The sequence below is a fragment of the Lolium rigidum genome, chromosome 6 (genome assembly GCF_022539505.1).
Source record: "Lolium rigidum isolate FL_2022 chromosome 6, APGP_CSIRO_Lrig_0.1, whole genome shotgun sequence".
NCBI classification, from domain to species: domain Eukaryota; kingdom Viridiplantae; phylum Streptophyta; class Magnoliopsida; order Poales; family Poaceae; genus Lolium; species Lolium rigidum.
Genome location: NC_061513.1, coordinates 333,719,916 through 333,788,694, shown reverse-complemented (window position 1 = coordinate 333,788,694; position 68,779 = coordinate 333,719,916). Strand labels below are relative to the sequence as shown.

The window sequence follows — 68,779 nt, the reverse complement described above, 5'->3', positions numbered from 1 at the left end:
CTGCAATTGTTACTCTCGCACTTTACATACTCGTACTTTATTCAACCGTTACATCAAAACCCCCGAATACTTGTCTGTGAGCATTTACAGTGAATCCTTCATCGAAACTGCTTGTCAACACCTTCTGCTCCTCGTTGGGATCGACATTCTTACTTATCGAAGATACTACGATACACCCCCTATACTTGTGGGTCATCACTACCTCAACATAAATCCGGGGGCTAAACCGGTGAAGCCAGCTATGCGACGCTTTGGAGATAAGAAGCGCCGCGCCATAGGAATGGAACTAGCAAAGTTACTAGAAGCAGGTTTTGTAATAGAAGTTATCCACACCGATTGGGTCGCGAATCCCGTCCTTGTACCCAAAAAGAACACTGAAATACTAAGAATGTGCATCGATTACTCTGGCTTGAACAAACATTGCCCGAATGATCCGTTCCCCTTGCCGCGCATTGACCAAGTCATTGATTCGACGGCGGGGCGGAACTTCGTGTTTTCTTGATGCGTATTCCGGTACCATCGGATCCGGATGAAGGAACCCGACCAAAAGGCGACTTCATTCATTACCCCGTTTGGTACTTACTCGCTATGTTACTATGCCTTTTGGTTTGAAAAACGCAGGTGCCACCTACCAACGTACAATGCAGCGGTGCCTCGAAGGACCAAATTGGCCGGAACGTGCACGCCTACGTCGACGACATCGCGGTCATGACCCGGAAAGGATCCGACTTGATCGGCGACCTCACGTAAACCTTTGAGAACCTCCGTCGGTACAAGATGATGTTGAATCCGCTGAAGTGCGTCTTTGGCGTGCCAGCCGGAAAACTCCTTGGCTTCATAGTCTCTCACGGAGGCATTGAGGTTAACCCGGAAAAGATCAAGGCAATCCCGTGTATCAAACGGCCAACTTGTCTCAAAGATGTGCAACGACTAACCGGTTGTGTCGCAGCAATCGTAGGTTTGTTAGCCGTCTTGGCGAGAAGGCGCTACCTCGTACAAATTGTTGAAGAAAACAGACAAATTTGTCTGGGACGACGCAGCCGACGCAGCTCTTCGAGGGTTGAAGGAAATACTTACCTCCCCACCTATCTTGGCAGCCCCAGCAGAGTCAGAGCCAATGCTCCTTTATCCGGCAGCTACCAACAAAGTCATCAGCCTCGTCATCGTGGTGGAGCGAAAGGAAGAAGGTCATGAATATGACGTCCAAAGACCTGTCTACTACATAAGCGAGGTGCCGACGGAATCAAAGCAAAGATACCCTCACTTTCGAAGCTAGCTTACGGAGTTTTCCTAGGCAGCCGGAAGCCGAGACACTACTTCCAAGAGCACCCAAGCATCAGCTTGTGAGCAAGGCTCCGCTGTCAACAATTCTCAACAACGCCGACGCAACAGGGCGGACGGCTAAATGGGGCATTGAATTATCCGCCTTCGACATCGCTTACAAGCCAAGGACCGCGGTAAAATCCCAAGTCTTGGCGGATTTCGTTGCAGATTGGACAGAAGCTCCGGATGCAAGTCTGGAGCCGGAACCAGAGACATGGGTCATGCACTTCGACGGATCCAAGCAGCATCAAGGCTCAGGAGCCGGAGTCACCCTGAAGTCCCCTACCGGAGAAGAACTGCAGTATGTTCTGCAGATTCACTTTGAAGCTACAAATAACATGGCGGAATATGAGGCTCTACTACACGACTGCACATCGCTACGGAAATTGGGATCAAGCACATCATATGTTGTATAGATTCCGACCTGGTGGCACAACAAGTAGCCGGAACCTGGAACGCCAGAAATTCCGTCATGGCAGCCTACAGAGACGAAGTTGATGAGATCGCCAAGTACTTCCTCGGATACGAAGTCAAGTACGTCAGGAGAGACGATAACACGGCGGCGGATATGCTATCCAAGCTCGGATCCGGCAGAAAACCAATTCCGCCTGGAATTTTCCTAGAGCATCTCCGGATACCCTCGGTGAAGGGCGCTAACCCGGAAAACCCGAAGTGGCAGTGTCTCCGGCCGGAGAGGTATTGGCTACCATTCCGGCTTGGACACAGCCTTTCCTGGACTACCTCATCGATCAGAAGTTGCCGGAGGACGAGGTCCTCGTGCGCCAGATCATCAGACGAGCACGATCCTACGCAATTGTTGATGGACAGCTCTACAAACGAAGCGCAACAGGGGTGTTTCTCAAATGCGTCTCCAATCAAGATGGCATTGAAATCCTCGTAGAGATCCACGCAGGGGACCGCGGGCACCATGCCGCTCCCGTATCACTCGTTGCAAAAGCTTTTCGGCTAGGCTTTTATTGGCTCACAGCCTAAAGAAGATGCTGACAAGATAGTCAAGACCTGCCGAGGTTGTCAGCACTACGCTACTCAACCAAACGCTCCAGCCCAAGAGCTGAAGACCATACCTATCACCTGGCCATTTGCGGTCTGGGGGCTCGATATGGTTGGTAAGTTAAAAAGATCATCTCCCGGCGGTTTTGAATACCTCTTGGTCGCCGTTGACAAATTCAGCAAGTGGATCGAGGCAAAGCCGTGAGAAAAGCCGACGGTGCTACGGCACTAAAATTTGTCTCGCAGCCTCGTGATGAGATTCGGCATCCCACACAAGCATAATCACCGATAATGGCACAAACTTCGCTCAAGGAGAATTGAAGGATTATTGTGAGACAATGGGGATTCGATTGGACCTTGCATCCGTGGCTCACCCACAATCCAATGGTCAAGTTGAAAGAGCTAACTGGTCTAATATTATCAGGAATCAAGCCACGCCTTGAAGAACCGCTGCGACGAGCAGCTGGAGCTTGGGCCGACGAACTGGACGCTGTCTTGTGGAGTTTGCGAACTACCCCTAACAGGTCAACAGGGTTTACCCCATTCTTCCTGGTATACGGATCCGAAGCCGTGATTCCCTCCGACATCATCCACGATTCACCGCGAGTTTCCGCCTATAATGAAGAAACAGCTGACGAGGCCAGACAGCTATCTGTGGACCTGATCGAAGAAGCTCGGAACCTAGCTGATCAGCGCTCCGCCATCTACCAGCAGAAGCTCCGACGCTATCACAGTCGTCGAGTTCGGAAACGTTCCTTTATGGCAGGAGACCTGGTCCTCCGCCTTCGACAGGTGAAAGACCATAAGCTGCAATCTCCATGGGAAGGACCCTTCGTAGTTAGCAAAGTGCTTCATAACGGGTCGTACTACCTTGTTGATTTCCGCGAGCTGAGGGATAGACCTCGCTAATTGGCGCCGGAAACGCAAGCGTGAGGATCCGGATGACATCTACGATGAAACAGATCGCCCTTGGAATATCGCACAGCCTACGTCCTTTCTACACTTAGCATATTTTTCCGAGTTACAAACTCTGTAATAGTTATACATGATCAATGAAATAAAGCTTATGGTTCACTCTTTGAGTCTTTTACCTCCTTTACTTGTTCATTTTAGATCGTGTATGTTTTTTCCGACTAAAACCGCAGTAGCTGGATGTTTCCGCCTAGGCGTGTATAAAAGTTGTGATTTCCAAAACCGTCCTTTAGGACGTAAGCTTAAGTTTTCTGATTAAGTTGTTATCTGTTGCGAACTCGTGGATTCCTAGTAGCGATTTCCGGCACCTATGCCTGGGGGCTTGTTTCCACGGTTATGGACGGATTGCCATTGGGCTTCGTCGCCGCTGGCGAGCATTTCCGGCTAAGGTTTTCCGGCTCGTGGAAGGTCAAGCGAGCAAGCCGGAAAATAACGAAGTCAGCACTTGCTTTCCGACATAAAACGAAACATGCACATAATATTAACGGATAGCAGGATAAGTGTTTCCGCCCCATGCATAATCGTTTCGTTCCTAGCTACTTAAGAATTTAAAGTCTTATTACAAACCTCGCCGGGGCCAAAATGATGCATTGTTTTTCCCGCAGGAATAAAAGTTTTCACTCCCCCTTAGCCGGAGAAGTCTTGCCCTCTGGATCTTTTTCCTTGGCGCCTTCGGCCGGAGAAGACACGTCTTCATCACTTTCTTTTTCTTCAGAAGCAGCAGTGCTGGTCTTGGGTTCCTCTTGGGGAGCATCCTTGGAGCTGGTCCAGGTAAACTGGGTTCCGGATTCCGCAGGTCGCGCCTTGGCATCGAGATCCTTCTGAAGTTCCGCTTCTAAGGGCTCGTCCGCAGGAAGGACGACCTTGTCGTAGAATTCCTCGTGCCGGATCCTGCGCGCGATACGGGTGTCGTAGCCGCTCACTGCATCCAGGAGCGCGTTAACATCCGCATCCGGAGGAACGCCCGTGGTTACCTGATCAAGATCAAGATCCGCATTATGTGCTAGGCACATGGTCAAGGCCATTGCAGCTGCGCCTCGGGCTGATGATGCTTGCAGATCCGTCACTAGCTCCGGCAGAACATCCATCTTTCCAACAAGCTTCCGGACGTTGCAAGTGCGGCTCCTCTTGATGGATAAGTTATAACATATCTTGCGGGAGGCGGAGATGAGATATTTGCAGTCATCGCCTGCAAGTTGAAGAAGGTCATCCCGTGGGAACAAATTCCGGCGCTGCTCCGGATAACCAAGTGGCTCTGCATAAGATAATCAGGATATAAGCATGCAACCTGAGCACAAAGTAAAAGTCGGAGCACATCTGGACAAGGTTTCTATGTCTTACCCAAAATGTTCTCGTTGAGCAAGTCCCAGTGATGCTCCGCTGTCTCCATATATCTCCGGAGTCCATTGAGCTCTTTTTGCTGTCTCTTGATGGTCTCGCTATCAGCATTCTTTTTCAGTTCCAGCTCCCCCTTTTCCCTGATATGCTCGGAGTTTTTCTCCGCCAGCTGCTTTTCGGCCTGCTCTCTCTTAAGTTCCGCCTCCTTTAGTTTCGTTTCCAACTCTTGGTACGAGGAGCGCAGGTTCTCAAGTTCAGACGAAGCTGTTGCAAGGGAGGAGGATGCGCCTATAATAATATAAGTTAACAGCAAGTTCAAAGTCGGAATTTGGTTAATGACGAAGAAGGCGGAAACCAACCTTGGGCGTCTACCAGTTGTTTAGCCAGCTCCGCATTCTCATCCTTCAGAGTCCGGATATTTTCCGCCTGGCTCAGAGTAACGCGGCGCTGCAGGGCAATGTTCTTGTGCAGCTCGTAGTGCAGCGCCCGCCGTTCCCGTAAAATTTACACAAGTGCAGGAGTAAAAATTCCGCTCGTAGCAGTGGTTTCTTTCAAAGCATCATTTCCGGAACCTTTCCGCCATAATGCTTGGGGGCTACTGGTCCATTCTAAAAAACTTTCCCGGAAGTAATCTTTCTCTAAGCATCTAAGCGCTAACTATTATCCGAGTTTCCGCCTACATGCTTGGGGGCTACTGGGGAGTACCTTTTGCTTGCAGATGAGCTTGTCGAAGAACTGGCCGACATCCTTCTTAAAATCCTGAATCTCCGATGTCGCAGTATCAGGTTTCCCCCATGCGCTGTTGAGCATGGCATTGAGCAGGTCTTGTTCAAGCTCCCACTTCTCCGCCTCAGTTAACTTGTTGAAAAACTTGGTAGCGTAAGCCTTGGGGGTGGAAGTGGTGTCAGCCGGATCTCCAAAGTTCTTTGGAAAAACGACCACGTCGCCAGCGCCCTCTCCAGCCTTCTCGGAAGAAGTTACTTCAGCCTCTCCTTGGCCTTGTTTTTCCGCGTCTTCTTGGGCAGGGCCTTTGGCCTTAGGATCTTCTTCGCCCGCATGCCCGCTGCTAACCGGAATTATTTCCGGCGGAGTGTTTGCGGCAGGAGGGGGAGATGGATCAGCCTGGGGGGGAGACGGTTGAGGAGTTGGGTGGGAGGCACTTGGTGGAACTGGGGTAGAAGGACCAACAGCCGGAGATTTTTTCATATATTTCGTGATGGGCTCCTGGCTGGTGGTCCGCGTGGCAGCGGTTTTCGGATTCCTGCAAACAAGTGAAAGGGTTTAGACAAGAGATAATTTCGCCAAGATAAAGTTGCATCATGTTCGGAAACTTACGGGGCGCCGGGGATGATGGGGCGCGTGCCTTGGCCAGCCGTTGAGAGCATCCTTAGACGCGCACGCTCCGCTTTCCTTGAGTCTAGCGGAGGTGGTTTTGTCGTCTTCGGCTTCTTGGCGGAGGCCTCGCCGCTAGCTCCGGCCTCAGAGCCGGAAGCCTTGGCGCGGGGACGCTTTGTAGGTCGAGGGGCCGCCTTGCGGGGTGCCTGTTCCTCTTCCTCCTCGTCGTCGTCCGGAGCCTCCTCCGCCGTGTCGCCGGTGACGGGGACGCGAAGAATGGTGCGGAAGCTTTCCTCCGCCAAAGTGTTGAGCTGGAAGGAAGATGAATAAAAGTTAAGTTAAACATCCAAAAACTTGTGAAGTTTGAAGTAGCGAAAAGAACAAAGCTTACCGGAGGACACTGGTCGTTCGTGTAAATGTCTTTGGTCAGTTCCGGGACCTGTTGGCCCCTCGGAATCTTCACCAACATCTTGATCCTTCTCTTCAGAGAGTCGGCCGGAAGATCGTGGCGGGTAACCCGGAGAAGATCATCCGCCCCGGTATAAGCGCACATCAGGCGCGCGTTGTAGCGTAGAGGCTGGATTCTTCGGGAGAACCAGCTAAGTGTGAGCTGGGCTCCGGTCAGTCCGTCGTGGACTAGTCAGGAGATTCTCCGCGCAGCCTTCTCCAGGATCGGGGTCTGGGCGAGCGAAGGGACGAAGCTCCAGCTTGCAAGTTCTTCCGGAGGTTCGTTGACGAACTGAGGCAGACCTTCATGAACATCCGGAACTGAGGCATTCTTCTCATAGAACCATCCGGCGTTCCAGTACCGGACGGATTCGTGCGAGTCGTGGGGAGGGTACATGCGGATAGGGCGGAGCATAAACGTCATGCTTCCGCAGTTCACCATTGCTTTGTCCTTGGTTTCTTTCTTCACCCGGAAAAAGAATTGCCACAACTTGACATCTGGCCGGATCCCAAGATGTCCTTCGCGAGAGTCACGAAGTTGGACAAGAGAAGGTATGAATTTGGGCAGATGTTGTGGGGCTGGAGCCCGTAGGTGTTGAGGATAGAGAGAAAAAACTCCGAACAAGGAAGTGAAAGTCCGCGTTCCACCCAAGCCTTGGTCATAACTATTTCTCCGGCTTCTGGCTTGGGGACGTCGGAATCACGAGTGAAACTCCAATGTGTGGAGATCATTCCTTCGTTCTGGAGCTCTCTAAGCTCCACGTCGGTAGTTGCGCAAGGCCACCATTGACCCCGTTCTCCTTCGCGGATCCGGGCCTTGGACGCCCTCTTGTTTTCCGCCTCCTGCACCTTTGCCGCCATCCGAGCTTGCCCTCGAGTTCTTCTTGGAGCTCTTGGAGGGAAGGGATCCGGCCTGGAGCGGTGCTGGAAGATGCGGAAAAAGGTTGAGCTAGTCTAATGTCGGAAATATATGGTGGCAGGAATGATATGGGATCCGGGCATATGGGTTCTATTTGGTTGGGATCCGGGCTACTCGGAGAGCTACCAGTACAATGCGACGATTCGAGTGGCATGCTTCCGGCTGCACCCATACAAAGTATTTGAGTACCCGGATCACTAAGACTATCTTCTACACTAAGTTATCTTCTACAAGGCCGGCGTACTTACCGCTAATGGCGCGGTGGCTCGACGGAGCTCCGGCAAAGATGAGGTCGCCGAACTTGAAGGAAATCGTCCCGCGCGACCACGAATCGGCGGCGGAGCGAATTTCTCGTTCAAACGTGGGAATCTTGGTACGAGGGGAGCCTTGGTTTGGCGGCGCGCGGGGCTCACCGTGGCAAAGCTCGCCGGAGTCGAGATCTGGCGGGCGGCGCGGCGCGAGGAGGAAGACGAGGTGGTGAGGAGAGGTGAAAGAATGGATTTTTTACCGGGCCGCGGGGTATTTATAGGCCACGCGCGGAGATTCGGGATCCGGATCCGATGGTGGAAACTGAATGGTCACGCCGTTAGATGGATGACACGTGTTTAGGTTAACTGCGGTAAAACGACGTGGAGGTAACTTAACCATGCACTCCCGAAAATTCCGGCTGAAGATTTGCATCTGCGAAAATTTAGCGCGGGAAATGAGGAAGTTGTGCGCGGGAAATGTGGAACTTCCGTTGTTAAGTATGATCTGAAGGTGAAAGATTTCCGGAACTGTTTGAGTCTTTTAAGATTCCGGGTAATTCCGTGAGGATAAGTTGGTTCTCGTTCGAGCAGGGAGTAACCCGGAAATGTTCTTTGGAACGTCGATGGATGAAGTCCCGCGGGATGGGAGCATTTTCCGGCTATAAGTTGGGAAAAAGAAGAAAATGCAAAGTTGGAGCTCTTCAAGTTTCTCCGCGTTACCAACGTTCGCCGGAGATCATGATGGACCAGCAAGGCGGAAACTGCAGGTGAAACTTGGAGAACTCTGGGGGCTACTGTTGTGGGTATACTTCATGGGTGTACCATCGACAGTGCCTAGATCCGGCAAGCCCGGGTGGTCCACGGATGGTGATGAGGCATGTGGCCCATCGGGCGGCCCAGTTGCTGTTGATCATGAAGGAAGAAGTCCGGCCCAGGATCAGTAAGCCGGATCTGTACCGACATTAGGAGTAACCCGGATCCATGGAAGCCCATGAGGAACCCGGATCCAGTACGACGTATATGGAAGGCGGATCCGTGACGTGCACGGCAAGATATTGTACCGTAGTTAGGCTATCTGTAATCCGGCTAGGACTCTCCATGTAAACCCTAGATCCGTGCGCCTTTATAAGCCGGATCCCGGGAGCCCTAGAGGCACAAACACAACTCATTGTAACAACGCGAAAGCGTCCAGATAATTCCAGACAAGCAGCAGTAGGTCCTGTCATCGTGCAGGTGTTCCGAAGCTGGGTAACTCGCGTACCACCGTCCCGTGTGCACTCCGCCCTATGGCCCCTACTTCTTCTCCCCCTCGTGAGGATCCCTCCTCCGAGGTACCGTCGATTAGGCAACGACACGCTATCCCTGAAGAGAGCCCACACTCCAATCATCGACAAGATGGCGAAGCTGATGAAGCTGGTGCCGGATCTGATCAGGATTGGCAAGAGTCTTCAGCTCGCGGAGCTACCTCAATTGCCTTGGCTATGTGTAAGTCGTACTTCCCCGCCATGGATTTCGCGACAATCGCACTCGGAGTACCCAAGGGCACCAACGTCAAGAAAGCTCTCACGGAAACTCAAGGCTTTGACACGCTCTTTGCCCAGCGAGTGAATAACTAAGCGTGGTACAAGAAGCATGCTTTTCCGGCCGGTTTTTCCGACGATGAGGAAGATGACGAGGAGGGCTCCGGGTCCAGCGCGCATCGATCCGACAATGACTCAGGCGACGGTTCCGGCAAGGATAACACATATCAAGCCTCAGAGGATGACCCAGAATCTTCCGAGTAATTCCTGAAAAATAATGAGACGCATCATTTTGGCCCCTTCGTGGGTTTGTAATAAAACTAAGTATTTGAAGTAGTTAGGACGAAACATATGCATGTGGGCGGAAGAAACTTATCCTCCGATCCGTTTTAACTTATGTATGCATGTTTCGTTCGTTTGGAAAGCAAGTGCTAGTTTCTAAGTTTTTTCGGCTTACTTGTTTGACCTTAAATGAGCCGAAAGACCTTTAGACGGAAACGCTCGCCGATGGTGACGAAACCCAATGGCGATCCGTCCATAACCGCGGTAACAAACCCCCAGCCAAGGTGCCGGAAATCGCTACCAAGAATCCATAAGTTCGCAACGAAAAAACCTATCCACCAGAAAACGATAAGCTCACGTCCTAAAGGACGATTTTGAAAATCACAACTTTTATACACGCCTAGGCGGAAAGATCCAGCTCTGTGGTTTTAGTCGGAAAACATACATGATCCAAAAATGAACAACTAAAGGAGGTAAAAGACTCAAAGAGTGAACCATATGCTTTATTTCATCGATCATGTGTCATAACTATTACAAAGTATGTAATACAAAAATTGCTAAGTGTGGCGAGGACGTAGCTGTGCTATATTCTAGGGATAGTATGTTTCATCGTATATGTCACCTGGATCCTCCCTCTTGTGTTTCCGGTACCAATTGGCAGGTCTATCCTTTAACTCGCGGAAATCGATGAGGTAGTAAGATCCGTTGTGCAGCACTTTGCTGATGACGAAAGGTCATTCCCAAGGAGATCGCAACTTATGCTCTTTCACCTATCGAAGGCGGAGGACCAAGTCACCTTTCTTAAATGAACGATTCCGGACTCGATGACTATGATAGCATCGGAGTTTCTGCTGGTAAATGGTGGAACGTTGGTCAGCTAGATTCTGAGCTTCTTCGAGCAGGTCCACAGATAGCTGTCGAGCCTCGTCAACAGTTTCCTCATTGTAGGCGGAAACTCGCGGGGAATCATGGATGATGTCGGAGGGGAGCACGGCTTCAGACCCGTATACTAAGAAGAAAGGTGTAAATTCAGTCGAACTGTTAGGGGTAGTTCATAAACTCCACATAACAGAATCTAACTCCTCAGCCCAAGCTCCGGCTGCTCGTCGCAGTGGTTCTTCGAGGCGAGGTTTGACTCCAGCTAGTATGAGGCCATTGGCTCGCTCGACCTGCCCATTGGATTGTGGAGGAGCCATAGATGCAAGGTCAAGCCGGATCCCTACGTCATTGCAATAATCCTTTAGTTCTCCCTATGCGAAGTTCATGCCATTGTCTGTGATTATGTTGTGTGGGATGCCGTATCTCACTACGAGGCTACAAACGAATTTTAGTGCCGTAGCACCACCGGATTTTCTCACTAGCTTTGCGTCGATCCACTTACTGAACATGTCAATAGCGACCAAGAGGTACTCAAAACCGCCATGAGATGATTTCTTTAATTTTCCAACCATGTCGAGCCCCCAAACCGCAAATGGCCAAGTGATAGGGATGGTCTTCAGCTCCTGAGCCGGAGCGTTTGGTTGAGTAGCATAGTACTGACAACCTCGGCAATTTTTCACTATCTTCTCAGCATCTTCTTTAGCTATTAGCCAGTAAAAACCTTGCCGGAAAGCTTTTGCAACGAGGGACCTAATAGCGGCATGATGCCCGCAATCACCTTGATGGATCTCTCTGAGGATTTCAATGCCATCTTGATTTGAGACGCATTTTAGAAATACCCCGTTTGCACTTCGTTTATAGAGCTGTCCATCAACTATTGTGTAGGACCTTGCTCGTTTGACGACCTATCATGTGAGGACTTCATCCTCCGGCAACTTCTGGTCAATGAGATAGTCCATGAAAAGTTGGGTCCAAGCTGGAGTGATTGCCATCACCTCCTTAGCCGGAGACACCACCACATCTGGGTTTTCCGGGTTAGCGCCCTTTACCGAGGGTGTCCATAGATGCTCAAGGAAAATCCCAGGAAGAATGGGTTTCCTACCGGATCCGAGCTTGGACAGCATATCTGCCGCTGTGTTATCATCTCTCCTGACGTACTTGACTTCATATCCGAGGAAGCACTTGGTGATCTCGTCAGTAAGCCGCCATAACAGAGTTTCTAGCGTTCCAGGTTCCGGCTACTTATTGTGCCACCTGGTCGGAATCTCTGCAGCATATGATGTGCCTGATCCCAATTTCCTTACCGATGCGCATACCATGTAGTAGAGCCTCGTATTCTGCCATATTATTTGTAGCTTCGAAGTGAATATGCAGAATGTACTGCAGTTCTTCTCCGGTTGGTGACTTCAGGGTAACTCTAGCCCCCGAGCCTTGATGCTGCTTGGATCCGTCAAATTTCATAACCCAATCTTCAGGTTCCGGCACAGGTGTGCCCTCCGGCGCTTCAAACCAATCAACGAGGAAATCTGCCAATACTTGGGACTTGATCGAGGATCTGGCTTTGTAGTTGATGTCGAAGGCAAAAAGTTCTATGCCCCACTTTGCTACGCGCCCTGTTGCGTTGGAGTTCTTGATGATGGTTGACAATGGAGCTTTGCTCACAACTGGCATAGGATGCTCCCGGAAGTAGTGTCTCAGCTTCCGTCTACCTAGGAACACTTCGTAGGCTAGCTTGTGAAAGTGAGGGTATCTTTGTTTGGATTCTGTCAGTACCTCGCTAATGTAATAGACTGGTCTTTGGACTCCATAATCATGACTTTCTTCCTTTTGTTCCACCACGATAACGATACTAATGACCTTATTGGAGGCTGCCAGGTAGAGGAACATAGGCTCTGACTCATCCGAAGCTGCCAAGATAGGCGGGGAAGAGAGTATGTCCTTCAACCCCTGAAGTGTTGCATCTGCTCCGTCGTCCCAGACAAATTTGTCTATTTTTTTTCAGCAGTTTGTACAAAGGTAGTGCCTTCTCGCCAAGATGGCTAACAAACCTACTGATTGCAGCAATGCAACCAGTTAGTCGTTGCACATCTTTGAGACAAGTTGGCCTCTTGATGCAAAAAATAGCCTTGATTTTTTCCGGGTATACTTCAATGCCTCTGTGAGATACAATGAAGCAAAGGAGTTTTCCGGCTGGTACGCCAAAGACGCACTTCAGCGGATTCAACATCATCTTGTACCGTCGGAGATTTTCAAAGGTTTTCGTGAGATCGCTATTCAAGTCGGATCCTTTCCGGGTCATGACCGTGATGTCGTCGACGTAAGAGTGCACGTTCCGGCTAATTTGGTCCTTCAAGCATCGCTGCATCGTACGTTGGTAAGTGGGACCTGCATTTTTCAAACCAAAAGGCATGGTGACATAGCAGTAAGTGCCAAAGGGTGTGATGAATGAGGCCACCTTTTGTTCGGACTTCTTCATCCGGATCTGGTGATACCCGGAATATGCATCAAGAAAACATAGAAGTTCCGCCCCTGCCCTCGAATCAATGACTTGGTCAATGCGCGGCAAGGGGAACGGATCCGTCGGACAATGCTTATTCAAGCGGGAGTAATCGATGCACATTCTTAGTATTTCAGAATTCTGCTTGGGTACAAGGACGGGGTTTGCGACCCACTCAGTATGGATAACTTCTACTACAAATCCTGCCTCTAGTAACTTTGCTAATTCCATCCCTATGGCACGACGCTTCTTGTCTCCAAAGCATCGTATAGTTTGCTTCACCGATTTTGCGCCCGGATTTATGTTGAGGTAGTGCTCGGTGAGTTCCCTTGGTACCCCGGACATGTCAGAAGGTTGCCATGCGAAGATATCCATGTTAGCTCGTAGGAACTCGACGAGCGCGTCTTCCTATTTGGGGTCCAGCCAGCTCCGACAGACACTTGCTTGGAAATATCACCTTCCTTGAGGTCGACCTTCTTGGTGTCTATCGCGTCCTTGAAAAAAAATTTCTGTTCGGAGATCTGCTTCTTGGTGGTATGCATCTTATTCGGATCCACCGCGGCCCTGTAGCCTTGCAGCTCCTCTCTAGATATTACAGATTCTGCAAAGGCGGCTTCACCTTCCTCGCAGTCTCTAGCTTTCTTGTAGTCTCCGGATCGGTGATCATACCATTAGGACCCAGAATCTTAAGCTTGTTGTAGATGTAACATGCCCTTGCGTGGAACTTGTGGTAGGTGGGCCTGCCGAAGATGACATGGTAGGAGCTGTTGAAGGGCACAACTTCAAACGTGATAATCTCTTCGCGGAAATTGTTGACATCCACTACAAGAAATGGGATATTTGTTGACGAAAACCCTGGTGACAAAAATGCATACCGTCATGGATGTGTCCTTATAGGTGACGAATTCATCTTTCGTCATGCATTTAAGGTAATGCTTGGCGGTATGATTTTTCGTCAACAAAAAATCGTCACCCATTACCCAACCGGGAAGGGCTTCCATCGTGTCTGTTAATAGGTGACGAAATCAAAGATCGTGGTGTATGTAAACCGTGATTTGCATATACAACGGACCCACATAGCAGGTAAATAATACTAAGTTACTTTATTAAATGTTATTAGTTTTATATATCATGCGTGACCCACTTGTCATGAACATATTTAATTAAGTAAAAATTGTGGTTTGGAAGAATCGAACCAGGGCTTTGACGTGACCGACGCGGAGTGTTACCGCTAAGGTAGATATGGAGTTTTGATCTGGATCCGTAACTAGTCTAGTCTACATATTTATTTCAATGGTGTGATCTAGATGTTACGACATAATAATTTCCTTATTAATATTTATGTCGGCCGCGGGTGCCTCGTTTAAGTCGCGCCGCTAGCAGACACGGCCTATCTAGGTGATCTTGCTAACAGTCAAATCGACTAGGGTTCTCGTCGAGGTGAGAAGAAATCCGCGAAGGCTCCATTGTGGAGGCGGCGAGACGCATCATCGGTGAGTTCTCCTGATTGTTCGCTAGGTCTAGATTTTTTAATCGATTGTCAAGATCTGTTCTGAAGAACGTTGGCATATTCTTAACTGAATTGTAGGCAATGGATCGAAGTTGGAAACTGATGGCACCCAGAAGTTCACAACAAAGTAAATGGCAGGTGTTAGGGATTTCATCAAGTTTGCGCGAGAACACTTGGACAATACAGATGAACCAATCTTGTGCCCTTGCAAGGACTGCCTAAATCTGATACGTCAGGATATAAAAACAATCGAGGATCACTGCAATTGTTCATGTATGTCCATGACGTATACAAGATGGACTAGACATGGGGAAGGTTTTAGTGATGACGAAGGGCGGGATAGAAACGATGATGGTGCGTATGATAGTGACAATGATGAAGAGGAAGACAATGGTGATTGTTATGTTGATGATTCGTCTAGTATGATCGATGAACCGTAAGTCCGGAAATAAAGGTCCTAACCTGCCAAATATGTATGCTAATCTAATTGAGTCAGCCAAAAAAGAACTTCATGAGGGATGCACCACTTTCACTAGGTTGTCGTTCATTATTAAGCTCCTTCATGTCAAATCATACAGCCGGATAACAAACAGAGGATTTGATCTCTTACTTCAGCTTTTACGTACAGCTTTGCCACGTGTGGACTTTCCCAAATCATATGCTGATGCTAAGAGTGTTCTTTCTGATGTTGGGCTTGGTTATGAGACAATTCATGTATGCAAGTTTGATTGTTCTTTATTTTGGAGAGATCACAAGGACGATACGCAATACCATGTTTGTGGATTATCAAGATATAGAGACCCTACTGCAAAAAAGAAAATCCCTCACAAGGTGTTAAGGTACTTTCCTATAATTAAAAGGTTGCAGAGACTATTTGTTAAAAAGGAAATGTCGACACATACTAGATGGCACAAAGATAAGAGGGTTGTTGAGCCCAATGTACTGAGGCACCCTACTGATGGTGAGGCATGGAAGCACTTTGATGACAGGTTTCATTGGTTTGCTAAAGATCCTCGTAACATAAGACTAGGTTTTTCCACAGACGGCTTCAGTCCCTTTGGAAGTATGAGTAATTCTTACAGTATGTGGCCTGTTTTTGTCATTCCTTACAACTTCCCACCATGGATGTGCATGGATCAACCGAATTACATGATGGCATTGCTAATCCCCGGAAAGTATTCCCCAGGGAAAGATTTTCATGTATTTATGCAGCCCCTGATACAAGATATGATTTTTATGCAGCAGGAAGAAGACATAGCGAAGCTACTTAGTTTACTTGATTCGTCATTTCATTGACTAGTTCATATGCTCGATCTGTGACTCCTTTTTAGTTTACTTGATTCCTCATTTGATTGACTAGTTCATATGCTCGATCTGTGACTCCTTTTTACTTTACTTGATCCCTAATTTGTTTCCTAGTTCATATGCTCGATCTGTGACTAGTACATTACTTTGTTTATTGCAGTGCTGCATGTGGGACGCTCTGGCTATCTGCGATTTATTTCGAGAAGGAATTACGTTTGTGAGTGTTGACATCCGTGGTGACAAGAGATTTCTGTGGAGGACATGGCACATGCAGATTCCTCGTGAGTACTACGTCGATCTCCAGGACGAGTACTTCAAGTACACTGGTCATGAGAGGGCTGGCATGGGTACCATGGCACAAAGACTCATTGATTCATGGTACGGTGATATGAAGAAGAAGTTCCACCACCATCGGCACAGACCGTGGGGGACTTCCCACTTCCAAAGATGAACATCGACTATGCAGCCATTGATGCTTGGGTCTCCTACGAGCTCTACCGCAAGATCGTGGTCGACAGAGTCCTTGATCGTAGTACAAACAACCTTCCTTGTCCCTGATCTTTTGGTTTGGTCTCCCTCCTGCATGAGGTGCTTTTGGCTCACTGGACTCTGTCCAAATAACCCATGTAGTCAGTTCTTTTGAAACCGTAGTCGCTATTCGCTAGTTCTTTATATGTATGCATGGTCTGCAACCCAGCACTGGTTTCTACTATATAGAAGTAAATATTTTGCCATGATATGTCAACAATTGTCCCGTGAGGTTTCAATTTTGCTGATTACCAACACAGATTGTATTTATGAAAACAAAACTTGAAACTAACAACATCAACTACAAGTCGAAAAAAGGAGACATAAAAGTAGTAAACTTGTGGGACAAAGGGATATGTAATCTACACAACTCTGGTGTAGCCAAACATTGGTAGTCGAAATTAACTCGAAACTTTCTTAGCTACTGAATAAAGCATCTACACAAATGCAGCGTGCATCAACATGAAAAAAGAGATAACATGTGCAGCAGTAATGCTTCTGCAACAGCAACAACATATAAACATGACATAGTCTTAAACAACTGGGTATGATTGCCCAGGTTCCAAATAACAAAAGTAGAACATAGTCTTTGAAACATGACATAGTTTAACCATGAACCTCCAGGGGAACAACTAAACAGAAACTAAATTTACTAGAGAACATGAGGGCCAACAGCTGGACCTACGAGCGGGATGAGGCCAGACTTGACGTAGTCCCTGAGGAACTTGCCAAATGCAGCATGCTTCACCTTGCTAGCAGCCTTGTGCTTGTGCGCGCTACCTTTTCCAACTCCCGTCGCGTGCTCGATCAGACACTCAATATCGTTCGGTAAAACCCTGCCGCAGAATGGGCAATTAGGCTTTCCGTTCCGACGGAAACGGATCTGGCCAGTCTTCAGCTTCTTCAGAACGAATCGGCTCTTCCGGTCCCGGTCCTCCTTGTCGCTGTCAATGTCCTCAGAGTCTTCCTGCGAATTTGAAAGTAAAGAAGAAGTGAGAGAAGGAAATTAACTGAAATACAATTCAAGCATTAAATATTTTTGTATGAACATTATTAAGAATTAATCATCATGTAGAATCAACATTTATGATCCAGATCCAACCATAGATAATTACTTCACTAATATAAATAAGCACCAATTTAAACTCGTTGTCACAAATTGTTCATGGGTAGTCCAATCATTATTTCAGTAATATAACTAAGCACCAATTTAAGAGAAAATGGTGATTATAAATTTCATGGATCGGGGATCAATCATTTGTTCCCCGAAGATGTACTCGATTCATAAAACAATATGGATTCATGACGTCAATAAGCAGGAATTCAAGAAAAATGGTGGTCATAAATTACATGCATCCGATCATTCATTTGTTCCCTAAATAAAAATGATGTACACACTATGGTTTCATCGTATAAATAAGCACCAGCTTAAGACAAATGGTGATTATAAAATCCATGGATCAGATCAATTAATAGTACCTATAATATAATTCTTGTAATCATAATCACTCTGGTCTGATTCATATTCGGATGAATTTAAGTTTGAAATGAGCATTACACTAAGCAGGTATGATTCATCACACACAAGGAATCATGACCTAATTAAGATAAGTGTCATCTACTAATTTGAAACATGCATGAATATTCATGGTACCATAAATCATTTGGTTGATACTTTGGTACAATTGAATCAAGATGTGCATCAAATATTACAAATCTAGTAACTACAAACCATAAATCAGATGAGTAAGAACCCCAGAATCATCAATTTGTACAAGAAGTAGCAGATAGGGCAAATCAATCTACCCTATGAGCAAACCCTATGGTGAACAGTAAGATCAAGAAAAACAGGGGATCGATCGGAATAGTAGAGTACCTCACTGCAGTTGTCGGAGGCCTCCTCTTCGAACTCGTCGCACTCTCTGGGGCCATATAGCTCGCGGTACTGCTTGGAGGCGCGGTAGTACGGGTCATTCGGATCGAAGCCCTGGTCATCTGCTTGTGCCGCGGGAGCGAGGACGTCTCCCTTGGCCTCATCAGCGACGGCGACCACGGCCGGTTGGGCGGAGCCCTCCACGGTCACGACGCGGCGAAGAGCGGCTCTAGTTCCGGAAGAAGATCCCGCCTCCGCGGCGTCGACTACTACCGGAGCATCGCCTTCGCCTCTGTCGACGTTGACGACCGCACTCGCCTCCGGCTCGTCTCCGCGAACACGCTTCATCTTCGGGATCTTCGGTGGAAGGGGAGGTCGGTGGTGCGCTGGTGGAGGTGCAAGCAGGGTTTTTCGCTAGAGATTGGGGAATAGAAGTTGCGGGTGGGAGAGACGATGGGGCCGATGGATATACAGTAGGTGCTGCCGTTTGGGTTCCTCTGTGTGACGCGTGCGTGTGAAAACGTGGATTCGTGCATGTAGTCCACTTTCCCATTACTTTGACATGGGTCCCACGCATGACGGATAGGCAGACACAGAATTTTCAGTATGTAAATTCTTTCAAATTTCTAAGAATTTCATACCATGATTAGGGCTGGAATTTTGAGTGTTTGGTCAAACCTAGGTTGACCTCATTGTACTAAGAGGTTGTCAAACTTTTTTCAAAGTGAAACTTCTTTTCTAGGATAATGTGGTGATGCCAAATCAGACCAACACGTGCTCCCAATTTTCCCAATACCCTAAGATGTACATGCTTCACAAGTGATGCCTCTTCTTGAGTTTAGGGGATGAATTTTTGAAAATTTTCAAACCAAACTGCCAAGATAGCATGCTAGCGTCATTACCCACATGTTGATGCACCCTTGTGCCAAATTTCAGTCCATTTCAAGTTAGCTACCTCAAAAAATGGTCAAGAACTGCCCGTTCGGGGTAGACGGGCATAATCTTTCACTACGCACCTCACTTTTGGGAGTGCTTTGGTAGGGAAACAATTTTTTTTCTAGTTTGTTATTTGCCATGGAAAGTGTTAGCCACACATTGGCCAATACACAAGGTTTGGAACGAATTCAACAAATTTTCAATTTTATATGAAATTTTGAGTGTTTGGTCAAACCTAGGTTGACCTCATTGCACTAAGAGGTTGTCAAAACTGTTTCGAAGTGAAACTTCTGTTGTAGGGTAATGTGGTGACGCCAAATGAGACCGGAACGTGCTCCCAATTTTCCCAATACCCTAAGATGTAGAGGCTTCACAAGTGATGCCTCTTCTTGAGTTTAGGGGATGAATTTTTGAAAAATTGTCAGAAAAATCTGAAACTCCTCAGGCACACATACCTACCCTTCATGACCACTCACAAAAATTTGCAGCTCAATCTGAGTCTTTGAAGTGCAGCTTGCTTGAAAAAGAGCCCTTCACCGACATGATCGATGTGGATCCGCACATGGATCGACCCACAACCAACATGAGGTTTCACAAGTGTTTTCCGACAAAATCTCACATGTGTGAACAATAACATGTATATGTGGGATGTGTTCTCACATATACCTCACATGCAAAAGGTTTTACAACTTCCGGGGTCGACGATTCGACCGTTACGCCGAAAATGCCCTCACTTGTGTAAATTCACATCAAACTACACCAAACCTCATGAAAAATTTAAATTAGAATTTTCCACATGAATGTCACAACATTTACTCAATCCCACTAGTTACTGATGATTTTACATTGAATTTAGCATTTATTATGAGTTTTACTCGTTTTCACGTCATTTTTAATTAAAAAAATAAACAAACACCTAAAATTGTCAGAAAAATCTGAAACTCCTCAGGCACATATACCTACCCTTCATGACCACTCACAAAAATTTGCAGCTCAATCTGAGTCTTTGAAGTGCAGCTTGCTTGAAAAAGAGCCCTTCACCGACATGATCGATGTGGGTCCACACATGGATCGACCCACAGCCAACATGAGGTTTCACAAGTGTTTTCAGACAAAATCTCACATTTGTGAACAATAACATGTATATGTGGGATGTGTTCTCACATATACCTCACATGCAAAAGGTTTTACAACTTCCGGGGTCGACGATTCGACCGTTATGCCGAAAATGCCCTCACTTGTGTAAATTCACATCAAACTACACCAAACCTCATGAAAAATTTAAATTTGAATTTTCCACATGAATGTCACAACATTTACTCAGTTCCACTAGTTATTGATGATTTTACATTGAATTTAGCATTTATTATGAGTTTTACTCGTTTTCTGTCATTTTTTAATTAAAATATACATGTACAGCTTCCATTTTCAGAGTAATATTTTTTCTTTCACGGCAAAAACTTGTTCCCTCCAAATTGTAGTACGCCGGCTGCCAAAACGCCCAATTTTTTTGTTCCCTCCACTCCTCCCGCGCACCCCACCTATCAAATATTTCGCCCTCCCTTATATACGTCGTGCCTCTCCCCCATGATTTACGAGCATCTTAACTCCCCACCCCCCGACCTCATCCTCTCGTGCTCACCCCGATCCGGTGTCTTCGCCGGACGTTCTTCCATCTCGCATCTATCTCCTCGGCCGGTGGTCACCATGGCCGGCAGTCGTAGAAACGTCGGGGGGAAGGAAAATCGCGCACACACGCCGAAGAAGGCGCCCAGCTCGAAGAAACCCCGAAGTAAATCTGTCGGTGATCGGCTTGTTGTTGTGTTTTTCGGATGGTTCGATCGAGAGATCGTTTTACATGTCTACCACGCCCGTTTGAACTATATCTAGATCTTGCATATTTGATAGATCCAATCCCGACATCATACGTCTAGGGTTTATCGTTTTTATTCCAGAGACAATCATGCCGTGCTATACAATCTTTGCCATCCCGCTGCTGTAAAATCTTTTGCATAGACAATTATTTGCCGAAACACTTAAGTGAACTAATTCCAGCCGTTGCCGAAAACAGCCTGACGAGCTACAGTGAACAATGACATTGCTTCAGACTTTTATTCCTCAGTTTCACAGGGAAGCAGAGTTTGATCTAGAACAATTGTTTGCTGTTTTCTATGGAACTAGTTAGTTTGCATGTGCAATGCACGTCTTAATAATATAATGAAGTTTTTTGAATCATATATCCACTCAGAAATCGGTGAGACCCAATAATAGGGGGTAGAGGCTTGTCATGAGTAACCTCATTACGTGCATACCAAGTCCGCCAAGCAACCAGAAGGGTAGTATCCACCATGTGAGGTGGTAGTTGTCCAATAACAGACTGAAACCAGCTATCAACAGACATGCATAATTCAGTGTCCGAGGGGAGTCTCATGTGTCAATTAACTCTACATGTAGGAGGTTGATCAGGTCCAAAGGCTATCAACCAAACTACCAAACAATTGAGCCATATCTAGGTGATCACAAAACATACTTCCTTTTAAGTTCTTTTCTCGATTCTAATTTTGTAACCTCAATGATGCTTTTGGTGCGCATGTGCGTAAGTAACCGAGACAAGGGATTAATCAGGTAGAAATGGTGCATCCTAATTACGACTTCAAACAAAAGTAGAGGGACTTGGCTGCATCCCATTGAAAATTATTTGTTACGAGTAGATATCTAAAAGCACATGATGTCCCTTAGCCTGGCATATGCCCCCTCTTATGTTTTGTTCGCCGACATCATACGTGGACTCTTATGTTTTGAAGACAATTATTTGATGTTTTCTATGGAATTGGCCCCCTCTTATGTTTTGTTCACGCTCCGCTCTTCCGATTATTTCAGCGGAGACAGAAAACCCCGTCAAGCCGGCATATGAGCTTGTCAAGGAGAAACAAATGCAAGAAAATATAGTACGCATGGAATTTTTTTGGCTGAAAGATATGGACCTGGCCACAAAAATTAGCAAGATTTCTCTAGTTTTGCACGTTCATTAGTGTATGGTGGGGTACAAATAGGAACTACCAACAATCTAAAGGACACAGACTGCGAAGAGAAGGAGGTCGAAGAGGACCCTTCGTACAAACCGAATCCGTAAGAGATAGCTACCGCCGATGATGATCTTCATTCGGATGAGGATCGGCGCACTCGTCGCAAAACTTCAGCTCAGGTCCGTGGAACTATGTCCGAACTATGATAGCAAATACGTACATGCTAAATGTTTCCTACTAATGTAGCCTCTACTTTGCTTGTAGATAGTTGCTTCTTCCGCAACAGCTTGGACGTAAGAAGCGATCCGGACCTGAAGTTGCACCATCCAACATTGCAACAAGATCAATGGCAACAACTGAACCTGAAGCTGGGTCATCTGATGAGCGGACGGCCACGGCTGGTCAGAACACTGAAGGAGCACCCTCACCTAACCAGATCATGACATCTGGAGGCAGCAACTCATCTCCTGAGGACAATCAAATTGTAAACTTTCAGCGGCAAGGTATGAAAGTTTGTAAAAACTAAACACTGTACCGCATATTTTCATATAAAAGAGAATCATTTCATATATCTTATTTCAGAGACATTGACAACATCTGGCGGTAGTAAGAGAAAGAGAGGTGGACGCGTACCTACCATGGGCCATGGACTACATGAGTACACAAGAAGACATGGTGGCAATAAGATGCCAATTGAATTCTCTCGCTGGTGTCGGGAGACCCAAGGATTATATCGAGTCAGCAAAGCTGAGCAAAGGAGGTTGGTATTCACATCCGTGAGAAAATGCCGCTTGCAACACACTCGGACACAAGTACAAGAAAGATGAAACTCTCGGACATGTCATTCCTCATGCTATAAATACGATAGCGGTGAGTCCCGTACAATCTTGGTTTAACCTAATTAGTATGCTACATGATCAACTATCTAAGAATCTACTGATTAATGCATCACTATTTTGCAGGGAAAGTTTACTATGGACAAAAATGATGAGGTGGCTCAAGATGTGTGCACTGATATGCTGCAAGTTGGTATTCGGCAGTTCCGATATAGGCTTAAAAAGGAGTGTTGGCCGAAAATTAAAAATCTCACAGTGGAGCAAGCATATCTGAAGAAGCCAGATCATGTAGAAGAGAAAAGCTAGAAAGAACTGGTGAAGAGATGGTTTGATGAGAAGTACCAGGTACATAAACGTTATTCCTTTCAATAACAGCTACTGAATTCTTACATTTCTCTGATCCGGATAAATAAAATGCATGTACTGAACATAGGTAGTGTGTGTAAAAAATAGAAAGAACAGAGAAGCTGTGAAACAGTTCCATACCACTGGATCTCGAAGCTATGTTGCTCACTGGGAACATATAGTAAGTGTTCTGAATTTCCCCATACAGTTCATACTTCTGTCATACACAAGTGTACAATGGTAATGTGCATTCTACATTTTTTCAAGCGTAGGCTAAGCAGCAGGAAGAAGAAACCTCTCCAATTGATTTTTTTAGAATGACACACACTAACAAGGATAACATTATGAGTGCTGAAGCAAAAAGTGCATATGTAAGAAATATTTCATATTAGCACAATATAATATAATCCAGTTTTGTATGTTGTCCATGCAATGATTGTAATCTTTATGCAGGATAAAATGGTGGCAAAAAAAGCGGCGCCACGCAATGAAGATGAACCTGATTTGACCGATTTGCAAATTGTTCAGCTAGTTCTGAGCAAGAAAAGCCCATCCACCACCTGCAACAGCACATTCCTACCAAGATTGGGCGTCGCAACAAGTTCCAGGAAGTCTTCTGCCTCAGCTACACGCATCCGAGAGCTACAACAAAGACTGGCAGATCAAGAGCAGAACTCCATACGAGCAGCTGAAAGGTACCACACAGTGAGATGCAGGCAAGACTGCAAGAACAAGATCAAAAATTTGAAGAGATCAGGAAGAAGCAGGAGGAAGAACTTGAAGCTCTGAAGAAAGCCCAAGAAGAAAAGACTCTGGCTTATGAAAAGAGGCAGAGAGAAATGGATGCCGTGCTTAATTTGCTCTTGAGGACATCCCAGCCACCATCCATGTCTGAATCCCAGGGCAACTAATCTATTGCACCACCGCCCTACAACATTGTTAATCATAGGTCTTTTAATTTCTTTGTGTTCCAATTGTAATTTTTCTTATGAATCTTTCGGTCTCTGAGAGACATATATACTTCTTGTGCCACCATTTATGCGTGATATTTATTGTCTATTTTTTGATATTTCGCCAGTTTTTTTGTTTCCCAAATTTCGCAAATAATTCAAATGCTCTCAAATTTTGTCAAATTGAAAAGGTGACGGAAAATGTCACAACGTCACTATTAAATGAAACCACGTGGCACCAATTTCTGGTCCCACTTGTCGAATTTGTGGGTCCCACCAAGTCAACATTATTGGGACCCATATGTCGGCAACAACCTGGTCCCACTTGTCTCGAGTTTTGTGGATCCCACCGGATAGAATATTGTGGGTCCAGACTTTGTCATAATATTTTGTGGGTCCCACCGCCGCACCATGCCGGTCCCACATGACAGATATCCATGTCAGCGCTCGTCGGACCCATGTTGTCGAAGCCAAATGGGACCCACATGTAAGGCCACGTATGCTTTTTGGACCAATCGAAACTTCCCAAGATTTAGATATTGACGAAAGTTGCAATTTTTTGTGACAAACCCGTCTCGTCAACAATCAACCTTCGATGTTGACGAATTTGCAGTGTCGTCACCATCAAACATTTGACGTTGACGAAAAATGCATACCGTCACCCCCGATATTTTATGACGGAGCTTCCTTGACGAACCCCATGACGATCAAATTTCGTCACCGCGAAGTAATCCTTGACGAAAATTGGCCTTCACATGACGAAAGTGATTTGTCAAAAAAGGGTTTTCCTTTGTAGTGATCGCTGAAGGCCACGGGAAGTTTGATGCTGCCCAGGGAGTTTGCCTTTTTCCCGGAACCACACCATGGAACTCAGTGGTGCTGTGCTTAAGTTGTTCGGCGGTAAGGTTCATCCTCTTCAGAGTCTCCAGGTACATGATGTGCAGGCTGGCAACGCCGTCCATGAGGCACTTGGAGAAGTCATACCCGTCGATGCGGAGACTCACAACCAAAGCATAGCACTCCTTTGGGATGACAGTAGGATGATCCGTCCTGTAGAAGGTGAACGGGCTTTCCGACCACTTGACGTACTATGGCATAGCCGGAAGCGTGGCATTCAGGACCCGGAGGGCTGATTTCTTGACCCTGACCGTCGGAGTTCCAAGGAAGGTGTGTTATGCACCAGCACTCTTTTTGACGAAGGGATTGGATTTGTTAGCTACAGAACCCTCTTTGGGATCCGGAGAAGCTTCGTCCTCTTCCATCGCCTCAGAACTGTCCTCATCCTTTTCCTTGTTCTTGCTCTTGCCTCCTTTGCCGCGCGGGCGGTGCTCCCGGGCGCGCTTGTATCCTGCTTCCGGGTCAGTCTTCAGAGCATTGACCTACTTGCAGTTGCGATTAGTGTGGGAGGACTTGCCAGTAACCGGATCAATATGGGATAAGCATGGCATGTCCCTGTATTCTTCGTAGGTTTGGGGAGCGCGGAACCCAGCGACGGTGACCTCGTCAGCACGTTGCTGGCCCTGCCGGCTCCGCCACCACGGCCACGGCCTCTCCCTCCTCCTTGACCTCCGTGTTGAAACGTCATGGCGACCATGTCGGATCTGCCACTTTTCTGGTCGTCAGAGGGGTTCTTCCGCTTGTTGTTGCTGCTGCCGTCATCGCGGTTTTTCTTTTGCTGATGCACGGGTATGGCTGTGGCTGTGAGTTCTCCACCTGCCTCATCATCAGCGGCGGTGTGAGTGCTGGCGATGCCGATCATGTCATCCAAGGTTAGATTATTCTTGTTGATCAGGCAAATTAGCTTGTGCCGGAGCAGCCCTCCTCGTTGCAAGCCACCTATGAAGGCATGCATAGCTGTGCGGTTATCTACGTTCTCACACTCGTTTCTTGTTGCTAACCACCGAGTGAGAAAAGCTCGAGAGGTTTCATTCTTCTTCTGGATAAATGCCTGTAGGTCGCTGGTTGTGGCATGTCTTTTGTAGGTGCCCCTGAAGTGTTCCCCAAAGGTGATCTTCAGGTCGAACTAGCAAAAGATGGAGTTCTCGCATGGAAACCTTCTGGTTGTGGCGTGTCTTTTGTAGGTGCCCCTGACTGCGTTGAAGTAGTCCTCGATCTAGGTATCGGGCCTTTCTCTACCATCATAATGCTTCAGATTTCCGGGTAGCTTGAGGTTCAAGCCTTTTGGCTTTGGTTCCTCTCGGATCATCATGCCGAAGCACTTTGGGCCGATGTATTCAGATCTGTATTTGTTGAGACGTTCCCGTGCTTGCGGGCAGGAGACTTTGAGCGGGAGCGAGATCTCCGACCTCCACCTCCGCCTCCACCTCCTTCCCTAGGTGGTGGGGAGGGAGATCTGCGAGGGGCCCGATGAGACCTTTTGCTTCCGCCTTCAGATTCTCTGCGCCCTTCTTGCTGCTGACTCCGGCTTCGGTGGCTACCTTCTCCATGATGGTGGTCGCCTCCCTCATTTCGGATTCTGCGGGGCTCAGGCTTGCGTTCTTCGTTCTGGCTCCGGCGTGCGCTCCTTGTTCCGATTCCTTTGAGGGGCCACGTTGTCGCGGAAGTTAATTCCGCAAGGCCCATGGGGTCTGGTGTTCCGGCTAGACTACGCCGGCGAGGTGGCGGAGGAGGATGCGGGTCCGGGGAGGAGGTGGCGGGTTCCGGTACTTGTCCCTGCCAGTGTACATCAGATCCTTTCCCTTGTTTGGGTCCTTCGGAGGTGTTTTCAAAGGTACGGGGATCGGATTTGGATGTTCTCCGGTTCTTCTTCTGCGCTCCGTGGATCCGGTGCGCGATTCTTCGTCACGACGCTCCCTTCCCGAGGCGTCCTTCTGCGCGGTGGATACACATAGTTCTGGGTTGGATTCCAACTTGTGCGAAGTATCTGCCTTACTCTGTTGCTTCATTGCTAAGGCTACGAGTGTGCGGAGGTGGTTGATGTCGATTTCCTCATCGTTGTTGGCCAGAAGCTCCGCAGCCTTCTTCATATTGTCCTTTGGAGTTGTGAGCGGTTGATGATCGGTGGGGCTTGCAAAGTTGATCTTGCGAGGGCGAATGGCTTCCCGACGGATCCTATCTGCTTCCCTGCTGGCATCACCTATGAGGGTTTCCCACCGTTCACGGAGTGCTTTGGCCTTCTCTAAGTATTCTACAACCATACGCTCTTTTTCTTCGACCTGCGCCATTACTTCCTCTGCATCTTGCCTTTCCTCCATCATTAGTACTGTGGTGTTGGCAAATCTTTCAGCGGCAGCCAGCAGTTCCTTCATTTTAGCTTCTAGAGATTCCGGGTATGTGGCCTCTTCCGAAGTTATTGGCTTAGTCAGGATTTCTGAGTTTGACATAGCACCTCGGCCTGCTTGCCTGGCGAGCTCTTCTATGGAGATATCTTCCCCGTGTTCGAGGACACGTCCTTCTTCAGGATCCGGCACAATGCGATAGCGCATCCGTTGCGGAGTCTCCGAATTGGACGGGCCTGGAATTCCGGCATCGGTCGGAGTCACTTCTGCGTCAGTTCCTTGCTCCAGCCCAGTTAAGGTCACGAGGACCTCCTTTGGCGGGGCGGATTCTGCCACAGCTTTCTCCTCATCCTCCAACTCCTTCGTAATACGGTTGTATTCCTTTGTGTCCATGGAGGAAGCGTCGTCAGAGATTGGGCTTAGGTTGCCAAGGATTGATTCTTCTTTGTCTCCGGCATCCTCTTGCTGATCCGGAGCGTTGTTGTCTCCGGCAACCTCTTGCTGATCCGGAGTATCGCTGTCTCCGGTAGCCTCAACCTGCATGGGTCTAACTCCATCCTAAGGAGGGGCGATTCCTGCGGTATGTGCGAGGAAGTGCACGAAGTGGCACCTTTGCTTCTCTAACACCTGGGAGACCCAGACGGATATGCATTGGTCTTCCACCGTAATTTCCTGCTCAGGGGCGGATTGGGTGGGTTTTGAAATTTCTAGATCTAAGGTGGAGTCTTCCTTGGGAAGTTCCTGCGTCTCAGATCGGATCTTCGCGACTGCGTCCTTCTTAGCGGCGGTCGCGTCAGCGTGACTTACTAGGGCATTTCCGTCGGAGTCGACGGTCTCGCCGATGAAGATGTGAATGCCGCCGATTAGGACGATGGAGATCTTGATGTGGTCGGTCTTGGCCGGAATCCAGCACTCGTCCTGAGGGACGATCAGAAAGTTCCCAGCGTAAAGGACACGCCCCACAATGATGGAGTCATAGAAGCTTCCCATGCCGAAATCCTCCCGGTTCCGGCCTCCATATGCCGCTTGCTCCACGGTGGGCGCTAACTGTCGTTGCCTATTCGACGGCACCTCGGAGGAGGGATCCTCACGAGGTGGAGAAGAAGTAGGGGCCATCGGGCGGAGAGTCCTCGGGACGGTGGTATGCGATTTACCCAGCTTCGGAACACCAACACGATGACATGGCCTACTACTGCTTGTCTGAAATTATCTGGGCGTTTTCGCGTTGTTACAATGTGTTGTGGTTTTGCCTCTAGTGCTTCCAGGATCCAGCTTATAAAGGCGCCAGGATATAGGGTTTACACAGAGAGTCCTAGACGGAATACAAGTCACCTAACTACGGAATATTACATTGCGGTGCACGTCAAGGAGCCGCCTTTTACTTATACGCTGTACTGGATCCGGCTACCCCTGATGGGCCAGGCCGGATCCGACTTCCAGAGTCGGTCGGTGGATCTGGATCCTTGTTCCTGGGCTGAACTTCATCTATCTTGATCTACATCAACTGGGCCGCTCGATGGGCCATACGCCACCATCACCGTCTATGGGCCACCCGGGTTTACCGGATCTAGACACTGTCGATGGTACACCCATAAAGTATACCCACAACAGGCACCAACGCCGACGATTGGGAAGTTATTGCGCAACAAAGGTTTCGGGAGATGCCGGGTTTGAAGCACGTACCATTCAACCGGCAACCGACAGTGACGTGTGATCACTTTCCTCCTTGATGATGTGATGTTCGATCTTCTTTTGGTGCCGTGTTGCATGTATGATTGAGTACTTTGAATAATCTATTTTGCATGATTATGTTGCTGCATTTGAGAATTATCGAATAATTTAGATAAACTATGTGCTTGCGGTTTTTGGTTGCAGGCCGAAAAAGGGCCGCGCGGTCTAAACGCGCCAAACGCGGCTTGCATAGCAGCATATTCGGCCGTGCAGTTTGACGCGTATGGACTGCGCGGTCATTTTTCAGCCTCCAAAATGTGTTTGGGTGGCGTGGATACACATATTTAGAGTTTGCGGTTTGGGAAGAGATGCTCTAAGAAGACGCAACCGGTTACTTTAGGTGATCGAATAGGTCGAACAGATGCCTTAACAGACACCGCCCATATTAATTTTCGAGTAAAATCCATCGTTAGTACTTGAACTTGTCGACCAAAATCATTTTGGTCATTGTACATAGAGAATACAATTTTACGGTCCCCGAATACAATTTAGAGGTTCACAGACGGTCACTGGTGGCGTCCAAGCATCGTATCTGCTCAGGTGGAACTGTAATTGCCCCATCTCTTAGCGTCTAACTGCAAAGATGCACTTTGTTTCGAATAATAGAAATTCATCAGGGGTTAAATTGGAAACAAGTGAAGGGATTAGATCGAGAGTTCCCCGCCCGGGTGCATTGGACGGAACATCGTCAGCGCCGCATATGTGCTCGTCGTCGACGAACTCCTGCAGGAACCTCCCCCTTGGTTCGCCGGCGAAACTTCCCCTTACGGGCCCAGCTCCTGCTCTTCACCCAGCCTCGCTGTCTCGCCTTTCCCTCTTAGGGCGCTGCCCCTCCTCCTCGGGCGGCGACGGCCTAGTCCTCATGGTGCGGCGGCGCAGAACAGGAGCTGCGGCGAAGGTTGGCCGGAGGTCTAGAGCCTCCGGAGTCGCGCAGTGCTCCAGCGTCCTCCCCGACCAGCTGCGACCTCAACACCTTCGACGAAGAACGAGGCGGGCGGCGGGAGCGACCGCCATCGGCAGAAGCGGCTCTGGAGCGTCCTCTCTAGCGCCGGCGAGGCATGGACTCGTCTAGAGGCCTCGTGGCAGAGCCGCTGCGGTGCCTGGGCGTGGACGCGCACGCGGTACGCGCACGCGGTACGCGCTGGCGCGGCTGCGGCAGGCGAGGAGAATGGCACAGATCCATCGGCCACCGAGAGCGCCCGCGCGTGGCGACTCAGACGCGTCGGGCAAGGGCTGCGGCCGCTGCTCAGCTGCTCGACGAGCTCGTCCACGCCGCTCCTCCTGCAACTGTCGGCCGTGGCGGCGACGGCCATACCCACGTCTGCGTGTCAAGACGGTGGAGAAGGAGGATCTGGCGGCGAGGTTCTGGCCGATGAACGGCTCCAGCCTTTGCCGCCGCGTCCCCGCCCTCCTGCTACGGCCCGCCACCTCCCGACGGTTGGTGGCACGGACAAGATGGTGAAGCGTCTAGGCTCTTCTCGTTGTTGTGGCCGGAGAGGGCGTGGTGCACACCGGCGATGAGGTCGAGGGCAACATCGACCAACCAGCCATACTCCTTTCCATTCGCGGCATCGGCGCGACACTTTCCCTCCCACTTCCACGCATCCTTGTGCCGCACATGGCTCCGCCGTGACCTGCTCAACAGCCTGCCGTACACGGGGCGTGCCCCCAGCGAGGAGAGGAGGCCAGCAGTTTAGAGGCAGTTCGCCGCACCGCTACAGCGCATCCCTAGGCGTCGGGATCACCTCTTCCAAGCGTGGCACGCCAGGAGGTGGCAGAGCCCTGTGGTGGCCGCCTTGTGCAGGGCGGCGCGCCCTAGCCAAGCCAACGTGGCGGCGGTGGTTTTCTGATGGCATAGGGTGGGGAAGGAGACAACTCCTATTTTATTTTTAATAGTTAGTGCTTTGACCGGTGGCTCCACTTGTCATCGACAGTGGCTAGATGATCTTGTATGTGTAATAAAGTTGCTACTAAGTTTGAGATCAGTTTGTTAAAATAAAATTTGACAGTGGGTCCTCCAGCTCGCCCCGTAGGAAAATACTACGCTTGGACGCCACCAGTGACCATATGTGAACCTCTAAATTGTATTCAGTGACTGTAAAATTGTATTCTCTGTGTACGATGACCAAAGTGACTTTGGTTAACAAGTTCAAGTACTAATGATGGATTTTACTCTTAATTTTCGGAGAGAAAACTCACTGTTCGTTCGTAGGGCTAGACGAAGGAAGGAAGCATGGCCGCGTGTTGGCATGTCATGTCAACCTCTCTCGGAGAAACAGTTGTTATCAAACACGTAAGAAACAGAGCAGCGAACTGTAAAAGAAGAAACGAAAGAGAGCAGGTCCACTTCCTCCGCCTCCGCCCTCCCACAAATCCGCGCACCGCAACCAATGGGCACCGTCTCGGCAGCGGTGGATGGCATAGTTGCACTCTTCTCGCTGATCATGGCGGTCGCGGCGCCGCTGTTCGACTCGCAGATCGTCCTCCCTCGCCGCCTCTACCCGGCGCCGCTCGTGGGCATCCACCAGTGGTTCATCGCCGAGTTCGACCACTACCTCGTCGCCGACCCGCCGCCTTTCTTCATCGGCCTCGTCTGGCTCGACCTGGCCTTCCTCTGGCCCGTCTGCGTTGCCAATCTCTACGGCATCATCGCGCGCCGCCGCTGGTCGGCCACCACCTCCCTCATGGCAGGTGTCTATATGATCACCTATTTGGTACGCATCTTTGCATTTGCGCTTGCTGCTTGTTTCAAGATCCGTAGGAAGTGCTATTCCTTTCCCCGTTTAGCACACATCTTTTTTTTAAGCTCTCATAATATCATCTTGATTGATTGTTGCGCTGTCTTGGTGGTGGAAATTAGTTGCGCTTTGGGGCCGGTGCGTTTGAATTTCTTGCTGTTTAGACGATCCCCGGTGCGTTTAAATCTCTAATAGGATGCGGTAAAGGGTGTTCTGAAGAAAAAACAATAAACTGAAAAAGAATTAGAACTCAATTGCAAAACTAACTCCGGGGTGAGGTGTCAACAATGCCTGAAATTTTACCAAAGAAGTAATCAAATCTTCTATCCTCAAGTTCATTACCTCTTCTCCCCTTACCCGCATCTCAGTGCCAAGATTGCTAAGTGAGCTCCAGTATCATCAACTTCAGTGACCGGCCTACTTTGTATCACTCTTGCGATAGCTAACCCGTAACTCCTTGTTCTTCTTTCCACATAAGCTTCTTATTGAATCGTTTCTAACAGTGACTCCAACTCTTTCAGTCTGCGATACTTGGGGAAATGCTTATCTCAGGAAAAGCAACGCCGAGGCTGCTTCAGCTGTATGTTCCATTCGCTGTGTTTGCTGTAACGGCAGTTTTGCGTGGCCTCTGTTCATGCTCAGCGCCATTAACTGCTGCTATGTCACTGGCACCCTCAGCTCAGAAGAAGATGCTCTAGATTCAGTTCTGCATTTGTCATACTTCAGGAAGAAAGTATTCTAGTACCACTACACGTAAGATGATTCATACTGATAATTAGTTGAACACTACTACTATGCAGTATATCATTTCAGGGTTCACCATGTAACACCCAGGTGGAGTATGATGTCTACTAGCAACGGAGGGCCGCGGCGGCACGCCGCTCCAACTTTGTGATACGATGGTTATAATTTTTTAAACTACTTGAATCGATGGAAGTAATTAAAATTTCTTGTTTAAACATGCCACCCTTGTGGCAGCTTGAAGTGCAGCGGCATCGGGATGCGCTGCGAGTGGAGGACCGCCGACCTCGTCGTACGTTAGCTGCAGCGAGCGCCGCTGCTGCGATCGGCCTAAGCATTGTGTCCCATGGTTTTTGCGGTGGTGTGAGCGTCGTCTGAGAGCTTGGTGGCGGCGGCTAGGATTGAACCGCGGGGGAGAAGAGCAGCACATCGGTGGGGTTTTAAAGGGCGACGGCGAACGTGCATTCAAGACGCGCGGGGAAGCTAGGTGAATGCCGCGTGGCCAATCTCCTCCTCGTCGCCACCTCGATTCCCGAGCGGGACCAAGCGAGATGACCATTCAATACGCGTTGTTCTGACCCGTCGCCTCCTCTCATTACCAAAGTGGTCCCACCCGCGAGCGTTGTTCTGACCTGTCGCCTCCTCTCATTACCAAAGTGGTCCCACCCGCGAAAATTGTCGCCTCCTCTCATTACCAAAACGGTCTCATCCGTGAAAATCGTCGTGACGCTTGGTGCCGGCGTCAAGCCCTTGCCGCGCTTTTATTAGGCGCGATACCGAGCTAGCAATTTTTGTAACGCACCAATATCGGGGCATGCTCCCACACTCTCCGAATCTCCAGGCCAAACCTTCGGGAAGGCCACCCCACCAGCGACGCGAAATCTGATACAAACATGGAGAGGTTCAGTTGGAATCGTCTCTAATACCTGCTAAATTATTCCGAAACCATTCAACCTAAATTTCAACCCAGATTCTGATAGTGGTTTTGCAATTCTCGCATTTCTATATTTTAAGAGAAACAAGTTCATGTACGTGGCAGAATTTCAATTTTAACTTGAAAATTTCATTTATGAACGAAACCATCCCAAACTGACACGACACCCTCCAGGCTCGCCATACAAGCAGATAAACGAAAACACATCACTTATCACAGCAAACTCGCTCACTAATCATCGACAAGTATCCTCTCGATCAGCTCCGTTTGTTCGACGTGCAGGCAAGTCCTGTGGTTCTCCATCTCAGGCGACCTGGACCTGGATGGTCTTGGGCTTCTTGGGCTCGGGCGGCGGCAGCTTCTCGACAGAGACGGTAAGAACGCCGTCGCGGCACACGGCGGAGATCTTCTCCATGTCGGCGTTCTCGGGCAGCACGAACTTGCGCATCAGCTTCCCCATCCGGCGCTCCATGCGCAGGTACCTGGCGTCCTCCTTCTCCTCCCTCCGGCGCTCGCCGCTGATCACCAGCACCCGCTCGTCCTCCACCTGCACCTTGATGTCGCCGGACCCGAGACCCGGCATGTCCACCACGAACGCGTACGCGCCGGGGAGCTCCTTCACGTCGGCGGGGGTCGCCGCCATGGCTCGCGCGTCGCGGACGTAGGCGCGCGTCGGGCCCTGCTTCTCGCCACTGGCGTTGCCTGCTCCGCCGGCCTCGCCGTCCGGGATGTCCAGAAGGTGCTGTAGCGCCGTCATCAGCGGTGTCTCATGCACAAAGATCCTGCCGTCCATTCTGCCTCTTGCTCGCTGATCTCTATCTCGGAATAGACTGCGTTTGATTGTTGATCTGGGTATTTGCTTCGATGGTGATGCGACATGAAGGAGGAACGGAGTTTATATAGGTAGCCGGAGAGGAGTCTCGAAGGTGAAAGAATGTTCCCAAAGGTGCCGGAACGGGCCGGGAGCGACGGGTGTGTTTACCGGGATGCGATGGAGAACGTTCTAGATATTCCGTTTGGGACTCCTCCGTCAGAGGTATGCTGAGCGGCTGGTTTATTGGACCCACATGTCACTCGGACGAGGGTGTGACAAGTGTCTGGCTTCTGAAACGGATATAGGAAAAGAGTTTATTTTCTGAGGGAAGAAGCGGAGATATTTTTTGGCTTCGCGCATCTTCTCTTTTTCGTCTATGGTCTTGTTCTCCGGAAGCTTCTCCAGTCCTCCGGAACAAATGTCGGCGGTTGCAGATAGCTAGAAGAATAGCAAACGCTTTGCAGTGGGAGTCCCAGTGATATGTTCTTACTATAAAACTCTAATAATGTCAAAGTGAGATAGTTTAAAAATATAATTAGAACTACTGTATGAATGATAACGTACAAGGAAAAAATATACTATTAAAGACATGATATTGTGAATACTAGTTAAATGCTTGTGTTGCTACGTCTTCTATGTTTTCTCGCAACATGCTAATAGAATACATATAAATATTCACGTACATGAAAAAGCCACATATTCCAAAAATCTGGTAGATTCCACCTCGTTTGAACTATATCTATACAACCCATATAACTGGAATCGTTTGAATATAAAAAGAGCACACACAATAATTATTCATGCTCCTTAAATACTGGCATACAATGTTAGGGAAATTTTCTTCTGCTTCATTTTCATTGTACTTGAGTACGCGTACAAAGAAAATCTTCAGCTCGTAAACATCGTGTAAAATAATATTTGTCATTTGTATGTACAATTCACATAAAAAAATGTTCAATGTAGAATATTCATCGTGCATATTAGATGATCCACTTCTTTACCATTACATGGAACATAACTAAAAAAAGCGTATTCTTGTAGATGAATGATTTATCATTACATTAAATAGTAAAGAAACAAAGTAAAAAAATATTTGTATTTATTTTAAAAATATTTATCTTTATGGACTTTCTGCAATACGAACGGGTGATCTACGTGACCAGGAAAATATATCGGCATCCCCGCCGGGTTGTGCTAATGTGTCTGCGTTGTTTAGATAGATTGTAGTTATTTTTAATTTCAATTGCATGGTATAAGATTGAATCATTTTATTCTCTAGTGATGTCAACACAAAAAGAAAATTCAAAATAGATGCAAAAGAGTAACGCTTATCGATGTAGAATAAGTTAAAGGGACCATGGATGTATAAGAAAAAAAACCTTCAAATGAACAAGTGAATTGCATTTACCAATTTGTTGTGTGAAAATATTTTGTATTCTGTCATGGGCCAACTATCGAGCAACGTTTGGATATTTGGCTTTACTATCGAGTTGTGGCCTCGAGTGGAATTGACCATCACCATTAGAAACATAGTGCTAACGAACACAAAAACGTAAATCCATATATTGTGCATCAGTCTTTACAATCTACATGATCTCGTCGCATGCCACTATACATATGCACAAGTTGAAACATCCATAGGTCGATCCATCCCGAGGGCTCATTTGATTCATAGGATTTATATATAAATTATGTAGAATTTGAATTCTACGAAAAATTTCATACACAAATTGTTTGATTGAAAATAACATATCCCATAGCAAATAATCGGGTAAGAACTTTATACTGTAATCCTATAGAAAAAAATAGGTCACACCTCATGAAAAAAATCTTTTGCTACAATTAAACACACTTTGCCTTTATATAGGATTTAAGTAGGCATGTCATCTCAATCATATACTTGTTATGTTCATATCTTTTCCCTTATCCTATGAATCAAACAACTCTTAGTGTGTCATCAATTTTCTTAAAGACTCAAGATTATTAGATGCGGTTTGGAGCTCTGCATCCATTCTTGTTAGTGAGAAAATGTTAATAATGATAAAATCATAGCAATGCATATTATCGATGAAGACTGGTGGATCCCACGGCCATGGCTAGACTGGCGTGAGAGCTGATGGCGTTGGACGCGTCAGCGTTGGTGCAGGCCCATGCCACGTCACCCATGGTGATTGCTGGCTCAGTGGATTCAGCGGAGGCGTAGCAGGCCGCTCCTCCCTAGCACCGATTTCTGCAGCTGAACGACGAGGCCCTTCCACTTGGCAAGATCCTCCAGCTTAGACGTCATGATGGCCATCCGGAGGACCTCGTCGTCGTCGTCGAGCTCGAGCGGCTAGACAAGGAGGTTGTCCTGTTGCTTCATGGTTGCTACCATATCTTGTTGGTACGCAAGGAGGCTGACGTAGTCCAGCGTGTGGTTGCACGACTCCTCACCTAGGATGTTGTCGCCGATGATCTGCTGCTCCTCTTCCTTCTCACCGTCTTCCTCGTCGTGCAAAAAAAAACTTGGCTTCGCCCAAGAAGGTGGCGTGGCACTGCAGGTTGAACACCCACTCCAGGAATGTGTCCCATGCGGAGGTGTTCAAGGCGTACATGTGGTCCTGACATAGCTGGGGGGGAGGGAGAGGCCCCACCAACGGCAGATGTGCTTGCGAAGCACCGACACCCTTCGTGCGCCAAGTTGCCAATCGGTGGGCAAGTTGACGTTTGGCCACGATGAAGTCGTCGCCGTATCCCACAATGACCAAGCCACGTTCATGCCGGTTGCGATCATGCGGAGACAGCATAGGGGGCACACGTAGAGGCAGCGGCGACCTGCGATGTTCGCTTCCGTGCAAGGATCCCACCTCGTGGTTGTTGCATCCCTTGGCGGTGGTATGGGTAGCAAGATTTGGTTCATGTGGCCATGTACATGGCCTTGGGGCCTCACAGGCGCAACCGTTTGGCTAAAAAGGTCGCACACGTGTCCGCCATCAATGTCTGCGTGCATGGCCGTGACATTGATGCCGCTACAGAAGTCCATGTGGTCAGCATTAACGGCGGTGCAGAAGACCAGGATAGTACTGGCACGCGGAAGGTCAGCATGTGGTCCCCTCCCGAGTCGCTCCCCTCCCGAGCGACTCCGTGGGACCCCGCCACCAAACCCTAGAAGGCCGCCCTCCTGGCCGTCGTTGCTGCCCTCTCTGGCGGCGGTGGAGGCGTCCACCCGATGGTAGGCAGGGGAGGCGCATCTGGGGCTTCTCAAGGGAGGAGATGAGAGTCCGGATTGGGGGCGCAGGGCGGCGCGGCTGCTCCTGGCCGGCGCTTGAGGTTCTCCGACGGGAGGCGTCAAGGAGGAGGGGTGAGGCGCCCGTGGCTGCGCCATGACCCGCATGACCTGGTGGAGGGATGCGGCCCGATCTGGTGATCGTGGGGTTAGTCCGGTCCTGCGCTGGATCCCCTTTACTTCCTCTTCTGCCTTTGCTGCATCGGAGTCGACCAGCAGTGTGGGGACCTGCTTGATACGTCTCCGACGCATCGATAATTTCTTATGTTCCATGCCACATTATTGATGATATCTACATGTTTTATGCATACTTTATGTCATATTTATGCGTTTTCCGGAACTAACCTATTGACGAGATGCCGAAGGGCCAGTTGCTGTTTTCTGCTGTTTTTGGTTTCAGAAATCCTAGTAAGGAAATATTCTCGGAATCGGACGAAATCAACGCCCAGCATCCTATTTTTCCACGAAACTTCCAGAACACCCGAGAGCCGCCAGAGGAGGGCCCTGTGAGCCCCAGACGACAGGGTGGCGCGGCCAGGGCCTGGGCCGCGCCCCCCTAGTGTGTCAGCGCCTCGTCGACCTTCCGACTCCGCCTCTTCGCCTATTTAAAGGTCCCTGACCTAAAAGCTCGACGAAAAAGCCACGGTACGAAAAACCTTCCAGAGCCGCCGCCATCGCGAAGCCAAGATCTGGGGGACAGGAGTCTCTGTTCTGGCACGCCGCCGGGACGGGGAAGTGCCCCCGGAAGGCTCCTCCATCGACACCACCGCCATCTCCATCAACGTTGCTGTCTCCCATGAGGAGGGAGTAGTTCTCCATCGAGGCTCGGGGCTGTACCGGTAGCTATGTGGTTCATCTCTCTCCTATGTGCTTCAATACAATAATCTCATGAGCTGCCTTACATGATTGAGATTCATATGATGATGCTTGTAATCTAGATGTCATTATGTTAGTCAAGTGGGTTTTACTCATGTGATCTCCGGAGACTCCTTGTCCCACGTGTGTAAAGGTGACAGTGTGTGCACCGTGTGGGTCTCTTAGGCTATATTTCACAGAATACTTATTCACTGTTATGAATGGCATAGTGAAGTGCTTATTTATATCTCTTTATGATTGCAATGTGTTTTGTATCACAATTTATCTATGTGCTACTCTAGTGATGTTATTAAAGTAGTTTATTCCTCCTGCACGGTGTAATGGTGACAGTGTGTGCATCCGTGTTAGTACTTGGCGTAGGCTATGATTATGATCTCTTGTAAATTATGAAGTTAACTATTGCTATGATGATATTGATGTGATCTATTCCTCCTACATAGTGTGAAGGTGATAGTGTGCATGCTATGTTAGCACTTGGTTTAGTTGTGTTGATCTGTCATGCACTCTAAGGTTATTTAAATATGAATATTGAATATTGTGGAGCTTGTTAACTCCGACATTGAGGGTTCGTGTAATCCTACGCAATTAGTGGTGTTCATCATCCAACAAGAGAGTGTAGAGTATGCATTTATCTATTCTGTTATGTGATCAAAGTTGAGAGTGTCCACTAGTGAAAGTCTAATCCCTAGGCCTTGTTCGTAAATACTGCTATCGCTGTTTGTTTACTGTTTTACTGCGTTACTACTGCTGCGTTACTACTGCTTGTTTACTGTCCTGGGCAAAGCACTTTTCTAGTGTCGTTGCCACTGCTCGCATTTATTCATACCACCTGTATTTCACTATCTCTTCGCCGAACTAGTGCACCTATTAGGTGTGTTGGGGACACAAGAGACTTCTTGCTTTGTGGTTGCAGGGTTGCATGAGAGGGATATCTTTGACCTCTTCCTCCCTGAGTTCGATAAACCTTGGGTGATCCACTTAAGGGAAACTTGCTGCTGTTCTACAAACCTCTGCTCTTGGAGGCCCAACATTGTCTACAAGAATAGAAGCACCCGTAGACATCAAGCTATTTTCTGGCGCCGTTGTCGGGGAGGAAAGGTAAAAGATACTCACACTCCAGATCTCGGTTACTAAGCTATTTTCGCCGTTGTAAGTACTCGAAGCTATTTCCTTTAGATCCTGCAATTGCATCTTTTTGTTTCTTGTTTACACTAGTTTGGCATAATGGACAACAATGAGCTTCTTATTCTATTTCCTGATTTGAGACATGGATGGTTTGATGCGAAAATTAAAAAACCTATGGAACATATTAGTATGAACGCTTTGAACACCATTGTTGCTAATGATATGGAAAATTCTAAGCTTGGGGAAGCTGGTTTTGATGAGCATGATCTTTTTAGTCCACCAAGCATTGAGGAGGAAATTTACTTTGATGATACTTTGCCTCCTATTTATGATGATTATAATGATAGTACTCTTTTAGTACCGCCTGTTATGGAGGATAAATTTGATTATGATTACAATATGCCTCCTATATTTGATGATGAGAATAATAATGATAGCTACTTTGTTGAATTTGCTCCCACTACAACTAATAAAATTGATTATGCCTATGTGGAGAGTAATAATTTTATGCATGAGACTCATGATAAGAATGCTTTATGTGATAGTTATATTGTTGAGTTTGCTCATGTTACTACTGAAAGTTATTATGAGAGAGGAAAATATGGTTGTAGAAATTTTCATGTTACTAAAACACCTCTCTATGTGCTGAAATTTTTGAAGCTACACTTGTTCTATCTTGCTATGCTTGTTACTTTGCTCTTCATGAACTTGTTTATTTACAAGATTCCTTTTCATAGGAAGCATGTTAGGCTTAAATTTTTTTTGAATTTTCTTCTTGATGCTCTCTTTTGCTTTAAATACTATTTCTTGCGATTGCATCATTAAAACTGTTGAGCCCATCTTAATGGCTATAAAGAAAGAACTTCTTGGGAGATAACCCATGTGTTTATTTTGCTACAGTAATTTTATTTTATATTTGAGTCTAGGAAGTTGTTACTACTGTAGCAACCTCTCCTTATCTTAGTTTTGTTACATTGTTGTGCCAAGTAAAGTCTTTGATAGTAAGGTTCATACTAGATTTGGATTACTGCGCAGAAACAGATTTCTTGCTGTCACGAATCTGGGCCTAATTCTCTGAAGGTAACTCAGAAAATTATGCCAATTTACGTGAGTGATCCTCAGATATGTACGCAACTTGCATTCAATTTGAGCATTTTCATATGAGCAAGTCTGGTGCCATTTTAAAATTCGTCTTTACGGACTGTTCTGTTTTGACAGATTCTGCCTTTTATTTCGCATTGCCTCTTTTGCTATGTTGGATGGATTTCTTTGTTTCATTAATGTCCAGTAGCTTTGTGCAATGTCCAGAAGTGTTAAGAATGATTGTGTCACCTCTGAACATGTGAAGTTTTAATTATGCACTAACCCTCTAATGAGTTTGTTTCGAGTTTGGTGTGAAGGAAGTTTTCAAGGGTCAAGAGAGGAGGATGATATACTACGATCAAGAAGAGTGAAAAGTCTAAGCTTGGGGATGCCCCGGTGGTTCATCCCTGCATATTTCAAGAAGACTCAAGCATTTAAGCTTGGGGATGTGCTGGCGTGTGGTTGACGTGGGAGTCAGAAATCTTTGTGGTGTAGCTTTTCTTTGTTCTCGGCAACGGCGCCAGAAAAAGAGCTTGATGGCGTGTAACTCACACGTTCGTTGGGAACCCCAAGAGAAAGGTATGATGCGCACAACAACAAGTTTTCCCTCAGAAAGAAACCAAGGTTTATCGAACCAGGAGGAGCCAAGAAGCACGTTGAAGGTTGATGGCGGCGGGATGTAGTGCGGCGCAACACCAGAGATTCCGGCGCCAACGTGGAACCTGCACAACACAACCAAAGTACTTTGCCCCAACGAAACAGTGAGGTTGTCAATCTCACCGGATTAACCGTATTGTGTGGAAGATGATTGTTTGCAAGAAAGCAGTAAAAACAAGTATTGCAGCAGATTTGTATTTCAGTATAAAAGAATGGACCGGGGTCCACAGTTCACTAGAGGTGTCTCTCCCATAAGATAAAAGCATGTTGGGTGAACAAATTACAGTCGGACAATTGACAAATAGAGAGAGCATAACAATGCACATACATGTCATGATAAGTATAGTGAGATTTAATTGGGCATTACGACAAAGTACATAGACCGCCATCCAACTGCATCTATGCCTAAAAAGTCCACCTTCAGGTTATCATCCGAACCCCTTCCGGTATTAAGTTGCAAAGCAACAGACAATTGCATTAAGTATGGTGCGTAATGTAATCAACAACTACATCCTTAGACATAGCATCAATGTTTTATCCCTAGTGGCAACAACACAACACAACCTTAAAACTTTCTGTCACTGTCCCAGGTATCAATGTAGGCATGAACCCACTATTGTAACATCCCAAGAATTTCAAAATAAAACAAATAAATTTCACTAGTTCCAAATTTTGGAACCCACAAAAACTTTTATTAAATGAAGTATGATACATAGTGATCTTGTTTAATTCTTGTGCTATTGCGATGATTGATTGTTATAGTAGTTTGAAATAAACTTAAACCCTAAACCTCACCCCTCTTTTCATCATCCTAGTTAAAATGAATTAAAAAGAAACTAAAAATGCCATAGAGGCATATGAGAGTAAAATAGCAAATTTGTGAATTTAAGAAAATTGACCCTAGGACTTGTTGTGAATGGTTGGATCACCTCCATATATCATTTCAACATTCAACAAAACCAATTGGGTCAAACCAAGTCAAATTAAAAATAAAATACCACATATGCATAAAAGCATATGTGACACATAGGCATTTCACCAAACATTGACCTAGGTCTATAAACCTTGACCAAATGGTATGAAACCATCTCTAAACCTAATATAACACTAAATGGACCCTAGCCCATGCCCAAGTGAAGCAAGATCAACCACTTACAAGTTTAGTAAAATTTGACACCTCATCTTTTATGTATTAAGGCCAAAATTGCAAATCTTTGAACAAGACCCTTTGATTTAGTTTCAATGCTCTTAAAATGTTTCTACACTCATAAGAACCACATTAGAGTCAACCAAAGTCAAATCCAATAGAGAGAATTCAAATGGTGAAGAATTTCCATTTTTACTCACATACACCATATGCCAAAATGCAAATCCTTCACCAAGGCCATAATTGCTTGCTTCCTTGCTTCTAAAATACTTCAATATGATAAACTAACACAATTGCATCATTGGATCAAGAATCAAATAAAGGGAAATCAAATAGGGAGAAGATTTCCAAATTTCACTCACATACATATTATGCCAAATTGCAAAACCTCAACCAAGGCCACCATTGCTTGATCTCTTGCTTGTAGAATGTTCATATATGATAAATAAACACATTTGCATCAAAGAAACCCAAAATTGAATCAAAGAAAATCTCAAACTCAACATACATGTGATAATGGTCATATGACCCATTTATAAAATCTTCCCCACTTTACCCCCCTGTATTTCTCAAATACTAAACTAAACTTTGTCAACCATGACCATGTCATCCAAGACCATGTCAAGGTCAACAACTTTCATGTTGACCATCTCTGCTAATGTTGACTAGGTTGACCAGAAAGACAGGGACAAGTGGAGACTTTGAATCTATGTGAAGATCCTACCAAATTTGAAATCTCACAAACCTTAACCAAATCCACCACCACCACCACCATTCAATCATTTTATTTATATAAGTGAGCTCCACCAAAAAGAATTACAAAAATCCAAATAAAATTTCATGCGGCCATTTTCACAAACACATGGCAGGCATTGTTCCAGATTTTCAATACATGCTATTAACCTCTGGACTTTTGCCTAAATCACTTTCTATCCCCGATCATTGTGCTACTGGTACCCTCTCTGCATCATCCTATGCCCTGCAGCCCTGCAAAAGGTGAAGCCAATGAGCAAAAACTCCACCATGCCGGCCATGATGGACATGCTCATGCTCAACCCTACCCTGGCCCTCTCCTCTCTACGAGAACCTTGCCAAACTAGCTCCCCTCTCTCGCTGAGCACACTAGACATCGTCCCGGGTTAAAGAGAACACGACAACGCCACGGACACGCGTGATCACCACGACCGGCCACGCCGGAGCGTGCACCGGCAGCACCCTGGACGCGCCGGGACGCCACCGTGCCCGGACGCGCTCGTCCATCCCTCCCTCTCTTCTCGTGCACCCGCGCCCTACACCGCACCCGAACCATGCTAGACAACCAACTAGGCTCGCGGGAACCATCTAGCCGTCGCCATGATCGCCGACCTGCCGCGCCGGTACTGCGCGTACACCAGCTGTCGCCGGGACGCCACAGGCCATCATTTGGCTCGCCATCAAGCGCGCTAGCATCGTCTAGCCGTCGCCTACACGACGCGCATCCTAGCCTGCCTCTTCGCACGCCGTAGACGCCGCGCCATGATCGACCCTTCACGGCACACCACGGCCACCATGCGACCCTATAAAAGGAGATGATCGGCGCCTTCTCCCCGCATCCCATCCACTCCTCTCTTCTCACCGATCATTCCCCACCAATCAATTTCACTAGAACTCGCCGGAGTCGCCCCAATTCGAAGCTCGGAGCCGCCGGAGCCCGCAGATCCTCGCCATCGATCCCCGCCTCCCCAAGCTCCGCCACGCGTACCAGGAGCCTCTACCACCTTGCCAACGTCGCCTCGACCCTCGCCATCGACCGCCGGCGGCCTACAGCTCCCTCCGACCCCCTAGGTACGCCGCCGGCACGCCGGCATCTCGTCGGAGACGACGAAGCCTCTCGGCCGTTTGATCGGGTTCGATCTAACGGATCCTATCGCTCGTACCGTTTCGCTGTTTTAACGGCCACGGCAGTGGCCCCTCACATGTCAGCTGGCCCGCTGCGTGGTGAACGTGAGTTGGGCCGGCCCAGTTAGTTTAAATTGGTTAGCCCGTTTATTTTCCCGCGTGGCCCATTGATTCAAAAACCATTTAATCTATTTAGTTAAAATTCAATACTGCTGCCAACTTCAAAATTAAATAGTTTAAAATCTACTGAACCAAATTTAGCAAATTTTATATATTTGGAAAGCTCATGAAATTATCTAAATAATGGCACTGGCCTCATGTCCAATTTCGAAACTAAATTTAAATGATAAAAATAACAAGGCAGGGACTTTTCTGACTTCAAATAAATATTAGAAATTATCTATAAATGATTTTGAGTTGATTCCAACTCTAATAAATCACAATTGATGTCCTCTAATTGATTATGCAATAATATAGACAGGTTGTTTGTATGATCATGGACTAGATCAAAATATTGGCTATGTAGTCCATACTAGTCCATTTAAACTATAGCAAATTTTAGGATTTTAAATCTATGAGGTGTAGCACCTCATTTAAATCATTCTCACCAGTATTATGAAGTAATGTGTTGACCTTTAAATACTTAGTCTCATACTTGCTCACTTGTAGAATTTAAATCAACATAGTATTTAAATTGCACTAGTTATTTAAATCACATGAGATGATGAATCTCATTTAAATCACTTTTCTCAAATAATAAGTGTGAAGTGTTGACCTTGGTCAACATGGGATCATCCCTGGTTATTTTAAGAATATTAAATCACCTCAATAATAGTCCTTTAAAATTAGTTACAATTATGTGTTAACTCATATGAGAGATATTCCTCTCATTTAAATCTTGTTCTAAAGTAATTCAACATGAGGTAGTAATCATAGTCTATATAACCTCCTATTGAATTATTTGGTGGCATCAAATCACTACCATGTTAGTATTAAATTACATGAGGTATGGAACCTCATTTAAATCATTTTCCCAAATGATAAGTATGAAGAGGTTGACTTTAGTCAACCTAGGTCATATTTTATTCATAAGAGAAATTAAATCTTAAGAAGATTCAATGAGAGGAAATTATTTTCTCACAAACTAAAGAGAAAACCTAACTCCATTTTCAATGAGAGGAAATTATTTTCCTATTACTAAATAAGGAAACCCTAGTATAATCTTGTGATAAATGTTAAGTAGTAATGCTAGATCATTGTGTGAGCCATTAAGGCTAATTAGGATTACTTAAGTGTTGTTTGGTGATTGTATCCTCGTATTCGTGTATAGACGCTAGTACCGGAGACTATCAAGAGGAGGAGGTATTCTACCAAGAGGAAGAAGAAGAAAACTTTGATCACATCACCACTCAAGGCAAGCTAATATTCTTGCAAGATACCCTAAGGCAAAGCTCTACAAGAGCAAGGCCTCATCCCCCTTTTATTTATGCTTAATGATCCTATCCCAAGTTTTTACCTTACAAGTTTTTGACTTTGGTTTATCAAAGCTTACTTTTTGATTCATGATTTCACTTGGTTTAGATATAGATTAGAACAAGAGTATCAAACTTAGCCTAGAGCAATACAAGTTGCTTAGCACCCCTCATGACTAGTTGCTAGTGCTAAACAAATAAAATTGACTACTCTAGATGGGATCATGTGAAATGAAATGACTTTGAAAACCTTGGAATGATGATTCATTCTATTGAAAGATTTTGAAGGTGAATATGACTTGTGAATGACTTGGTGAATTTTACGAAAACTGATGGTTGGGTTCGGATGCGATACCATTCCAATTTTGAAAGTACCCCCACAATACCCAATATGGGTAAGGGCTTAACTAGAAATTTATGTGCTTTAGTATGGGTTCCCTCTAAACAAGCGTCATCGGGGTTAGGCCGAAGGCTGCCTCCACAACAAACAAAACGATGCGATATGACGTGGAATGAGGTGAATGTCCGGCCCAAGCCCTGTGCGGTTCCGGGTTGACTGCGGTTTTCACCGGGAGGCCAAGCTCATGGGGAGAGGTGCCTATACTAGAGTATGTAAGTGAAAGGTTATGGTTGGTAGTCCGCATACGGAGTATGGTAAATCAGGGCCGATTAACCACGACGGATTATTGCAAATATTGTGGCACAAGTGTACGACCTCTGCGGAGTGTAGAACTATTCGAATAGCCGTGTCCACGGTTATGGACGGTTGGAAAGGCCATGCTTGTTCCGTCATCGGACCATCTTCAAAAATGTGACATATGACTTGGGACTTGAATTTTGAAAGGTGAATGGTGACTTTGAATTGAATCACAACGAGTTGTGGGAATGACACTAATGTTCCCACTTGAGTTAGTTTAGCAAATGAAGAGTCTTTTCTAAAATGTTTATGAAATAAACTTGGCTTTATGCAAATAAACCTAGAGCTTAGTATCCCCTTACTATAATTGATGGTGCTTACACTAGTATTAGTTTGCGAGTACTTTAAAAGTACTCATGGCTTTGTCCCTGGCTATTCAAATGGCCGGACTATGAAGGTGAACAGCGGTACGAGGAAGATGGACAGCGGGACGTCTACGACAACTAGGACCGCTCCCGACGTCAAGCGTTGGCTCGTGGATTAGATAGCCACTACTACTTCGCTTCCGCTATTTGTGATGTTCGTTGATCGGTAGATCAACTATTATTGTAATATTGGATCATGTGATCTACCTTTGTAAGACGATTATGTGTTGTAATAAATGATGACTCTATGATATTCAACTATTATGTCTCGCAACAACAATATTCCTGGGATTGCGATGTATGGCATAATAGGCATCCGGACTTAAAAATCCGGGTGTTGACAAGTTGGTATCGAGCCATTGTTTGACCTTAGGAGACCCTAGTTAGAATGGACGTCCGAAAAACTTAGTTTCCAAAACAAAGAAAGTGAATATTTCTGAAAAACTTATTCTCACCCTTACCTTAAGATCTTTTCAAAAGAATAAATCCATGCTCTACTTTTCTTTGTAATTGTACCTAAAACTTTGCACACTTGATCACCTCATTAATTTACTCATCCTCATTGCTCACAGATGAAGTACCAATGGGAGTCCTATCAGCTTGGTTCCGGAGGCGACCTAAGGTTCGAAAAGGAGTTGAAGCAACTAGTGGACTATCTAGAACACCCGTATCCCGAGTTCTTCGGAATACCCCTCAAAAACCACTCCGGAGAACCACCTCAGTGGGACGTTTCTACTGATCTACGAAGGAAGCTTGATGCCCCGGTATGGGAAACCATCCGGTTTTCACGTAACGGGAAACACTTGGAAGGAAGGACTAGTCGAGCTATGCAAGAAGCAATTTTCCGTACTGTGCGGACAAAATAAGAACAAGATCAAGAACACTCGCTTCATCTACTACCCAAGACATGACTCCATGGGAAGACCGATGACCATGCCCCCACCACAACCCAAGATGAACCCCTATGAAGCACCTCGGGAGTTCGAGCAGTACAAAACCCTCGGGGATTTGGACAACGCCCTCGCCTCTCGCCAAGCACATTACCCGTGAAGACGCGGAATTCCACCCCGAAGAGTAGTATCACCCAAGCACTTAAGTAGGTGTGAGTTGTATCGGGATCCCCTTGTATCGTAGAGCGATGAATGGTTCTTCAAACCAACGGTGTGTTAGCTTTGTAATGTGTGATGTTTGGTATGAATGAAAAAGTGTTGTTGGTTTTTACCCCTGCAACACTACTCAAGTTTTCAATATTATGAACTTTTTAAACTTTAACAAAACAAACCCTAGAAATTTCCCTCTTATCTTATCATCTACCTCAATGTTCAGATGGCCCCACCAACCCGCAACACCACCCAAGATGTCATGATGCAAGCTGCACGAGACGATGATGGCAGACCGAGAAGCCGAGAGAGCTGAACGCCAAGCAAACATTGCTGCACTGCAACAGATAGCTCAGAACAATCAAGGCCATGGAAACCACGATCACCCTGGATCGAAGCTGAAGAACTTTCAGCACACCAACCCGCCGGTATTCAACAAGACTGAAGAGCCCCTTGATGCTGATGACTGGCTCCAGACTATGGAGAACAACCTCGAAGTTGCGGGAGTTGAAGCCGCAGAAAAAGTACTGTTCGCCACCCACTACCTGTCAGGACCTGCCAGAGCCTGGTGGACAAGTGCCCGTGCAATGAATGCGGGACAAATGATGATCTGGGAAGACTTCAAGCTGAAGTTTAGCAAGTACCATGTGCCCCAAGGACTGATCAAGAAGATGAGAGACGAGTTCCGTGAACTCAAGCAAGGAAGGATGTCCGTGGTGGAATACCGCGACAGGTTTCTAACTCTGTCAAGGTACGCCCCGGATGAGACCGACACCAACGAGAAGAGGAAGGAAAGATTTCTGAGACGGACTGCATGACGAGATGCAAGCTGTGTTAGTGAACATTCCGTTCGGCTGACCTCGAAGCCCTCGGTGGACTCAGCCATACGGATGGAAGGAAAGCTGCATCGGGCCAATGAGAACCGCAAGCGCGGAATGATGAACCAGAGTGGACCCCACCATACCCGAAGTACCGCAATAACTCCTCCGGAGGATTCACCCCCGAAACAACGAGGCCACCTGCTCGGACTTATCGCCCCAACTACGCCAACAACAACGGAGGACCCCCGAAGCCCGGAGGCAACAACAACAACAACAACAACAATAGCCACCACAACAACAACAACCCCAACAACGAAACAACAATGGGAACAACACCAACGTCAACATCGCCCCAATAACTGGAAGCAATACTGCTCCCGTCAACCCCAAGGACAAGTCCACGATCAACTGCTATGAATGTGGAGTTGTGGGCCACTACTCCAATGAGTGCCCCAAGAAGCTTGCCAAGATTGCCGCCAACACCGCTGCACCTGCCCAACAACGGCGTCGCTTCGCCGGTAGAAGGAACCAGAACAACAACAACGGCCGCCTCTACCACATGAGCGCCATTGAAGTCCAGGAAGCACCCCGAGACCATGACAAGTATGTCTTCCTGTTAATCAAAATGCTCAATCTCTCTTAGGAACCTAACTTTTCTTAAAATCTCGGGACGAGATTTGTTTAAGGGGGAAGGGTTTGTAACATCCCAAGAATTTCAAAATAAAACAAATAAATTTCACTAGTTCCAAATTTTGGAACCCACAAAAACTTTTATTAAATGAAGTATGATACATAGTGATCTTGTTTAATTCTTGTGCTATTGCGATGATTGATTGTTATAGTAGTTTGAAATAAACTTAAACCCTAAACCTCACCCCTCTTTTCATCATCCTAGTTAAAATGAATTAAAAAGAAACTAAAAATGCCATAGAGGCATATGAGAGTAAAATAGCAAATTTGTGAATTTAAGAAAATTGACCCTAGGACTTGTTGTGAATGGTTGGATCACCTCCATATATCATTTCAACATTCAACAAAACCAATTGGGTCAAACCAAGTCAAATTAAAAATAAAATACCACATATGCATAAAAGCATATGTGACACATAGGCATTTCACCAAACATTGACCTAGGTCTATAAACCTTGACCAAATGGTATGAAACCATCTCTAAACCTAATATAACACTAAATGGACCCTAGCCCATGCCCAAGTGAAGCAAGATCAACCACTTACAAGTTTAGTAAAATTTGACACCTCATCTTTTATGTATTAAGGCCAAAATTGCAAATCTTTGAACAAGACCCTTTGATTTAGTTTCAATGCTCTTAAAATGTTTCTACACTCATAAGAACCACATTAGAGTCAACCAAAGTCAAATCCAATAGAGAGAATTCAAATGGTGAAGAATTTCCATTTTTACTCACATACACCATATGCCAAAATGCAAATCCTTCACCAAGGCCATAATTGCTTGCTTCCTTGCTTCTAAAATACTTCAATATGATAAACTAACACAATTGCATCATTGGATCAAGAATCAAATAAAGGGAAATCAAATAGGGAGAAGATTTCCAAATTTCACTCACATACATATTATGCCAAATTGCAAAACCTCAACCAAGGCCACCATTGCTTGATCTCTTGCTTGTAGAATGTTCATATATGATAAATAAACACATTTGCATCAAAGAAACCCAAAATTGAATCAAAGAAAATCTCAAACTCAACATACATGTGATAATGGTCATATGACCCATTTATAAAATCTTCCCCACTTTACCCCCCTGTATTTCTCAAATACTAAACTAAACTTTGTCAACCATGACCATGTCATCCAAGACCATGTCAAGGTCAACAACTTTCATGTTGACCATCTCTGCTAATGTTGACTAGGTTGACCAGAAAGACAGGGACAAGTGGAGACTTTGAATCTATGTGAAGATCCTACCAAATTTGAAATCTCACAAACCTTAACCAAATCCACCACCACCACCACCATTCAATCATTTTATTTATATAAGTGAGCTCCACCAAAAAGAATTACAAAAATCCAAATAAAATTTCATGCGGCCATTTTCACAAACACATGGCGAGGCATTGTTCCGATTTTCAATACATGCTATTAACCTCCGGACTTTTGCCTAAATCACTTTCTATCCCTGATCATTGTGCTACTGGTACCCTCTCTGCATCATCCTATGCCTCGCAGCCCTGCAAAAGGTGAAGCCAATGAGCAAAAACTCCACCATGCCGGCCATGATGGACATGCTCATGCTCAACCCTACCCTGGCCCTCTCCTCTCTACGAACCTTGCCAAACTAGCTCCCCTCTCTCTGCTGAGCACACTAGACATCGTCCCAGGTTAAAGAGAACACGACAACGCCCCGGACACGCGTGATCACCACGGCCGGCCACGCCGGAGCGTGCACCGGCAGCACCCTGGACGCGCCGAGACGCCACCGTGCCTGGACGCGCTCGTCCATCCCTCCCTCTCTTCTCGTGCACCCGCGCCCTACACCGCACCCGAACCATGCTAGACAACCAACTAGGCTCGCGGGAACCATCTAGCCGTCGCCATGATCGCCGACCTGCCGCGCCGGTGCTGCGCGTACACCACCGTCGCCGGGACGCCACGAGGCCATCATTTGGCTCGCCATCAAGCGCGCTAGCATCGTCTAGCCGTCGCCTACACGACGCGCATCCTAGCCTGCCTCTTCGCACGCCGTAGACGCCGCGCCATGATCGACCCTTCACAGCACACCACGGCCACCATGCGACCCTATAAAAGGAGATGATCGGCGCCTTCTCCCCGCATCCCATCCACTCCTCTCTTCTCACTGATCATTCCCCACCAATCAATTTCACTAGAACTCGCCGGAGTCGCCCCAATTCGAAGCTCGGAGCCGCCGGAGCCCGCGAGATCCTCGCCATCGATCCCCGCCTCCCCAAGCTCCGCCACTGTACCAGGAGCCTCTACCACCTTGCCAACGTCGCCTCGACCCTCGCCATCGACCGCCGGCGGCCTACAGCTCCCTCCGACCCCCTAGGTACGCCGCCAGCACGCCGGCATCTCGTCGGAGACGACGAAGCCTCTCGGCCGTTTGATCAGGTTCTGATCTAACGGATCCTATCGCTCGTACCGTTTCGCTGTTTTAACAGCCAACGACGAGTGGCCCCTCACATGTCAGCTGGCCCGCTGCGTGGTGAACGTGAGTTGGGCCGGCCCGGTTAGTTTAAATTGGTTAGCCCGTTTATTTTCCCGCGTGGCCCATTGATTCAAAAACCATTTAATCTATTTAGTTAAAATTCAATACTGCTGCCAACTTCAAAATTAAATAGTTTAAAATCTACTGAACCAAATTTAGCAAATTTTATATATTTGGAAAGCTCATGAAATTATCTAAATAATGGCACTGGCCTCATGTCCAATTTCGAAACTAAATTTAAATGATAAAAATAACAAGGCAGGGACTTTTCGACTTCAAATAAATATTAGAAATTATCTATAAATGATTTTGAGTTGATTCCAACTCTAATAAATCACAATTGATGTCCTCTAATTGATTATGCAATAATATAGACAGGTTGTTTGTATGATCATGGACTAGATCAAAATATTGGCTATGTAGTCCATACTAGTCCATTTAAACTATAGCAAATTTTAGGATTTTAAATCTATGAGGTGTAGCACCTCATTTAAATCATTCTCACCAGTATTATGAAGTAATGTGTTGACCTTTAAATACTTAGTCTCATACTTGCTCACTTGTAGAATTTAAATCAACATAGTATTTAAATTGCACTAGTTATTTAAATCACATGAGATGATGAATCTCATTTAAATCACTTTTCTCAAATAATAAGTGTGAAGTGTTGACCTTGGTCAACATGGGATCATCCCTGGTTATTTTAAGAATATTAAATCACCTCAATAATAGTCCTTTAAAATTAGTTACAATTATGTGTTAACTCATATGAGAGATATTCCTCTCATTTAAATCTTGTTCTAAAGTAATTCAACATGAGGTAGTAATCATAGTCTATATAACCTCCTATTGAATTATTTGGTGGCATCAAATCACTACCATGTTAGTATTAAATTACATGAGGTATGGAACCTCATTTAAATCATTTTCCCAAATGATAAGTATGAAGAGGTTGACTTTAGTCAACCTAGGTCATATTTTATTCATAAGAGAAATTAAATCTTAAGAAGATTCAATGAGAGGAAATTATTTTCTCACAAACTAAAGAGAAAACCTAACTCCATTTTCAATGAGAGGAAATTATTTTCCTATTACTAAATAAGGAAACCCTAGTATAATCTTGTGATAAATGTTAAGTAGTAATGCTAGATCATTGTGTGAGCCATTAAGGCTAATTAGGATTACTTAAGTGTTGTTTGGTGATTGTATCCTCGTATTCGTGTATAGACGCTAGTACCGGAGACTATCAAGAGGAGGAGGTATTCTACCAAGAGGAAGAAGAAGAAAACTTTGATCACATCACCACTCAAGGCAAGCTAATATTCTTGCAAGATACCCTAAGGCAAAGCTCTACAAGAGCAAGGCCTCATCCCCTTTTATTTATGCTTAATGATCCTATCCCAAGTTTTTACCTTACAAGTTTTTGACTTTGGTTTATCAAAGCTTACTTTTTGATTCATGATTTCACTTGGTTTAGATATAGATTAGAACAAGAGTATCAAACTTAGCCTAGAGCAATACAAGTTGCTTAGCACCCCTCATGACTAGTTGCTAGTGCTAAACAAATAAAATTGACTACTCTAGATGGGATCATGTGAAATGAAATGACTTTGAAAACCTTGGAATGATGATTCATTCTATTGAAAGATTTTGAAGGTGAATATGACTTGTGAATGACTTGGTGAATTTTACGAAAACCGATGGTTGGGTTCGGATGCGATACCATTCCAATTTTGAAAGTACCCCCACAATACCCAATATGGGTAAGGGCTTAACTAGAAATTTATGTGCTTTAGTATGGGTTCCCTCTAAACAAGCGTCATCGGGGTTAGGCCGAAGGCTGCCTCCACAACAAACAAAACGATGCGATATGACGTGGAATGAGGTGAATGTCCGGCCCAAGCCCCGTGCGGTTCCGGGTTGATTGCGGTTTTCACCGGGAGGCCAAGCTCATGGGGAGAGGTGCCTATACTAGAGTATGTAAGTGAAAGGTTATGGTTGGTAGTCCGCATACGGAGTATGGTAAATCAGGGCCGATTAACCACGACGGATTATTGCAAATATTGTGGCACAAGTGTACGACCTCTGCAGAGTGTAGAACTATTCGAATAGCCGTGTCCACGGTTATGGACGGTTGGAAAGGCCATACTGTTCCGTCATCAGACCATCTTCAAAAATGTGACATATGACTTGGGACTTGAATTTTGAAAGGTGAATGGTGACTTTGAATTGAATCACAACAGAGTTGTGGGAATGACACTAATGTTCCCACTTGAGTTAGTTTAGCAAATGAAGAGTCTTTTCTAAAATGTTTATGAAATAAACTTGGCTTTATGCAAATAAACCTAGAGCTTAGTATCCCCTTACTATAATTGATGGTGCTTACACTAGTATTAGTTTGCGAGTACTTTAAAAGTACTCATGGCTTTGTCCCCGGCTATTCAAATGGCCGGACTATGAAGGTGAACAGCGAGTACGAGGAAGATGGACAGCGGGACGTCTACGACAACTAGGACCGCTCCTGACGTCAAGCGTTGGCCTGTGGATTAGATAGCCACTACTACTTCGCTTCCGCTATTTGTGATGTTCGTTGATCGGTAGATCAACTATTATTGTAATATTGGATCATGTGATCTACCTTTGTAAGACGATTATGTGTTGTAATAAATGATGACTCTATGATATTCAACTATTATGTCTCGCAACAACAATATTCCTGGGATTGCGATGTATGGCATAATAGGCATCTGGACTTAAAAATCCGGGTGTTGACAACTATCGAGCATAAATACTCCCTCTTGGAGTTAAGAGCAAAAACTTGGCCAGAGCCTCTACTAATAACGGAGAGCATGCAAGATCATAAACAACACATAGGTAATAACTTGATAATTAACATAACATGGTATTCTCTATCCATCGGATCCCGACAAACACAACATATGGAATTACAGATAGATGATCTTGATCATGTTAGGCAGCTCACAAGATCCAACAATGAAGCACAATGAGGAGAAGACAACCATCTAGCTACTGCTATGGACCCATAGTCCAGGGGTGAACTACTCACTCATCACTCCGGAGGCGACCATGGCGGTGAAGAGTCCTCCGGGAGATGAATCCCCTCTCCGGCAGGGTGCCGGAGTAGATCTCCAGAATCCCCCGAGATGGGATTGGCGGCGGCGTCTCTGGAAGGTTTTCCGTATCGTGGCTCTCGGTATTGGGGTTTTCGCGACGGAGGCTTTAAGTAGGCGGAAGGGCAATGTGGGGGGCCACACGAGGGCCCCACACCACAGGTCGGCGCGGCCAGGGCCTGGGCCGCGCCACCCTATGGTGGCGGCGCCTCGTGGCCCCACTTCGACTCCTCTTCGGTCTTCTGGAAGCTCCGTGGCAAAATAGGACCCTGGGCGTTGATTTCGTCCAATTCCGAGAATATTTCGTTACTAGGATTTCTGAAACCAAAAACAGCAGAAAACAAGAATCGGCTCTTACGCATCTTGTTAATAGGTTAGTTCCCAGAAAATGCACGAATATGACATAAAGTGTGCATAAAACATGTAGGTATCATCAATAATGTGGCATGGAACATAAGAAATAATCGATACGTCGGAGACGTATCAGCATCCCCAAGCTTAGTTCTGCTCGTCCCGAGCAGGTAAAACGATAACAAAGATAATTTCTGAAGTGACATGCCGTCATAACCTTGATCATACTATTTGTAAACATATGTAATGAATGCAGCGATCAAAACAATGGTAATGACATGAGTAAACAAGTGAATCATAAAGCAAAGACTTTTCATGAATAGTACTTCAAGACAAGCATCAATAAGTCTTGCATAAGAGTTAACTCATAAAGCAATAAATCAAAGTAAAGGTATTGAAGCAACACAAAGGAAGATTAAGTTTCAGCGGTTGCTTTCAACTTGTAACATGTATATCTCATGGATAATTGTCAACATAGAGTAATATAACAAGTGCAATATGCAAGTATGTAGGAATCAATGCACAGTTCACACAAGTGTTTGCTTCTTGAGGTCGAGAGAGATAGGTGAACTGACTCAACATAAAAGTAAAGAGAATGGTCCTTCAAGGAGGAAAGCATTGATTGCTATATTTGTGCTAGAGCTTTTATTTTGAAAACATGAAACAATTTTGTCAACGGTAGTAATAAAGCATATGAGTTATGAAAATTATATCTTACAAGTTGCAAGCCTCATGCATAGTATACTAATAGTGCCCGCACCTTGTCCTAATTAGCTTGGACTACCGGATCATCGCAATGCACATGTTTTAACCAAGTGTCACAATGGGGTACCTCCATGCCGCCTGTACAAAGGTCTAAGGAGAAAGCTCGCATTTTGGATTTCTCGCTTTTGATTATTCTCAACTTAGACATCCATACCGGGACAACATGGACAACGAGATAATGGACTCCTCTTTAATGCATAAGCATGTGACAACAATTATTATTCTCGTATGAGATTGAGGATATATGTCCAAAACTGAAACTTCCACCATGAATCATGGCTTTAGTTAGCGGCCCAATGTTCTTCTCTAACAATATGCATGCTCCAACCATTAAGGTGGTAGATCTCTCTTACTTCGGACAAGACGGACATGCATAGCAACTCACATGATATTCAACAAAGAATAGTTGATGGCGTCCCCGAAGCATGGTTATCGCACAACAAGCAACTTAATAAGAGATAAAGTGCATAAGTACATATTGAATACCACAATAGTTTTTAAGCTATTTGTCCCATGAGCTATATATTGCAAAGGTGAATGATGGAATTTAAAGGTAGCACTCAAGCAATTTACTTTGGAATGGCGGAGAAATACCATGTAGTAGGTAGGTATGGTGGACACAAATGGCATAGTGGTTGGCTCAAGGATTTTGGATGCATGAGAAGTATTCCCTCTCGATACAAGGTTTAGGCTAGCAAGGTTATTTGAAACAAACACAAGGATGAACGGTGCAGCAAAACTCACATAAAAGACATATTGTAAACATTATAAGACTCTACACCGTCTTCCTTGTTGTTCAAAACTCAATACTAGATATTATCTAGACTCTAGAGAAACCAAATATGCAAACCAAATTAGCAAGCTCTAAGTGTTTCTTCATTAATGGGTGCAAAGTATATGATGCAAGAGCTTAAACATGAGCACAACAATTGCCAAGTATCAAATTATTCTAGACATTTTAGAATTACTACATGTAGTATTTTCCAATTCCAACCATATAACAATTTAACAAAGAAGAAACTTCGCCATGAATATTATGACTAGAGCCTAAGGACATACTTGTCCATATGCTACAGCGGAGCGTGTCTCTCTCCCACAAAGTGAATGCTAGGATCCATTTTATTCAAACAAAAAAAAAACAAAAACAAAAACAAACCGACGCTCCAAGCAAAATGCATAAGATGTGACGGAATAAAAATATAGTTTCAGGGGAGGAACCTGATAATGTTGTCGATGAAGAAGGGGATGCCTTGGGCATCCCCAAGCTTAGACGCTTGAGTCTTCTTAGAATATGCAGGGGTGAACCACCGGGGCATCCCCAAGCTTAGAGCTTTCACTCTCCTTGATCATATTGTATCATACTCCTCTCTTGATCCTTGAAAACTTCCTCCACACCAAACTCGAAACAACTCATTAGAGGGTTAGTGCACCATAAAAATTAACATGGTCAGAGGTGAAACAATCATTCTTAACACTTCTGGACATTGTATAAAGCTACTGGACATTAATGGATCAAAGAAATTCATCCAACATAGCAAAAGAGACAATGCGAAATAAAAGGCAGAATCTGTCAAAACAGAACAGTCCGTAAAGATGGATTTTATTAGGGCACCAGAATTGCTCAAATGAAAATGCCCAAATTGAATGAAAGTTGCGAACATATCTGAGGATCACTCACGTAAATTGGCTTAATTTTCTGAGTTACCTACAGAGAATTAGACCCAGATTCGTGACAGCAAAGAAATCTGTTTCTGCGCAGTAATCCAAATCTAGTATTTACTTTACTATCAAAGACTTTACTTGGCACAACAAAACATAAAACTAAGATAAGGAGAGGTTTCTACAGTAGTAAACAACTTCCAAGACTCAAATTCAAAACAAAAATACTGTAGTAAAAACATGGGTTGTCTCCCATAAGCGCTTTTCTTTAACGCCTTTCAGCTAGGCGCAGAAAGTGTGTATCAAGTATTATCGAGAGATGAAGCATTGACATTACCTTGGGCTTTACCCTTACCTTTCTTGTCCTTACTCTTTGGCTTAGGGAATATATGGCTACCCCCGGGTGTAGAGGTGAATTTTAGGGTGCCTTCTCTCACGTCTATGACTGCTCCCAATAGTTTCAGCAGGGATCTTCCGAGTGTGATTTGTCCTGTTCCTGCGCATTTAATGATAAGGTAATCAATGGATATTGTTATCCCAAGAATGGTTGTATGCACTCCCGCAGCTATCCCTTTAGGATTTATAACAGAGTTATCAATAAGAGTTATTCCTTCTCCCCCTTCAGTGAATTCCCAAAGTTTCAAAGATTTATGAATACTCTTAGGCATTAGGCAAAATTCAGTCATAATATCACAATTAGCATGAAGAGTTTGGTCACCTATGACAATTTTAATAGTAGGATTCCACAATGAAGGTTCAGAGTTGACTAAAACTTGATCAAGACGGTTACAAATATATCCATAATTTTCATTTAAGCGAGATGCACTTGTCTCAAGAGTGTTTAATCTATTATGAATGCTAATAAGGGCTGAATCAAAGTTATTAGATGAATCATGTGATGCAACCAACTTCTTTATGGCATTAAAAGCTTGATCCCCATTACAATGAAGGAAATCTCCTCCCACTAGAGCATCCAAGGCATATCTATAGCGAATCATAAGACCAAAATAAAAATTACTAAGGAGCAAACTTAGAGTCATTTGAGGTTCAGCTTTACGATAAGAAGTAAAAATCCTGGACCAAGCATCTTTAAAACTTTCCTCATCCCCTTGTTTAAAAGTAAAAACTAATTCCTCAGGTGAAGAAGTAACAGGTACAGAGCTAGACATGATAACAAAAGTAAACTAAATGCAAGTAACTAATTTTTGTGTGTTTTTGATATAGCAAACAAGATAGTAAATAAAGTAAAGCTAGCAACTAATTTTTTTGTGTTTTGATATAATGCAGCAAACAAAGTAGTAAATAAAATAAAGCAAGACAAAAACAAAGTAAAGAGGTTGAGAAGTGGAGACTCCCCTTGCAGCGTGTCTTGATCTCCCCGGCAACGGCGCCAGAAAAAGAGTTGCTGGCGTGTGGTTGACGTGGGAGTCAGAAATCTTTGTGGTGTAGCTTTTCTTTGTTCCCCGGCAACGGCGTCAGAAAAAGAGCTTGATGGCGTGTAACTCACACGTTCGTTGGGAACCCCAAGAGGAAGGTATGATGCGCACAGCAGCAAGTTTTCCCTCAGAAAGAAACCAAGGTTTATCGAACCAGGAGGAGCCAAGAAGCACGTTGAAGGTTGATGGCGGCGGAATGTAGTGCGGCGCAACACCAGAGATTTCGGCGCCAAAGTGGAACCTGCACAACACAACCAAAGTACTTTGCCCCAACGAAACAGTGAGGTTGTCAATCTCACCGGCTTGCTGTAACAAAGGATTAACTGTATTGTGTGGAAGATGATTGTTTGCAAGAAAGCAGTAAAAACAAGTATTGCAGCAGATTTGTATTTCAGTATAAAAGAATGGACAGGGGTCCACAGTTCACTAGAGGTGTCTCTCCCATAAGATAAAAGCATGTTGGGTGAACAAATTACAGTCGGGCAATTGACAAATAGAGAGAGCATAACAATGCACATACATGTCATGATAAGTATAGTGAGATTTAATTGGGCATTACGACAAAGTACATAGACCGCCATCCAAGCTGCATCTATGCCTAAAAAGTCCACCTTCAGGTTATCATCCGAACCCCTTCCGAGTATTAAGTTGCAAAGCAACGGACAATTGCATTAAGTATGGTGCGTAATGTAATCAACAACTACATCCTTAGACATAGCATCAATGTTTTATCCCTAGTGGCAACAACACAACACAACCTTAGAACTTTCCGTCACTCGTCCCGGTATCAATGTAGGCATGAACCCACTATCGAGCATAAATACTCCCTCTTGGAGTTAAGAGCAAAAACTTGGCCAGAGCCTCTACTAATAACGGAGAGCATGCAAGATCATAAACAACACATAGGTAATAACTTGATAATTAACATAACATGGTATTCTCTATCCATCGGATCCCGACAAACACAACATATAGAATTACAGATAGATGATCTTGATCATGTTAGGCAGCTCACAAGATCCAACAATGAAGCACAATGAGGAGAAGACAACCATCTAGCTACTGCTATGGACCCATAGTCCAGGGGTGAACTACTCACTCATCACTCCGGAGGCGACCATGGCGGTGAAGAGTCCTCCGGGAGATGAATCCCCTCTCCGGCAGGGTGCCGGAGGAGATCTCCAGAATCCCCCGAGATGGGATTAGCGGCGGCGGCGTCTCTGGAAGGTTTTCCGTATCGTGGCTCTCGGTACTGGCGTTTTCGCGACGGAGGCTTTCAGTCGGCGGAAGGGCAACGTGGGGGGCCACACGAGGTCCCCACACCACAGGTCGGCGCGGCCAGGGCCTGGGCCGCGCCGCCCTATGGTGGCGGCGCCTCGTGGCCCCACTTCGACTCCTCTTCGGTCTTCTGGAAGCTCCGTGGCAAAATAGGACCCTGGGCGTTGATTTCGTCCAATTCCGAGAATATTTCGTTACTAGGATTTCTGAAACCAAAAATAGCGAAAACAACGAATCGGCTCTTCGGCATCTTGTTAATAGGTTAGTTCCAGAAAATGCACGAATATGACATAAAGTGTGCATAAAACATGTAGGTATCATCAATAATGTGGCATGGAACATAAGAAATTATCGATACGTCGGAGACGTATCAGGATGCCCAAGGCATGCCCTTCTTCATCGACAAATTATCAGGTTCCTTCTCTTGAAACTATATTTTTATTCGGTCACATCTTATGTACTTTACTTGGAGCGTCTGTTTGTTTTTGTTTTTGTTTTTGTTTGAATAAATGCTTGTGTGGGAGAGAGACACGCTCCGTTGGTTCATATGAACACATGTGTTCTTAGCTATTAATGTTCATGGCGAAGGTTGAAATCTGCTTCGTTAATTGTTATATGGTTGGAAACGGGAAATGCTACATGTAGTAATTCTAAAATGTCTTGAATAATGTGATACTTGGCAATTGTTGTGCTCATGTTTAAGCTCTTGCATCATATACTTTGCATCCATTAATGAAGAAATACATAGAGCTTGCTAAAATTTGGTTTGCATAATTGGTCTCTCTAAGGTCTAGATAATTTCTATAAAGAGTTTGAACAACAAGGAAGACGGTGTAGAGTCTTATAATATTTACAATATGTCTTTTATGTGAGTTTTGCTGCACCGGTTTATCCTTGTGTTTGTTTCAAATAACCTTGCTAGCCTAAACCTTGTATCGAGAGGGAATACTTCTCATGCATCCAAAATCCTTGAGCCAACCACTATGCCATTTGTGTCCACCATACCTACCTACTACATGGTATTTCTCTGCCATTCCAAAGTAAATTGCTTGAGTGCTACCTTTAAATTTCCATCATTCGCCTTTGCAATATATAGCTCATGGGACAAAATAGCCTTAAAAACTATTGTGGTATTGAATATGTACTTATGCACTTTATCTCTTATTAAGTTGCTTGTTGTGCGATAACCATGTTCCTGGGGACGCCATCAACTCTTTGTTGAATATCATGTGAGTTGCTATGCATGTCCGTCTTGTCTCGAAGTAAGGGAGATTTACCACTCATTTAATGGTTAGAGCATGCATATTGTTAGAGAAGAACATTGGGCCGCTAACTAAAGCCATGAATCATGGTGGAAGTTTCAGTTTTGGACATATATCCTCAATCTCATATGAGAAAATTAATTGTTGCTACATCCTTATGCATTCAAGAGGAGTCCATTATCTGTTGTCTATGTTGTCCCGGTATGGATGTCTAAGTTGAGAATAATCAAAAGCGAGAAATCCAATGCGAGCTTTCTCCTTAGACCTTTGTACAGGCGGCATAGAGGTACCCCTTTGTGACACTTGGTTAAAACATGTGTATTGCAATGATAATCCTGGTAATCCGAGCTAATTAGGACAAGGTGCGGTCACTATTAGTATACTATGCATGAGGCTTGCAACTTGTAAGATATAATTTACATGATACATATGCTTTATTACTACCGTTGACAAATTTTTTTCATGTTTTCAAAACCAATGCTCTAGCACAAATATAGCAATCGATGCTTTCCTCTTTGAGGACCATTTCTTTTACTTTTATGTTGAGTCAGTTCACCTATTTCTCTCCATCTCAAGAAGCAAACACTTGTGTGAACTGTGCATTGATTCCTACATACTTGCATATTGCACTTGTTATATTACTTTACATTGACAATTATCCATGAGATATACATGTTATAAGTTGAAAGCATCCGCTGAAACTTAATCTTCCTTTGTGTTGCTTCAATACCTTTACTTTGATTTATTGCTTTATGAGTTAACTCTTATGCAAGACGTATTGATGCTTGTCTTGAAAGTACTATTTATGAAAAGTCTTTGCTTTATGATTCAGTTGTTTACTCATGTCATTACCATTGTTTTGATCGCTACATTCATTACATATGCTTAAAATAGTATGATCAAGGTTATGATGGCATGTCACTCCAGAAATTATCTTTGTTATCGTTTACCCGCTCGGGACGAGCGAGAACTAAGCTTGGGGATGCTGATACGTCTCCGACGTATCGATAATTTCTTATGCTCCATGCCACATTATTGATGATATCTACATGTTTTATGCATACTTTATGTCATATTTATGCGTTTTCCGGAACTAACCTATTGACGAGATGCCGAAGGGCCGATTGCTCGTATTCTCGCTGTTTTTGGTTTCAGAAATCCTAGTAAGGAAATATTCTCGGAATCGGACGAAATCAACGCCCAACATCCTATTTTTCCACGAAGCTTCCAGAACACCCGAGAGCCGCCAGAGGAGGGCCCTGTGGGCCCCAGACGACAGGGTGGCGCGGCCAGGGCCCGGGCCGCGCCCCCCTAGTGTGTCACTGCCTCGTCGACCTTCCGACTCCGCCTCTTCGCCTATTTAAAGGTCCCTGACCTAAAACCTCGACGAAAAAGCCACGGTACGAAAAGCCTTCCAGAGCCGCCGCCATCGCGAAGCCAAGATCTGGGGGACAGGAGTCTCTGTTCTGGCACGCCGCCGGGACGGGGAAGTGCCCCCGGAAGGCTCCTCCATCGACACCACCGCCATCTCCATCAACGCTGCTGTCTCCCATGAGGAGGGAGTAGTTCTCCATCGAGGCTCGGGGCTGTACCGGTAGCTATGTGGTTCATCTCTCTCCTATGTGCTTCAATACAATAATCTCATGAGCTGCCTTACATGATTGAGATTCATATGATGATGCTTGTAATCTAGATGTCATTATGCTAGTCAAGTGGGTTTTACTTATGTGATCTCCGGAGACTCCTTGTCCCACGTGTGTAAAGGTGACGAGTGTGTGCACCGTGTGGGTCTCTTAGGCTATATTTCACGGACTACTTATTCACCGTTATGAATGGCATAGTGAAGTGCTTATTTATATCTCTTTATGATTGCAATGTGTTTTGTATCACAATTTATCTATGTGCTACTCTAGTGATGTTATTAAAGTAGTTTATTCCTCCCGCACGGTGTAATGGTGACGAGTGTGTGCATCCGTGTTAGTACTTGGCGTAGGCTATGATTATGATCTCTTGTAGATTATGAAGTTAACTATTGCTATGATGGTATTGATGTGATCTATTCCTCCTACATAGTGTGAAGGTGACGAGTGTGCATGCTATGTTAGTACTTGGTTTAGTTGTGTTGATCTGTCATGCACTCTAAGGTTATTTAAATATGAACATTGAATATTGTGGAGCTTGTTAACTCCGGCATTGAGGGTTCGTGTAATCCTACGGAATTAGTGGTGTTCATCATCCAACAAGAGAGTGTAGAGTATGCATTTATCTATTCTGTTATGTGATCAAAGTTGAGAGTGTCCACTAGTGAAAGTCTATTCCCTAGGCCTTGTTCCTAAATACCGCTATCGCTGCTTGTTTACTTGTTTTATCTGCGTTACTACTGCTGCGTTACTACTGCTTGTTTACTCGTCCTGGGCAAAGCACTTTTCCGGTGCCGTTGCCACTTGCTCGTATTTATTCATACCACCTGTATTTCACTATCTCTTCGCCGAACTAGTGCACCTATTAGGTGTGTTGGGGACACAAGAGACTTCTTGCTTTGTGGTTGCGGGGTTGCATGAGAGGGATATCTTTGACCTCTTCCTCCCTGAGTTCGATAAACCTTGGGTGATCCACTTAAGGGAAACTTGCTGCTGTTCTACAAACCTCTGCTCTTGGAGGCCCAACACTGTCTACAAGAATAGAAGCACCCGTAGACATCACTGCTAGTCTTGCGAATAATGGCGGCGGTCCTAAGACTTCTTCTCGCGCCAAGATGCTGATTTGTCGGTGCCTGTCCTCATCGATCTGGCGGATGAGTCATGTTTCGGAAGGCTCCACCGGTGCTCCATTGGACGAATCAAGCCTGGAGATTGCCGGATCGGGTGAAATTCGGTCGTGCGCACCCATGTTTTTCTCTGACAATTTGGTTTCAGAGGGAGCGCTTCGAAGCTCTGCTGCTGGCGGTTATTATCATGGAACACGTTCTCGTTCCGTGGTGCCGGCGGAGAATGACATGGAAGCCAAGATCTGAGGTCTTGCAATGGCGACTCGAGTCTTGGTGCCGAGGAGGAATTGGCTTGTTGATCTGTGACTTGGAGCAGCGGCATGCGAGTGCGGGCGACGGTACAGGAGAAGTTCAAAGTCTTACCTTTGAGGGTGAAAATCCAAGGTCTGGCCTTAATTGGTTGTGTCTAGCAATATTCTTGCTAAAGGCATTGTTTTGAGAGTGAGGACTTCCTTCAGGGTGAAAACCTAAGATCTATGATCGGGCGACGACATCGCTTGTGCACTGTTACCTTCTTGGAGGCGTCGCTTCTGGAGAAGTTGAATTTTTAGTGGTGTCTTGGTGGTGTTAGTGTTGCTGTTTTAAAGGATTAGATTGCTGTAGCGGGACTTTTCTTTTTTGGTAATTGTTCTTTCTTTTTGGGCCATGTGCATCCGTAATGCCGCTAGGGCAATGCGTATATCGCAGGCCTAAACAAAGCTTTAAGTTTGAGAATTGGTGGGCCATGGAAGATGACTATCACAATGTAGCTAAAACTTCCTGGATATCCACTAAGCACAAACCCTTCCATCTTCGCATGACTAACCTTGCAGGTTCTCTTAGAAAATGGTGCAGAAAAAAGAAACCCCTCACACAACAGCTCAACTCCATCCAAGAGCAGATCCAGTGCATACAAATGCAACCAATCCAAGATCAAGATCACACCATGGAAGCTAATTTAATAGGCCAATACGAGGACAACATGACAAAGCTCACGGAATTCTACAGACAAAGAGCAAAGAAGCACTGGGCCACACAGGGAGACCGGAACACTTCTTTCTTTCATAATGTTGTTCTCAAACGTAGACGTAGAACCCGCATTGTTTCCATTAAAGATACACAAGGAAATATTCTCCATGATCCTGATGATGTTGCCAAGGAATTTGTGAACTATTTTCGAAATATTTTTCAATCCTCTTTTCCGAATAATGGCAGGCCCTATTTGCATTCTTCCATGCCACAGGGAAACCAAGACTTTACCTATTCTGTACCTGACAAACAAGAAATACGGCAGATTCTTAGATCCATGAAGAAGAATGCTTCTCCAGGCCCAGATGGTTTCAATGTAGCTTTCTATATCTCAGCTTGGGAATGGATTGGAGATGATGTCACGGCTGTGGTGCAAAATTTCTACACGACAGGTACTCTCCCTCCTCATTTAAATGATACACGCATTGCACTTATCCCGTAGAAGTTAGTTTGCCATTTGCCTTCTGATTTTAGACCAATTAGCTTATGCAATGTCATTTACAAAATCATCTCTAAGTCTCTAGCAAATAGATTAAAGCCTCATCTTCCCGATTATATTCATCCATCGCAGCAAGCTTTTATTGAAGGTAGACGTATAAGCAACAACATCATCATTGCGCAGGAAATCACTCACTCTTTCTCTCTTAGTTCCTGCCAAAATCAGGATTTCATGATCAAAATTGACCTGGCAAAAGCTTTCGATAGATTAGAATGGCAATTTATTGCTTCGGCCTTGTCTCGTAGAGGGCTTCATGCACACTTCATAAATTTGATCTATGCTTGCATTGCTTCGCCAATTTTTTCGGTTGTTATAAATGGGCAGGCTTATGCCAAATTCAAAAGCACTAGAGGCATCCGACAGGGCTGCCCCTTATCACCTTCTCTCTTTGTTCTTGCAGTAAATGAACTATGTTTAATGCTCCAACAAGCTTTGCAAGACAGCCGGCTATCAGGTATTTCTCTTGGACCAAATTGCCCTCCGGTTCACTCTCTCATGTTTGCAGATGACCTCCTAGTCTGTGGGAAGGCGAATGTTCGAGAAGCTAACACGATGTTCCACATTATAAGTGAATTTTGTCAACGATCGGGTCAAATCCCCAACTGGTCCAAATCATCTATCTTGTTCAGTAAAAATGTTGGCTTGCAGGAAAAACAGGGTATAAAACAAATCTTTCAGGTTCCTGAGATGGGCAACAACACCATACACTTGGGTCACCCGCTAATCCTTCCGGCGAAAGACAGGTCAGTGGCTTACAACTTCATCTATGATAAGTTCAGATCAAAGCTCAGTCCCTACCAAGCCAATCGGATGTCACATGCAGCTAGATTGACTTTAATCAAATCTGTTTTTGCATCAATTCCTGTCTACTACATGTCAAACATCCTTTTTTAAAGAAGTTTCTTAGTAAACTTACAACCATTATCAGGAATTTTTGGTGGTCAGGGATTAAGGAGTAACCCAACACCAAAAGCTTGTGCCTTCGGGCTTGGGCTGACATCTGCACACCCAAAGAAGATGGTGGGCTTGGCATCCGAAATCTCCAGGCCATCAATCAAGGCCTTATTCTCTCGGTGGCTTGGAGACTTGCCAAAGAACCCAATAGTCATCTTGCCTTGATTTTGAAGTCCAAATATCACCCTGACACCTCCATTTGGAGGGCGAAGCCAAACAGACCAAAATCCGCTTTTTGGGCAGCCATTCTCAAAGTCCAGCCACTCCTCAAATCAGCTGCCTTTTACCAGATTATCGACGGTAGTGCCTCCATTTGGAGCTCTCCTTGGTTCTCTGGATGGGAAGAAATCCATGACAACTTGATCATCCAGCCACATCCTTTTACTTACCCGGCTATCATCAGAGATCTTTGGCTACCAAATCAAAACCTTTGGAATATCAATCTCATCCAAAGCCTTTTTGAACCTCAAACAGCCGAGCAAATTATTTCCACTCCAATTATAAAGGCGTCTGGACAAGATAATCTTTGTTTGAAACTAACCCCTGCAGGAAAATGGTCATCAAAGAGTGCTTATAAGCATTGCAGGAACAATATGGTACTGCCAGCAAGTCAGCAGCCTAAGGAGGTGTTGGAGATATGCCCAAGAGGCAATAATAAAAGTGGTTATTATATATCTTTATGTTCATGATAAATGTTTATATACCATGCTATAATTGTATTAACCGAAACATTGATACATGTGTGTTATGTAAACAACAATGAGTCACTAGTAAGCCTCTTAACTAGCTTGTTGATTAATAGATGATTAGTTTCATAATCATGAACATTGGATGTTATTAATAACAAGGTTATATCATTATATGAATGATGTAATGGACACACCCAATTAAGCGTAGCATAAGATCACGCCATTAAGTTATTTGCTATAAGCTTTCGATACATAGTTACCTAGTCCTTATGACCATGAGATCATGTAAATCACTTATACTCGGAAAGGTACTTTGATTACATCAAACGCCACTGCGTAAATGGGTGGTTATAAAGGTGGGATTAAGTATCCGGAAAGTATGAGTTGAGGCATATGGATCAACGAGTGGGATTTGTCCATCCCGATGACGGATAGATATACTCTGGGCCCTCTCGGTGGAATGTCGTCTAAAATAGCTTGCAAGCATATGAATGGTTCATAAGAGACCACATACCACGGTACGAGTAAAGAGTACTTGTCAGGAGACAAGGTTGAACAAGGTATAGAGATACCGATGATCAAACCTCGGACAAGTAAAATATCGCGTGACAAAGGGAATCGGTATCGTATGTGAATGGTTCATTCGATCACTAAGTCATCGTTGAATATGTGGGAGCCATTATGGATCTCCAAATCCCGGTATTGGTTATTGGTCGGAGAGAGGTCTCAACCATGTCTACATAGTTCGCGAACCGTAGGGTGACACACTTAAGGTTTGATGTCGTTTAAGTAGATATGGAATAAGGAATGGAGTTCGAAGTTTTGTTCGGAGTCTCGGATGGGATCCGGGACATCACGAGGAGGTCCGGAATGGTCCGGAGAATAAGATTCATATATAGGAAGTCATATTCCAAGTTTGGAAATGATCCAGTGCATTTATGGCAGGTTCTAGAAGGTTCTAGAAAAGTCCGGAAGAAATCACCATGGAAAGTGGAGTCCCGAAGGGAC

At 45.5% G+C, this 68,779-nt stretch overlaps 2 protein-coding genes across 2 annotated transcripts; one reads left to right on the top strand and one right to left on the bottom strand.

Moving 5' to 3' along the window:
• The first annotated feature begins 31,440 nt into the window (after positions 1 to 31,440).
• LOC124659756 (sigma intracellular receptor 2-like) lies at positions 31,441 to 32,680 on the top strand. The gene is made up of 2 exons (XM_047197574.1): positions 31,441 to 31,764; positions 32,310 to 32,680. The coding sequence occupies exons 1-2, from the start codon at positions 31,441 to 31,443 to the stop codon at positions 32,484 to 32,486; spliced, it is 501 nt and encodes a 166-aa protein (XP_047053530.1). The 3' UTR covers positions 32,487 to 32,680.
• A 1,087-nt stretch (positions 32,681 to 33,767) lies between these two features.
• On the bottom strand, positions 33,768 to 34,256 carry LOC124667554 (17.5 kDa class II heat shock protein-like). The gene has a single exon (XM_047204819.1). It carries the CDS (start codon positions 34,254 to 34,256, stop codon positions 33,768 to 33,770), a length of 489 nt encoding a protein of 162 aa, XP_047060775.1.
• Positions 34,257 to 68,779: the final 34,523 nt, after the last annotated feature.

Bases quoted from the DNA above. Each gene is read 5' to 3' on its own strand.
- LOC124659756 (XM_047197574.1), top strand. From the start codon at position 31,441: ATGGGCACCGTCTCGGCAGCGGTGGATGGCATAGTTGCACTCTTCTCG. The intron at 31,765-32,309 runs GTACGCATCTTT...CAACTCTTTCAG, and splicing joins TCTATATGATCACCTATTTG to TCTGCGATACTTGGGGAAAT.
- LOC124667554 (XM_047204819.1), bottom strand. From the start codon at position 34,256: ATGGACGGCAGGATCTTTGTGCATGAGACACCGCTGATGACGGCGCTA.